The sequence below is a fragment of the Gasterosteus aculeatus genome, chromosome 15 (assembly GCF_964276395.1).
Source record: "Gasterosteus aculeatus chromosome 15, fGasAcu3.hap1.1, whole genome shotgun sequence".
NCBI lineage: Eukaryota > Metazoa > Chordata > Actinopteri > Perciformes > Gasterosteidae > Gasterosteus > Gasterosteus aculeatus.
This window is the reverse complement of record NC_135703.1, coordinates 8,326,923-8,399,011: the sequence shown is the minus strand read 5'-3', so window position 1 is coordinate 8,399,011 and position 72,089 is coordinate 8,326,923. Positions and strand designations below refer to the sequence as shown.

The 72,089-nt window shown below is 42.2% G+C and overlaps 4 protein-coding genes across 7 annotated transcripts in view; all 4 read right to left on the bottom strand.

Moving 5' to 3' along the window:
* Window positions 1-3,376: 3,376 nt before the first annotated feature.
* Window positions 3,377-4,804, bottom strand: dio3a (iodothyronine deiodinase 3a). The gene has a single exon (XM_040199853.2). It carries the CDS (start codon window positions 4,696-4,698, stop codon window positions 3,913-3,915), a length of 786 nt encoding a protein of 261 aa, XP_040055787.1. The 5' UTR covers window positions 4,699-4,804; the 3' UTR covers window positions 3,377-3,912.
* Window positions 4,805-28,988: 24,184 nt separating this feature from the next.
* ppp2r5ca (protein phosphatase 2, regulatory subunit B', gamma a) lies at window positions 28,989-42,644 on the bottom strand. 3 transcript variants are annotated; one of them, XM_040199648.2, is made up of 14 exons: window positions 42,420-42,640; window positions 37,950-38,149; window positions 36,499-36,609; window positions 36,182-36,274; window positions 35,972-36,102; window positions 35,788-35,847; window positions 35,557-35,665; window positions 35,232-35,285; window positions 34,897-35,067; window positions 34,661-34,788; window positions 33,614-33,715; window positions 33,384-33,456; window positions 31,918-32,034; window positions 28,989-31,463 (listed from the first exon to the last, which is right to left on the bottom strand). In XM_040199648.2, the coding sequence occupies exons 1-14, from the start codon at window positions 42,511-42,513 to the stop codon at window positions 31,329-31,331; spliced, it is 1,578 nt and encodes a 525-aa protein (XP_040055582.2). In that variant the 5' UTR covers window positions 42,514-42,640; the 3' UTR covers window positions 28,989-31,328. The 3 variants fall into 3 exon arrangements, with proteins under 3 accessions (XP_040055582.2, XP_040055581.1, XP_040055577.1); XM_040199647.2 differs by having other exon boundaries at window positions 31,918-31,999; XM_040199643.2 differs by lacking the exon at window positions 31,918-32,034 and having other exon boundaries at window positions 42,420-42,644.
* Window positions 42,645-45,013: 2,369 nt separating this feature from the next.
* LOC120832938 (uncharacterized) lies at window positions 45,014-47,965 on the bottom strand. Its single transcript, XM_040199651.2, has 4 exons — window positions 47,695-47,965; window positions 47,520-47,582; window positions 46,459-46,609; window positions 45,014-45,128 (listed from the first exon to the last, which is right to left on the bottom strand). Exons 1-4 carry the CDS (start codon window positions 47,833-47,835, stop codon window positions 45,124-45,126), a joined length of 360 nt encoding a protein of 119 aa, XP_040055585.1. The 5' UTR covers window positions 47,836-47,965; the 3' UTR covers window positions 45,014-45,123.
* Window positions 47,966-58,344: 10,379 nt separating this feature from the next.
* Window positions 58,345-72,089, bottom strand: part of htr1d (5-hydroxytryptamine (serotonin) receptor 1D, G protein-coupled) — a 15,237-nt gene continuing 1,492 nt past the window's right edge. For both annotated transcript variants that reach the window (XM_040200289.2, XM_078090005.1), the window contains exons 2-3: window positions 60,946-61,358; window positions 58,345-60,835 (exon numbers count right to left, since the gene is read on the bottom strand). In XM_040200289.2, the coding sequence (XP_040056223.1) occupies window positions 59,570-60,730 (1,161 nt within the window). In that variant the 5' untranslated portion in view covers window positions 60,731-60,835; window positions 60,946-61,358 and the 3' untranslated portion in view covers window positions 58,345-59,569. The remainder of the gene's footprint in view (window positions 60,836-60,945; window positions 61,359-72,089) is intronic.

The window sequence follows — 72,089 nt, the reverse complement described above, 5'->3', positions numbered from 1 at the left end:
TTTTCTTTTATAGTATGTGTGATTCTATTCACACATTAGGCCACTGACGCTATTAACACATTATGCTATTAACACATTGATGAATATGTTCTTGTTGATGGAATATCCAGAAAAAAAGAATTTCCTATATTTTAAATACAGTATTTTGTTACATTTTCTGGCACCAGTATTTTTTATTTCATTTCAATACATTTATTTGAGGGGTATTTTGTATCAAAATACATTTGGATGTACTTTTGCCCAGCTCTCCTCCTGAGAATCTGTTTCAGATGGCAGTCTCTGACTCCATCTTGTGGTAAAACATATTTACCCGAGGACTTAAGATGCAGTACTATGTCATCAGTAAGTAGTCACTAAATGTCAAAGAAAGCTTGTTATGTTGAGGTCAGCTAGAAGACAGTAAGTTGAAATCAAAGAACAAACAAATAATATGTTAAGAGCAGTAAAAAAATGCTGAATCTACAGGGGGAAAAATGTATTAGTTCTTTTTCGTCTCATATTTAGTATCTCTATGTACTCTATGTACCACTCTGTAAAAGGTTGCTGTTAATGGATTCGTACTGAAACTCACACTGGTTTGCACCTCATCAATGGGAGTGTGTTTTCTCAAAATCTGGTCTATAAAGTTGACCAGGATCGCTGTACAAGCCGTGGTTATTAAAGTCCCTCCAGACTTACACAGGCATTTCATTTACTCCGGCTGATTAGCTTTCAAGTCAGGTTGAGCTGACGTGCTGTCAATAACAATGTCACTAAACTATTCACTAATGAGAATGATGTTGTCCACGCGGTAATTTATTTAAGACAAAGACGGAAAGGTCAGCTTAAGGTTGTGATATGAACGACACATTTGAATGTGAAGTTTGACTGTTTTTATTAAGACATATAAAAACAACAATACGTCAATATGAAGTCAAACGGCTTGAGGCGATCCTTCCTCATTTCACTGGTCTTCTTCTAAGCTGTAAAGCAGAACATTACAGGAGTAAGGAGTGGATCATTCTCCACTTTGCTGCTGCACTGCTTTAGTTCACCATTTGGGTGATCATATGTATTTTTTTTTCTCTCTGCATTACATCCAATTATTTATTACACTTCGCTGAAAGTAAAATGTCGTAAAGACTTCTCCTGTGTAGTAAGAGGACTAATAAAAGCCGATCTTAAAAGTCATGTCCAATAGATTTCAATATGTGCCAGCAAATGTGTCAGCATGGATTCCATGTGGATTACAACCCTTTCTGCACCAAATGGCTTTTGGCACATTTGATACAGTAGTAGTCCTGTAACCAAGGGTCCATCAAAAGTTCATGAATAAACTTTTAATAACAACATTTTCAGTTATCTAATAGTGGCTGCATTCCTGGGAAACATGTCCAAGGAAACTACAACTTATGAGTTTTCGTTTTGGAATTGCCACTTTATTTATAACAGGATAAAGACGCTTTTCAAAGCAACCTGAAATACAATGGTTTAACAAAAGAATTTTGTGTACTGAGGCCCCGGGCTCCCCACACCAGACGCCATTCATTTGTGAAGTTATGACCCCGGGGAGAGAGGGGCCCTCACCTTCAAAGCTGCAGAGGGGCTACAAAAACCTACCTCAGCAACCCCCTTCTGCCCCCACAGAGCTATGAAGCCAGACACACCAGCAAAGGTTATTTACCCCCCCAGCCAGGGACCCTTAACCCTCTGTTCCTGCCTGCCATGTCCCCTGACAGGGGAAACCACATTCATGAAGAATTGCACATGGAGGGGAATCCAGATTGAAAGAAATTTCAGTGTGGCTGTTATTCTTTTGGAAACACTGGAAGATCTATTTCTTTAAGGCACTGTGTACTGTATGTTTAAGTGTTAAATGTGTTCCATATGAACAGGAAGGAAAAGTCATTTTTAAAGCCTCTGCAGTCCGACCAGCAGCACATGTTAGGTCTACATGGGCCCCATTGTATCCTTGCTGGTCAGTTCAATGAAGGTGAATCTTTTCTGGGGTTTTTGGGCATTTTTGGGAGCCGAGGCGGTCAAATGATATATTAATTTAAAAGAGAAAAGTTAATGTTTAAAGAAAAATGTCTCCATTTTGGATTAAATCTTTGGAAAAACATAACAAATGTCCCTCCCAAAATCGCAAAGATTATATTGCTGTTTTTGCATGGCCAAAATAATCAACATTCATTTTGAGAATTAGAAGGATATGATATGATCTTTTTTGCGATTCAAATCTGAAGGGAAAGAGCAACTTTGTTTTCCTGAAACAAAAACCCTTTTTTCCCATTTCCATTTTATTACAGACACTAATTTGAAACGCTCAATTGCATTTCTAGCTATAACTCCACTTTGTTTTGAGGCTGTTTTATGAGCACTTTTCGCTGGTGAAAGAACCCACAATGAGCATCCTTATGTTTTATTTTCCTAAACCTCTGATGCATCCAGTCATTCACGTCCCAGTTGTGACTTTGCCAATACGCAGGATGCAACCCATTATATTGCAAAGTTGACCATGAATAATGGCGCTCTGAAAGCTGGACAAGATGTTGCTCCACATACACATTGTGTCAGCGTTATTATCTGGTTGCCTTAGTCATTGGTGACTGACGCTTGTAATAGTGCGTAATGTTTCCAGATATGCTGAGAATAACTAACGACAGAGAGTTAGGCATATACCAACATACATAAAGCCTTCACCACTAACACTGTTTTTCTGCTCAGGGATTGGCGTGCTAAGCTGTGAAAACAGTTGTGTTTAGACCATTATAGGTGGATGTTTACTCAGTGCATATTACTAAGTGTAATAGGATCGAGTGTGATTACCCTCATTCAATTGTGGGAGGTCAAAGGCTATCTATAAATCACTATACGGTTTAAACAGTAGACTTATATTATCTCATTCCAATAACAGAGAACAAATGTGTTTGCAGAGCGTGATTGATTTTAGAAGGAAGAAATGTGTAAACATTTTTTTTTAAGTTTTAAGATTTTTGTAATTATTGGAAATAAGTTGTTCTTTTAATAGTGAATTAGCCAAGATAAATGCATTAAAAATGGCCTTATCTCTGTGTTTACTGAGGTTTCATGTTCAGAGCTTTTGATATTGTCATTTTTTGGGAGGGATTTAATATTTTCTGCTCTTCTGCACCAATTTTAGAGGTTATGCTTCTGAAAGAAGAATCCACTAGAGGCCCGTTGCGCTTTATTGTGCAGGAAATTGAAAATGCATCCTTTTGTCTTCTTACTATTAAAGACATGACGACTGTAAAAACAATTCACAACATGTTATTGCAAAAAACGAAAAAGAAAAAAGACACCCCCACCTTGTATGAAACTACAATGATGCTACCTGCTTATTGAATATTTAGTTTGAAATAAAATAAGCCTGCAATGAGTAGATCAAAAGATTTTATTATATATAAAATATATCCATTAAACGGAACAATATTTACAATACAGTTGCGCCACGCAGGGCAGAGAGCAGCACCTTCACACATGATCTCCAGTATGAAAACATCAGCATCGGTTCTCTGGATTGAGTCCGTTTACAAACCGAACTTCACTATATACTGACGAGCAGTGATCCGCGCATCTCAACACCCTGCGGGTTCATTAAAGACACATTTACACGAGGAGAAAAAAAATACAAATCAAAAAAACAACAACATGTGACACAAAATACTTCTGTAGACTAACAATGAAGGTTGAAACAAATCTTTTTGTAGATGATCCCAACAGGACCGTCGGGGGTCCAACGTGTCCTGAAGGAGTCTACTGTAGCCCACCTTGCCGTGTTGAACGAATTGCTCAAAAAATAAATACACTGAAACCGTTACTGACGGAGAAAACCTAATCTAACCGGAGTTACAATACGGAAAAATATGCAGCGTTTTGCTCCGTCATAGCAGCTATTCCGACTGAATACATCTACACGCTCATGACTAACTGACTAGATTTCCCCAGCGTTTGTCTGTATCGATCGAGCCAGTCTCTGAGCTCTGTGACCCGATACCCCTCGGGTCCTCTGCCCCCCTGGTACACTATCGTCCCCTCCTGCAGGATGTAAAGTCTGTCGAAATAGGCTCCGTACGCCGCGTTGGAGGAGTTTTCCATACTGTCGACCACGAGCGGGCAGCCGGGCACCTCCAGGTGCATCAGCTGCGCGGCGTTCAGCCGGTCCTCCAGGCACCGGTGTTTGGGGATCTGGTAGGGCGCGTCGGTGCTCATCCAGCCGTCGGAGGGGTGCGCTTCCTCGATATACACGACAACCGAGTCTGCTATATCTGCGTTCTGCTGCACGACTCCCTGGAAAGCCTTTAGACGCGCCATGAACGGCGGTCAGGTGCAACTCCCAAAGTTTAGGACGAGCGGTCTCTTCTCCTTCGCGTAATCGAGGATGTGTCCGCGCCGCTGATCCCCCAGATGAACAACTTCGGTGTTGGGCGCTCCGTGCCCGAGATGCGCTGCCTTCAGGAAGTCCAGCTTGTGCCCGTGCCACACCGCTTTGAGGGACTCCAGGCTGAAGAGCCGATTGGAGTCCGACATGCAGAGTGGAGGGTCGATGGCATCGCCCTCCTGCTGCTCCATCCTGAAGAAAACCCTTCTCCTGATGCACAAAAAGTCAAGCAGCCAAAACATGAACGCTGCCATTAGAAAACGGGGCAGCAAGGCGAGACACACTATTGCATTTTTAATAGCTTTTATAGTATTCATTGTCACGTGTAAACTACTCGATATAGTTGAATGCTGTGCCACGATCTTGTGGGTTGAAGTTACTTGCAACTTCCCAGCTTTTTATAGCACCAGCAGATTTGAATGAATCACACCCCGCCTCCAAACTGGGGCCGAGGCCTCACATGGTGGGGATTACCTTCTGTCAACTCCACAGCTTTGTGTGTCAGCCAAAAGCAGAGGGGGCAGCACAGCAGTGCGTAAAAGAGAACGTTAAAATGAACGTCGTCACACACGTCGGTCATATGGGCAGTGAAACAGTTGCTTTGCACATCATGTCCTTAAAGTTGATGCTGCAGCAGACGTTTGCACTGCAGGAGCACATTTGGGCAAATGCTGACTATTTTACCCCAGTAGTGATCCAGCATGCAACTTGTAAACTGTCTGTTGGAATGCACTTCGTATCAGAATATATAATATAACAAAAATTTCTGCAAAAAGAAAACAGACAAATGAAGCAAAAGTTGGAAATCTTCACTTTCATGAAAAATGTAAAAGGAAATTAAGACATTCTGAATTAGATGTTTTTCATGTGGTCATAATCCTCTAAGGTGCTTTGCTTGGTCAACTAAGGTATCATTACCTTAAAAGAGATTGTAAAAACGCAGGTCATAAGCTCGCAGTCTGTTGGCCGGGGTTGTTTGAGATGTGCTTGAAGAGGTGCTGTCTTTAATCAACGCTTTTCCTCTCCAATACTTGAACTAACACAAAACAGAAAGTTGCAGCACCTGTAGATATTTGGCCCAGCACCACTGTGAGTTTAAAGATTCTTTTAGCCAGTAATTGTCATGACAAGATTTGATATTTGTTGGTCAACACTTGACAAAAACCCTGATCTGCCTCTCGCCGTTATCTATGCAGCCTTATTACGGTGATGGTCAGCTTCAAACATCACTGACTGACTGACAAAACAGAGGGACACAACAAACATATATAAGATTGCCTATGAATGCTATAATGTCAGAGCAGCTGAACACAGACCCAGATCCAAATAATTCCTCAACACTTAAAAGTTAGACATTATTTATTATACTGTGCTACATTAATGCAAACACAATTTGCTGTTGGCCGTTAGTCTATCCTCTGACCACAAAAACTCTTCAAGCAAACATAAATCTTTAGAAAAATTGTGTAGAAATTATAGGAAAATTATAGAATTATTACAGGGAAACTTTTAAGACCCATGCCAGACACATTTGGAAACCAGAAAGTCTGCGCTCAACAGTGAGCATACAACACACCTGTGAAGATCTACCCACAATCCGTGTGCATAACAAGGCCACTGCAAAGAAAGGGGCTAAAAGCATCTTCCCTAACAAATATTTTCCAGCTAAATTGTTCACACGTTACTGCTGAAGGTTGCAGCATAATTTAACTTGTGGGCGTGAGTGTCAACGAGACAAAAAACACACCTCTTCAGACTCTACCTTGACTAAAAGACTAACACATTGTAGCACTTAAATTGTATTGTATTATTTGATGAAATTGCACTTTCTCGTTCTTTTGTGTCCGTATTCTTATGGTTGAAATGCACTTATTGTAAGTCGCATTGGATAAAAGCGTCAGCTAAATGACATGTAATGTAATGTAACGTAACACGTGAGAAGAAACACATAAATGTTTTCTGAAAGTATGAAACATTAGGAATATTGTGTGGCTTCAACGCTAAATTTAGATGAAACACTATTGATCACCATCAACGAATCAGAACTTCCTCGTGCAGATTTTTTATACATCCGCTACAACTGCTGCTGCCACTGGGACTTACAAGAACTGCTAACACTACTATACTATTTACTGCTGAGTTAAAACCACTGAGAGTGAAATAAAGTAGAAACGTGGTTCTGATATACTGTATACTGCTCAACGTTGGTTGACATGTACTTTTTTCTGATGATGGCTAATTGTTGAGTACAAATAGTGTTTCAGAAAACTGCAATCAATGAATAATAAAAAATATGGCTCTTGGATTGAACCAACTTAATATGGCAACGAAAAAAAACTAATTGAAAAGTTGTTTTCTTTCTAGAACATCTCCAACTCCTCCAACACTGGAGCACACAGCTATCACCTTACAGCGCTAATACATAGGGATCACATATCTCCTCCTTACATTCCTGTCCAGATTTATTTTAATGATTAAGTGTGGGGTCCTACTGGAGGAGGGGAGGGGGGGATCTGTTAAGCGTTTCTGTGCTTCACAGGGATTCAACATCTGGACGCACATATTGGCCATTACTGGCTGAATGCCATTCACAGGCCTGGTGTGCTTTTTCAACAAAAGCATTCCAGTTCTAGTGAGCACATGGCGCATTGGTTAAGGCTTAATCGCCTGTAAAAGTGAATCCATGTAATGTTATTAGACTCCAGGGTAAAAAGCAGACATGGAGGTACGATGTCATTTGTCTGCAGCAGTTGTTATAATGACGTAGGGAGTCCAACAACAAGTTTGTGTCTCTGTCAATGGTTTGTCCTGGCTTATCAGCACTATACAATGGTTAAGTTAGGCCAATAGCGTCCATAAAACAGTCATCATGTTGCCTGACAGAGGCATAGGTTTTGCAACAAATTTACTTAGATTATGCCCCTATTAGACACCATTCTTTCAACAGAAGAATACAAAATAGTTTGTAATTAAACATTATTTGACCATTTTATTATATTCCATTATTTTCACCTTCACACTGTTCTCCTGCAATGTTTTAACGAAACCCAACAGGAGAATAAGCATCAGCTAACTCCTAATCGCACTAATTCCCATTTTCTTTGACCAATTTTCTGGAAATTCTTTTAAATTTTGTGTTACATTTGCACGGGAAGCTGACTTATCTCAACAGTGTGGCAGGATTCCTTGCTGTATAAATAGTTGTATTGATGACACGTTTTTGCAACAGCAAGCACGTCACACTTTGTGTTTACACATTTACTTGTTCTCCATTCATCTTTGGAGAATTGACTGCATTTCCCGGTTTTATGGTCGCAAGTTGAATACTTAAACAACTACTTTCTCCGTGGAAAACTTATTAGAGACCAAACTCCAAACAGATTTGTCCACATTAGTAGTAACATAATTTGTGTTATTGCAAAACATGATGTACTTCTTATGAAATCCATCCATTGGTGTGTTCAAAGAAGCTCACTGCATTTAGTATGAACTTGCCTTCACACAACATCAATCGGGACCCTCGCTGAGAACTATTTGCATTTAATGACAGCCTGCTTCTCCATGGGCCAGCTCATTTAGATAGGGAGACAGGAAGATCAGGAATCAGGAAAATGATGAAGAAGATGACTGTTTTAGCGGCAATAAGTACCGCTGACTCATGATTCCTCTTTTTTTTTTTTCACATTTAAAGAGATCTATTGTTCTGTTTTTTTAACCCCCTGTTGTCCAGATATTTAACTGAGGCTTTTTCCTGTCCTCAAATCCTCAGCTCTCCTTTCTGGCCCACATTGCCACTGAATAACAATATTATAAAAAAATGTCTTTCTCAAGGCAAGAAGAAGAAACTTGAAAGTGAGTCAATGAAAAGCTCGTCTGAAGTGCTTAAATTAGCTTTGAGGAATTACTCTTTTGTTGTTGCGGCTGAAAACCCCAAATGTCTTTGCACCTGCTTACTTTTACCTCCTAAAGACTTTGCTGGATTCTTGGCAGCAGCTCGCGGGTCGTCTGAGGACAATGCCGATCTTGGAAAACACCCCCCTTGTTTTCTTGCTCCTTCCTTATTTAGCTGGGCGGGCTCCAGAAACCACAACTGATGGCGTATCATGAAGACTAACCCACTAAGGAGGTTTGTGTTAAGGAGTCACTAAACAGAATACATGATGAATATCTACCTCTCCCCCATCCTTAGCGTCACCTTCTTCAGCCTCTAAATCAAAGAGCACCAGTGTTCACACTCAACTTTAATGAACTGCTGTTGCTTGCGCTGCAGGCTGTTTGTATCTCAGCAACAGGCGAGCCAATGAGGAGTGGGCTGACATGTTATGATAATCCGTTTCATCTGGCCATCTTGATTGGGGTCTTGATTTGGAGATTTCTTTCCCTGGCAAACAAACAAGCATAAACTCTTAAGACCTCGGTGACGACCAGCAGTATGTGAGGCGGTTGAAGTGACATTTTATGGAGAGACAGATTTGATATGAATAAAAAATAAAGGGACTTTGGAATATACAAATATCGTCCTGAAAGAAGCTATTGTCGTCTGAAAAAAGGAGGAATTATGTTTTCGAATTGTCCCCTTCGCTGTCTCTGTAAAAGTGTCGCTGATATTGTAACAATGGGCCATTTTGATATGTCTACAGTGTAGCCTGAGGCTTAGTGTTGGTGTTACAAAGATAAAACCTGAAGTTAAATCCCGTCTGTCTGGTGGTTGACAATGCAACGCCTGTCTGAGACAAATCTTAAGGTAAGGCTGATCTGCTGCAGGAAAGAGGTCATCGTTTCATCTTCTAAACAACCTAATTAAATAACCATGCTTCAGGTAACGAACGGATAACGGTCTGTCATGGGGTGATAGCCAGAACGAGGGTTGGACTCAAAAGCGGGATTCAGAGAAATAAAAATATTTTATTTTTGGCAGCAGAGGGACTTAGTTTGGGATCCGGACCTGGGGAAGATGCTGGCGAGGCAGAGAGGCACAGGGGTCCAAGCGGCAGGAGTGGTGCGGTAGATAGAATCCACGCTTAAGGGAGAGGTAAAGATCCGGCTGGCTGGGGGAGTTCCCCCAAGCCGTGGAGGGCGAGAGGGGAAGCCGTCAGGTTCCGGGAAGCAGGCTGGGATGGGACCGAAACATGAAAAAAAGGTCAATACAAAAAACTCTTTCCTTAGAGAATCGATCTCGGGTGAGAGCTGGCCAAGTTACCACTAGGAAGGCAAAACGATCTGGCGAAGACTGGTGCTCCTGCTGTTCCTTAAGAGGGGTTCCTGACGATGGTAAATGCAGGACAGCTGTGACAGCAGGCAGCCACCAGACTCCGCCCAGGTAACCACGGAAACCTGCTCTCCCAGCCTGAAACAACACCTCCAAAGCCAGTCAGATCATGACACTACCCCCCCCTCAACGGCTGCCCCCAGGCAAGCCGGAAGACTCACCCTGCCGGGATCGGAGGAAGTCAGAGATGAGAGACGGATCCAGGATCCAGGAACGAGGGGCCCAGGAACGTGCTTCCGGGCCATATCCCTCCCACTCGACGAGGTATTGGTGGCCCCTTCCACGACGACGGACATCGAGAATCCGGCGCACAGTGTAAGCCGGAGAGTTGTCGATCAGCCGGGGGGGAGGAGGGGGTTGAGCCGGAGGGCACAAAGGACTGGTGGAGACAGGCTTGATCTGGGAGACGTGGAAGGTGGGATGGATACGGAGGGAAGGGGGCAAGTTGAGTCTCACAGCAGTAGTACTAATCACTGCCTGGATCTCAAATGGGCCGATGAAGCGGGGTGAGAGTCGGTAACTGAACCAGTGGCAGGGCCAGTAGAGTGGCTAAACCAGGATCTAGCAGATTTTTCTCAGAACCATAATCAATCAAAGCATGGGAAGCGTGGGAGGTTCTTTCAAACTCTAGGGTACTCTAAACTGATCATCTTCATCAGATTAATCAGAAACTGCCGGCCTGTCTCACTGCTCGCTCGTCTTATGCCGACACAAAGCTCTTCAAAATAATGCAAAAACCATCCGTGTCATTATGAAGACACTCAGAGGAACTGATGGAGCAGAGCCAGACGGTCGGCACAGGGCAGATGGAGGTGGATGGAGGTGGACTTTTGCTGCCTGAATCTAACCTGTAAATACACAGCGTTACTTTGAATAGACACCATTCATGTAACCGGTGGAATCTGACGTCCCTGTCTAGTCCTAACCTGCCACTAGAGGGGACCTAGATCGTCATAGTATGAAGCTCAGGGTCACTGGCCGAGCGTCGGGGCATTTCAATCCGTGGTGAGTGCACACACATTGTTAGCTTTCTTAGCTAGTCTGCCTGTAGAGCAACTGCACTGGCTGTTTGTAGCAAATAAACACGGAAAGAAAGAAATAAAAACGGGCTTCATTGCCTGCAGGTGGCGCAAAAAATATTGTGCACGCCAGCTCCCATTCATGGCTTCATCGGTCACTGGAATGGAATCATGCTATTGAAAATGTTTATAGTAACATCTGGGCTTTTTCCTGTTATCCGTGAAATGTTAACTGTGAAATAATCCTTGAGGTGCTGTAAACAGTAACTGCAGGTCCAAAGCTGCGTTTCACATTGTGATCCATTTGGGATATAACGTTGCTAAAGAGTCCAATAACTTTTGTTTCACTTCTTTAAATAAAGTAAATAAATCCATCCTTGAAGATGGATATGAATCAATCAAACTTTTATTTCAGACTGACGGTCCAGATGAAACGGTAAAAAAAAAGTAAAGTACAAAGAGCTACAAATTCCAATGTCTCCACAGCTGGAACTGTAGTGTGAAGTGCTAAACTTTATGGTTTTTTTTTAGAGATTAGCAGCCACAAACATTTCACTGCCACTCCACCATCTCGGTCTCTTTAGTCATATTCTCACGGAATCATTATAAGCTACTTGGAGCTTGCTTTTCAAACAATTACAGTATTAAAACCAGTGAGCAAAAGGATAATAGTCGAAAGAAGCTCTTCATGAGAGATGAAGAGAAAACAGCTATAATGTCCACCTTTGGATTTTCCTACATGCACTTTTACGCTGTAGAGCAATTCTTATTGTCATTCATCGAATTCACAAACGTTTGCTAACCATTCACACAACCTGCTCTGATTCTCTCATTAGTTATGGGGCTCCTGGCGAGTCTCGACACAAGTCAGGGTCTCCAGTTGTCTCTGTCCTCATTTGCCCTCCGTGAGTAATGAAGATGGTGAGCACGTCGAAGGATGTCCTCGCGTGGCTTCGCCGCTGCTTGTCTGAGCGTATTAACAAGTGCCCGTCTGTACACTCATTGAAGCCAGACCCCAGGACAGATTGTGGCAAGGCAGAGTGAGTGAGAAAAACCTCTGACACACACACACCTTTGTTGCCTGCCAAAGCATCAAAAGCTGCTGTGAACAATTGTCTTTATTATTCCTATTGAGTGATCAAAACTGGGCGGACCCCGTCTTGATGAATATAACTACATATTATGATGCCTTAACTGTGTGTTAATTCAAAGCAGATCCTGTGCAGAGAACGATGCAGTCAACATACATCTGTGCTGGTTTTGTTTGCCAGTAATCACCAGCCGCATGTTTCAGGAGTAGAAAAGGTTAACGGGAGGTTCATGCATTAACTAAAGACCCTAGGAGGAGAATCAAAGCGCTGCTGTCCTCACAAGGTCGCTGTGCACTCAACAGTGTTTAATTGGATGTGTTTTCTGCGCTGAGTTGTCTCAGCAGGATACTGCTAAAGCAGTGGGATGAACATCAACTGGCAGCGTTTGTGATGCTGGACAGGAAGGTGAAGGAAAACACTGAGATCTTCAAGCAGAGGGAAGAGTAGGCAGGAAACTGGGACTGGGGCAACATTAGCAAAGTTGCTCTGCAGAACGTGATTAGTTGTGGAATTGTTTTTTAACATCAGTTTCAAATGTTGGCTGCGTCAATTAACTATATTTATATTGAATATTCGTACTCCAAAACATAATGGCGTAGTTAATTATCTCCATTAATCATTTTTAACAGGATCCCAGCAGGAACATCCTGGGAAAGATCAGCAAGCTCGTGCTTTGTGATTTTTCCAACAGCCCGACCAGATGTGGAAATGTTACAGTTCTACTTCAACACGATGAAAACAGTCCTAATTGTAATGAAATACATTACATAAATGATATACAAAAAAGATAAAGGGTTGGGTTAATTTTACAACTTGAAGAAATTCCGATTTCTCAAGAAATGTATCTCTTTTGTGATTTGATCCCAATTAAATTATTATTACGTTATGTGATTACTAACCAAGTTAATACTGTGCGTGTGTAACAGGAGGTAGCTAGAGCTCTTCAATTACATCAGGAATCAGGAAACATTTATTGCCAAAATATGTCAAACATACAAGGAATTTGTCTTGGCGATTGGTGCGCGACAGTAGACAGTGTAACAATAGACAACAAGACAGCAGTGCACAAGTAATAAAATAAAATAAAATGAAATGCTAATGCAATGGGTTAGTAGAATACGGCTATGGGTTAGTATAAAACAAGAGAATAAAGTAAAAAAATTAAAAAGTTAAAATATTTTAAAAGTTAAAAAATATTAAACATAAACATACAACATGGTTTCCTTCTTCAATCACAGGCATGAACACATGAGGGTCTTTTTGTCTATTTCCCTAAAAAGGAAAAACAGACCTATCTTTAGTTTCCTCTCTTTACAACAGTGAAATGTTTCCTGTCATATATCCCCAGGCTGGTTGGTGATGTGTGAAATGTTTGTGCCTAACTTGCAGTGAAATCAGAGCCTAATTAATAAACCCCTATTGTGTTGAAAGGAATAATCTGGACAAGTTTAAAATGTACTAGAAAATGGGTAAAAATTAGGATGAAAAAGAGGCTTTTTAAATGTTTTACAGGAGTTGTAAACATTTGGACTTCCTACTACTTTACATATCTGCAATTCCAGCCGCTTTTGAATTGCAGATATTTGATTCAAATTTATTAAATTATATTTATGTGAAAAATGGTTCCCTTCATACTTATTTCATAATATTTGATGATCTTCTTTAAGGGATACAGTGTGTAAAGAAATTAATTAAAAGGGATTTTCACATTTCTCTCCTATCCTCCTCCTTTTTCTTATTTTACCCTCTCTTACACCAATATGAAACTGCACAACCCCCTTCTCCCCTTCCCCCACTCCTCTCCTCTTCATTATTGCCTTGGCATAGTGAGACCCCCTAGTGAATCCTGGCATCACACTCTCGTTTCAAAGGAAGGAAAATGCAGCAGTGGTCGGTGCCATCGGTTTGCCCCGTCCCTCCTTTCATCTGCCTGGACATATTAAGACAAGAAATGTGAAGCTCTGCAGCACATGAATCAGTCTAAGCCCCCCAGTGAGAACGTGTGCTGGTCATTTCAGGTCCCGCTTCAGACGAAAGACAGCGAGCCAGGGAGCAGGATCGAGTTGGACGAATGAGAGGCAACAGACAGACACAGAGAGAGAGAGAGGCATGCGGCCTGCTTTTGAGCACACAGCATTTATTGCTTTAGCTTATGTCATATTTAGGTGACATTTTGAGATTGTGTCTGTATGGTAGGAATGCAAGCTATCAGTCGACTACACTATCAAGCACCGGTACCCTCGCTTATCGGCACGTCTTGTTTTAATGGTTTGCACATATGAATGACGTATCGACGTATGTTGCCTACAGTGCTGCTCCTGCAGCAGCTCGCCGCTCTGAACTCATCAGCCTCTCCTGGATCACTTCCACTCCATCACACTCTCACAGCTCCCACCTGCTCCCACCACCTCTTTCCCAACCATTCGCTCTGGTTAGCTTTGGCGGCTAGCTGTTATGCTACAGCAGGTGTGATGAATCAACTAGCCGCTGCTCTTCTTAGGCGCATGCAACATGTTTCTAATATTTGTTTGGCCAATGTATAGCCTTATAATTTAAATTGTGTTCAGATGATTGCTGAGCCTCACCCTATTCAATTAAAGCAATGCCAAACGTAGAACTATTGTGTTATTCAGTCCCGACTCAGCATGCTGCCCTCAATAAGTTATTGATCTTAGCTTGGGAAGCTTCCAACATTCAGAATGGATGTTTTTTTTATTTCATTTGGGATTAATCAACCAGTTCAACCAATGGTACATTTATTTGCCAATATGGCAAAGGGCGAGGTGTTTTGAATGAGGGCTTTGGAGCAATGAAAGGGAGGTTAAGAGGACCCGTGTTTAGCCGAGGCAGAGATAACTAGGAAAGAAACAGGCAAAGGGTCTACAAAAAGATGCTTGTAAAGGCGAGGGAAGGAAGCCAACAGTGTTCAAGGGGCTCTTTAAACACATTTAATGAGGGCTACGCCTGGCAGTGAATTACAATATACAGATGAAGGTGAAGGAGAGTAAAGATGTATATATACATGCACAAATACAGTATCCCGAGCCTCAATGGACACATAATAAAAAAATTGCTGACATTTGCTCATTGTGCATGATTGGTAACTGGTGAAATCCTGCTGCCTGTTTGAAAGAACATTTAAATTAAACACAAAACCCAGGGCCAAAGTGAGTGATCTATTCAAATTGTGCCTTCTTATTCCTCTGACAAACTGGTTAATTGCAAAGCTGGCGTACGTTATTATGTCTGATAGCAGAAAGGTCTGAGGGATAAGGTGTCACATACAGTACTAAAACAGGGGTCCACCTCAACTCCAAAATGTTGATTTAATTGCTGTGCCAGTACATCATCACGTGTTTTTTTCTTTCCATTTTTAGAAGAAGTTGCTTCAGACAAGTAAGAATTAAGTTTTTCCCAAAGAGGACAGTGATTTACTCAAATAATCCAGTATCTCATAAGTTGTATAAGACTAAAGAGAATGTCGTATATCTTCAACACAACAGAAAAAAAATACTTCTCCAAACATGAGTTTCAGTCTGGCAAAAGCTGTTGTTGATGCCCTCTGCCTCCTACACAGAACTGAGAAACCTTTTGTGCAAATCATCAGATTCCGACAGTCTGGTTACATAAGCAGTCAACACAAGTCCACTTTCAATTTGCAATTCCATATTTAATGTGTTTGTGGAGGAGGTGAGAGTTTTTTTCAAGGAGTAAACACCTACCTACGTACCAACCAATGTGTTGGAGCTCGTCTGGAAGGAAAATAAGAGAGCCATAAGGAAAGATGCAAACTCAGAAGTTTGAGTCCTAAGAATTGCAGTTATTAGTTTATAATGCAATCAACTGCATTGTTTTTATACATTGTTTTACATCAACCTTATTTGAATATTCTGCTTTTGCTATAGGCAGTGGAAACAATTCCACCAAAATTGTAAAGTACTCAATTACTAAAAGTTGTTGGTGCAAAGAGGCTTTGTTTGACCCCACAGTCCCTCCACACCAACCGCGAGGCAAAAAGAATTGTAATAAACAAGATTCTGTTTGGCTAAAAGACAGAGTTAACAGCTAACTTCAACTGAGCATGATTCAAGCTCTATTTCATTGGCACTACTAGGCCAAAGGTATACTATTGTATGTTTACTATTGCTAATCCCAAATTCTGCATGATTGAGTTGTTGATAGCTGCAGACCTAAATGTGTCTACTATAGCAGCTATATTGACCCATGCACATTGGCTATTTATGTGTAAAATAAATGGATACCTTTAAAAACAAAAACAACATACTTTAGAACATACTGCTAAAGTACATTTTTTGAATGCTGTTGTTCACAATGTTGGACCTCCAGAATCTTTCCTAATGCAGAAATGACACACAACATGTTCAACCGATCTTATTAGTTTGCACGACATCCGGCCAATTTTGTCTGGCCAACTAAATGATGTGTGAAGTTGTGATGAATGAATCGGATACAAATAGAATTTCTTTGATCAAGAGGATGTAGAAAACAACCTCTTTATCTTCTAATGTTGTATATGAATAACATCTGTAGGCCAATCAGTTTGTTTCTCAATTACTACACAGAGAAGGCAATAAACTACAGATGTTAAGCATCAACATCCTTCCCTGATGAGTGGCCGTAGTCTCTTGAACTACAGTGGGGTTGCACAGTTCTCTGATTGTAAGTATCATCATCATCCTCATTTTGGATGTCATTCAGGAGTATCACGACTATATAATATACCCGTGTCATGCAAACATAAAGTGGGATTTAATGCTGTCGTGCATTACAGTATTTTCTTTGCCTTGGTTGCCATGGAAATGAAGCCCATTTTTTGCATCCATGCCAGTCGTTAACATTTTTCAATATAAGTGGAATAGCTTTGCCTACTGTTTATACAACGAGTGTGTTTGATCTGCATGCATGTGTGTCTCTTGATTGACTGTAATCCACTGCGTCTGCAGCCGCTCCTCTCACATATTCAGACATGATATGGGTCCAACTTGACACTGTCTCCTCTCAGATCTTGCTGGTTCACATGCTGTGTGCAGGCTGGAAGCAAAGCAAACTAATGCCGAGCAGAGAGAGAGAGAGAGAGAGAGAGAGTCTACACAACGGCTGGTCTCAGCCGTGTAATTGCAGTTTCATCCGCCAAAGTTCAGATGAGGACAGGCTGTTACACTTGCAGCCTTGAGACTACCCACAGATTTTTGGGAGGCAGCAGACGGGAAAGAAGGAATAAATTCAAACAAACAAAATGCATCCAATGTCTGATATTACACACATTTAAGGCTTGCATTTAAGTCTACGGGCCCCACTGAGGACCTTTAGAGCTCGTCAACCCATAGGGAAGGATCACGTATGGAGTTACACATCAGAGCAGGACAAAGGGCTAAAGAAGAAGAAAACGTTCATCTGAGACATTGATGCTTCTCCATGGTAATTGTGTTGACACATTAATGGGCAAAAGGCTATAGGCTCTGGGGAAGGATGGCCTGGACATAATGAGAAGCATGTAAGTAAACTCAATGAGAGGCATAACATATGAGGGGGGCTCCTACGTGCTCCGCATCCGTAAGGGCCATCATATGTGTGAACCGCTACATGTTAGACTTTGCTTTGTCCCTGCAGATCAACATCTGCGCTCACATTATGTTTATCAGATGATGCTAAAAAAATTCACAAAAACGTTCTTATGAATCGCCTCACAATCGCGGAAGCTCGATGCATGTTAGCAGAGAGAAATTCCATCTGTGTTCCCCTTTAGGTCTCTCATTTACTGTGCACTGCTCCCGGAGGTTCCATAAACTATGCAGCGAGGCCCTCCTTCTATAGCCTACAGGATGGACGTCTCCGAGAATCAGGAGGTCGTTGACCTAAAACAGCTTTCCCTTGCCAAAAAAAAAAAAAAAGAACTTTTGAATGTCAGCCCGACCGCTTGCCCCACGAAGTAACCAGAAAGAGCCAGCGTGTACCCACCACGGTCGATTTACTTTCGAACAAAAATACTTAGAAAAAGACTGTCTTGTGTATGTGGCTGAAATGACTTGCGTCAATAGGTTTTTGAATCTTTCATATGGGAATCAGATGCTGTCGAACGAGAGACGGTACAAAGAAAGCAATTATTAGCAGTTGTCTGGTACTCAAAACGATGAACGGCTCTTTCTTTTCATAACTTGAGTTTACTTTTGAGACAAAAGAGACATTCATCTACTTTAATTACTGATATTCAATTTCTCAAAGAGCTCAGTAATGATCGTTCTTGGTGCTAGCAGAAAAGCCTTGGGAGGCACAGAGGTTTGAAAGAGGACATGCTTTTGTGATTTACTGTTGCATCATCACAGTCTCGACTTACATCTTAGATGAAGTGATGCATTTCCAGTAGACGCTTGGGACTGGTAAAGACACTTTTACTGGAAGAAAAGAAAGAATGGTTAACAACCTAGTGACTCACTGAAGTTCAGTTGAACGAACATGACACTGATTCCTTTATAATGCAGTCGTTCTAGCACTACAGCCGCTCTGTTAATGCGCGCTACAGTTCAACCTTTCATCCATTTCCTTTGCCAAGTTGATGAAATTACATTGTTTTTTCTGAAGCTCATAACATTCAATTACAAGCCTGGCAAGCTTGGTATAAAAGCATAAAAGATGAAAGCGGTCTTCTTTTCCTACCAAAAATAAACACTACATTTAAATGAAACATAAATACGTGTAATTCCTGTCAAGCAAATCGTTTTATATGTAAAATTATTTAGTTTTGCTTTTTTTTGTCCAATACAATACAATGTTCCACAATTTGGCTTGTCAACTGGCAGAAACGGTTCTAACAGAGGAAAAAGGTTGGAGGAAACAGGGTGTGGGTACAGGGGGGCTGGCACTATTGTTTTGCCCCATTTACCACCTGTGAAACGTTATTGCTGACCTACTCTTGCACTGGTTTTAACTACCGCTACAAGAGTCTCCAAGATCTGTAATATATGGGCCTGATTACCAAATAATATGTTTTTTCTGTCAAATATATTGTGGTTTCCCAGGATACCAGGATTGGAGTATGGAATAGTACTCATATCAAAACTCAAGGCTCATAGCTTGAAACAAGTTAGAAAAAATCTACTGTAAACACCGCAGGCCATGTGGTCACCGGGGCCCGGGTTCAAAGCAAGGGCTTAGTGTAATTCTCTAGCACAACAGGATTTGTATTAGTCCCAAATGGGTTGGTGAGGTTAAGAGCCGCTAAGTAGTAGTGTTTAAATCCTTCCTAAGCTCGGCCACCACAATGCCGGGCTCCCCACATTCCTCTGGACTCGTTTCACCTCAGGGTGTGGGCGGTGAGGGGAAGCTTTCAGGATGCACAGATGACCCAGTGTTTCATTAAGGATAACCTTGAATGTTGAATGAAATATCACACAGCTCCCGTAACCCCCGAGGGTGGATGGTTTGGTCTTGGTGCACTGCTTTGACCGGCTTGTTTGGCCATGCTTGTTTACTACACTTCTAATCTAAAGGTCATCTTGGATTTTGACTCAAATGGCTTAACTGTATCGTTGGCTAGTGGGACTTGTCCTTTCTATCTGGAGTGTGCGTGTTCTTCATGATGCGTTTTTGCCTTAAAGAGCGAGAGAACTTTTCAGAACTTTGCAAAGCTTTTCTTATTAGTTTGTGTAGGACATCACATCTGCAAATTCTCTGGCACACATTTAAACAAACTTGCAAATAACGCTTAAAACAATAAGGGACGGCCATGCACAGCGTTCACTTATTGTGTTATTCGAAATACAAACCTGCACGGCTAATGTCCGTTTTAATTAAGGACAGATTTATTCGAAATGAACATTTCACTAGACATTTTTATCAGGCACAGCAGGCATGATACCAATGTCCAACATATGAGGTAACTCGTATGTCGGCCTGGCTATGGACCTGCACCGTCTGCTTTAAACACTGTCACAGTTGTAAAAGAATAAATGAATAGTGCAGCTCTGTTTAAGTGAAGTCCTTATCATGTCAACTCGATTACACTAATGCTAACAGGGATTATTCTGTGACCCTCTATGTTTTTCAAATGTGTTCACAAAGCTAAAAAGCAAAGATCAAACTATGGCAGTGTTGTCAGATCAGTTGCTATGACGATTTGCTACAATTGCTAATCTTTCTTTAGTTAATTTAGAATATATATGTGAAACGGTGCAGTACATGAGTCCAGGAGACATGAGCTTCAAAAACCGACACTGCCAAGCGTGACTTTCCATGCTAAACTCTGTCGCTGTGCACGTTTACTGAGAGAGACAACCAGCCCAACGTAGAGGAAAACTAGACGTCATATACAGCTACTTCGAAATATTGTACTCCTTGAATGAAAGATACTTGTAATGCTGGTCTCTGTATTGCGTCCTCCATGAGGTTATGATTTACCCAGTTAGGATTTACCTCGGATGAACCATGAAGTATTTGGCTGCGGGTATGCGTGGGCTAGAGAGGGAGAGCGAGGGGAAGAGACAGACACTTTTGCCATACAATCTTGTTATTACCAGAAGCATTGGCAATATTTTCTTTGCTACATTTATGTCAATAAAGCATATCAAATTTGATTGAGAGCAAGAGAGGAGGACGTGGAAAGATCGAGGTCGAAATAGAGAGAAATAGAGAGAGCGAGAGAGCGAGAGAGAGAGAGAGAGAGAAATCTGAGCACACTGAGCAGCGAGAGGTTGATTTACAATCAGGGAATGTCTGTTCATGCCCCTGCGGTTCTGGTGATGGCTCTATTGCATAAAAGGAGGCAGCTTTGGTGCTGTGAACTTAATTGGAGTTCTGAAGCACCACATATTTATTTACAGATAGCTTGTCAATGCATGCCTGGGATAATTCGGACAAGATTTTTACTTTTGAATGGGCTACCATATCCCTTAAAAATATCAGCTTTTCTGTACATATTCAACATGGTCATCAGACATTATTGCACAGGAAAGTGAAAAAGCGTCAATGAATGTGAGTCTCAGATTAAACCTGCAACAAAAGCAACATTCTGGTTCAATATTAAATGCATTATTTTAGTTCATTTTAAATGGTCGAGTGTGGTGAGAAACAATGTAAAGAAATGCTCAACTTTTTGGTCACCCGTGTAAAAATGCTCTCTGACTCGTGAATTTTCCTCAAGGATGCCAGTTCTGCGGAAGACATTTTTACTATCTAAGGATCTTTTCACTGCAGTGATACTGCATAATTTTGTGTGGAAAGTTACAAATCTAAGTTAATCCTTTACCCCTAGCACATTACGTACAGTTAAATCTAAGGCACATCTATGCGTCACAAAAAAACAGCGACTTTGCTAATTTTGTGGCTTCAAACCATACAGAGAGATCAGCAGCAGACATGGATGCAATAAAAGGAAATGTCAGAAAACAGCTTGCATGTGGGAGGAGAGCATGCTGGGTAATTATTAGTCAGTATGTTGAACATTTTCTATCGCTGTATTTGAAGATGTTAACAATTATCTGAGGAAAAGTACTTGGGATTCTTTTGATATACATGTATTCCAATGACGTAGCTGAGAATTAAAGTATGTGGACACGACTGCGTCAACGGCAGGGAATGAAGACCAAATCGTTTTATTCGTGGAATAAAAAATGAACATGACACAAATACATAAATATATTCAGCTGCTACTTTTTAATTTCAATAGATGATAAGCACATTTTTTTTCAAAATAAAAGCCTACTAGAAAGGGAAGACTGAATAGAGAGAATAAAAAGCCATTTTTAACATTTGAGAAGAAAAATCCTTTGAATATTTGGCAATAGCCCCGTCACGCCTAAGCTATTCAACCATAGAACACCCTAAATACTTTAAAGAACAATCCATTCTACCATCCAAACCACACTATTCCATGGGACAGGTCATAGGTAGGGGGGCTTCAAGTTGCTTAGATGTTTTTAACAGGGAAAATATGTTTTTTCAATTGTCTTCGCCTCATTGAATGATTAAAGATTACCATTACAGTGTATTACATTAGGTAGAGAGATTTTTCATGGCGACCTCCGACGTGCATTTTAGGTCTTGCAAATCGTACAATTCTTTGATGGACGAGCAGCGCGAGCAGTGTGAATTACAGGTTGTGATTTTGGCTGACGACACAACCTGTAGCTCGTACCAAGCAGAGACTGTCTATTTACAACAAATATATATAATTGAGGGAATTTGTCGAACCTGTAACTCACAAAGTGTAAAGTCAATTTGCAGATACTGTGTTGTCCTTTAGACAACTATGGAATTAGCCTGGAGTTGATGAGCAGAATGAATGTGCAAAATGTGTTGTGTCCTTCCAGTTACACTGAACGCCACCCCAAACAGCCACCCACTCAATGCTTCTATTTCTGTAGAGGTTAAGTGAGTTGCTGTCAAAGCACTGCCTCTCCTGCCCAAGGAGACAGAAATTAAATATCGTTCTGCTCTAATTTATGGGCTTAATGTCCTGGTCGTATCCAGTGCAGGAATCTACTGAGCAAAATGCTAAACAAAAGTTCAGCGTATATTTGGAAATACTAAGCATAGCTTGTTTCATGTTTCAAGTGCTCATCCCGCGGTGCATTTTGTGCAGTTCTGCTGAGGATTTTTTCATTAAGTCACTCTGATAAAACTGTCAGTTTAAAAACACATCACAGTCTTTAAACCTTTCAAAGTACATTGCCTCCACCAACAGACATTTAGGGAAAAAATCTCCTGACATTCCACTACCTACAAAAAGCTGAAAGATATCACGAGGTTTCATCAAATAATGTAAAGTCTGTAAAGACCTAACCCATCTTGTCTGGTGATTTATTAAGTTACAGTGCATCCGGAAAGTATTCACAGCGCTTCACTTTTTCACATTTTGTTTTGCAAAAAACAGTTTTCACTTTGTCATCATGGGTTGTTGTGTGTAGAATGTTGAGGAAAATAATGAATTTAATCCATTTTGGAATACGGCTGTAACATAACAAAATATGGAAAAAGTGAAGCGCTGTGAATACTTTCCGGATGCACTGTAGATGTCAGCTTAAACATCTGTTTTAAATATACCCTATGAAAAGTATTGCGTGAAATACCATATATCCGCTCTTTAATTATTAAAGTGTCCTCACAGTTAGACAACTTGATCATTTGAATACATAGTAACACTGCACATAGTTGATACTAGGCTCCCAACACCACAAAAGCACACATCCAGCTTAAACCGGCAGATATTTGGTATATATGTGCAGCAAAGTGAAGCGGCAGATGAAAGCACAAACTGACCATGAACCCACCGCTCTAAGGGAAATTGTCCACTTTGTTTGAAGTGTGCACACAAATAAAATCATGCCGAGTTCCCCATGCAGCCGATATCACAGCAAATGTCTTATTTACACACTTTAAGTCAATGTAATTGTATTTCCCTCTCCAACATGGACATTCCTGGGGGGTAAAATGTGCCCCCGACCAACTCAGGCCTCCAAAATATCCCCTCCAATAATCAGCAGCATGAAGTCATTATAATTACAAAGTGTTATTGTCAAAAACCAGAAATGGAAGCAATCACAATCCTTGGAAAAGAAAAGAGACAAAGAAAGAAACAAAACACAACAGCTTGTTCATGTTGACGGTAAAGCACACAAACTCACACCACAATCAATTCGGCAAGTCATAACAAACAAAGACACACACACACGAACAGCAGATGGTTAACATCTGCAGGACTTTGGTTCCTGGTCTCAAGATGTCCGCGGTGCAGCTGGAAAGGAAAGCCCAACTCTCGGCTTGGAGAGTTCTTCGAGGTGGAAAGTCTATTTGAGGACGCAGCGAGTTACAGAACAACGACAGCAGACGCACAAGCCCACAGACCGACAGACGCACAGACCCACAAGCCCACAGACCGACAGACGCACAGACCCACAAGCCCACAGACCGACAGACGCACAGACCGACAGACCCACAGACCCACAGACGCACAGACGCACAAGCCCACAGACCCACAGACCGACAGACCCACAGACCGACAGACGCACAGACCGACAGACCCACAGACGCACAGACCGACAGACGCACAGACCGACAGACCCACAGACGCACAGACCGACAGACGCACAAGCCCACAGACCGACAGACCCACAGACGCACAGACCCACAGACCGACAGACCCACAGACGCACAGACCCACAGACGCACACGCCCACAGACGCACAGACCGACAGACGCACAGACCGACAGACCCACAGACCCACAGACGCACAGACCCACAGACCGACAGACCCACAGACGCACAGACCCACAGACCCACAGACGCACAGACCCACAGACCGACAGACCCACAGACGCACAGACCCACAGACGCACACGCCCACAGACGCACAGACCGACAGACGCACAGACCGACAGACCCACAGACGCACAGACCCACAGACCGACAGACCCACAGACGCACAGACCCACAGGCCCACAGACGCACAGACCGACAGACGCACAGACCGACAGACCCACAGACGCACAGACCCACAGACGCACAAGCCCACAGACCCGGCCCCAAGCAAAGCAGGCCCATCTCTATTATGACAGTTCCATCAGCAATGCGAAGTCTGTGTTGAAGATTTCCTACGATATGTCTCTGTCAATTTTCATCTGGACCATTGGTGATTCTTTTCTAATCTGATCAAGATGTGACAGATGACTCTGTTTTTTCAAATGTAACATGAATAAAGTCATTTGTGAAAAGCTGTTAGCAAGACGTGCTGTGAGCAGGTCACAGTTAAAAACCTATTGGGACTCTCAGACAAACTTCACCATCGTGCACTGATACATATGTATATGTGAAGCATATCTGTGGTAATCCTCAGCAGATGGAAACACATTAGTTGTCAACGCAAGGATCGCAGTTCGGTGCCCCGGTCCGTGGTGCTGATAACAGATGGATGGTATTTTTGTCTCTGTGCAGAGATTGCCTCTGTCTTGATCCACTGACTTCTGGTCAATGACCTTCGATCTTTTCCTGGTCCACAGTGTCGTTCTTAGGGTCCCTCTGGCTATTATAAATTTACCAATTACCATTTTAGGTCCTGTGGGTATTGTGATTGACAAACCTCATGAGAGACGCCCGCTGTTTTTCGACCTTAAATGAAACGAGGAAGAACTTCGCCTTTTCAACATTGTTCCATCATGGTTAAAGCTGGGCTGTGGGTCTGAGTGTTATAGTGAGTTGTGATGCTTCAAAAATTGCAACAAAAGGAAATGGGATTTAAAATGGAATATAAATTGCTAATAGCACGTGCACTGAAAAAAGTCATTACAAAACAGCTGTGAGATATCATCTGAAGGAGACCAAGTCCCTTAAATGAAGAGAAATGACATTCCCCTCAAGATTATAACAACCGAAAAACACTAAACAACGGTCTCCCTCTGTTTACCAGTTATCAACACACCTGATTAAAGATAATGAGATGAGGCGCATCCCGGAGTGTGGGAGAGTCGGCTGCGGAGCTGAAACCGTCAGCGGGGTAATCTAATGGGCCACGTTGAGGCTTTAGGCTGCGGCTGCCACCCTGCCTTTCACCTCAGATGCCCTCTCCCTCCTTCTCTCATCTCCCCTGCGTCCCAGGAGGGTGGTCCAGCCCCTGCAGTGTAACACCTCCCCCTGTAGGACGGCGGCAGGACTTCAGCCTGGGGAACCTCAAGCTGCTTCTGAGTGGATCCACCAGGTTGACAGAATAGATATGGACTATTTTTCAAAATCCTGTGTGCGATTAGATTGGACCAGCTAGGATAATGCTAAAACTATAAGTTAACTTATGGAAGTTTTTCAATTCAAGAACACAAGAACAATATAACTTTGTCTAAGTGGTTATTATGCACCCTTTTCTTCCTCTTACCTGTCACACATGTGTTGCTCAGAGTGATGGACCGTGTGCTCCTGCTCGCCAACGCTATGTAACGTGTTTGGACTTACACGGTTAACAGTTGTCCCTCAGAGCGGCTTGGGCTTTGCAGACGATGTTGCATTTTGTGTGCGAGTTCCTGTTACTGGCAGCCTGTGATGTTCCAGATGGAGGCGAGTTTCCCTTCCAGCAGTCATCAGTCCTGGCTCCGAGCCGCCTGTGAGTAAGGTAGGGCAAGCGAGGACGGCTTGGCAACAATGCACTGCCGCGCACGAGCCAAGGAGAAGCTGCAGGTATTAAGGGTTTTTTATTGTGTTTTGTTTTTGAAGAATCTTTTTTTTTAATCAAAAATAATAATTGAAATACTGTATTTCTCAAACATATTACGTGTGCAACAAAATCAGGTAATGAAATGAAAGATGTAAGGTAGTATGCCAGCATTTTCAGCATATTTTCATGTTATTGTTTTTTTTGTTGGCCCTTACATTATTTGTGTGTATGTGTGCAAAATGCTACTTTTTAAAGGATAAAGGTGCCATAAATGTATAGAACCTCAGAAGTCCCACTGGTCATAAACAAACATCACATACCACAGAGGCCGCGATCCCGCAGGAGCCAAACAGCCACTTTGACGTCGTGAAATGTAAGTATCTCCCCAAAAGCTACCTGTTAGCGGTGGTACGGAAATATTCCCAAACAGAAAACACGTTAATAACAAAGTAAACTGAATCGCATCCCAGCTGCAAGTTCGCTTTGGGTCATGGTTAATATGTGGCAAAATAGAGAGGCCGAAATTGCTTTGATAATCTTTCATTATCACTGAGGTCACAGCACATTATACTGCTCTACTTAGAGCAAATCGGCCGCTGCACCATCGAGCCTCTACCCCCTCACATTCCCCCTTCCAGGCTGCAGAGGACACAAAAACACATGCGGCACCAGCATTTGTACATTTGGTATTATATAGACATGCATCCCGATAATAACAATATACATACAGAAATATATATCTATAATCTCTTTTTGGTTTTGTGTATCTGTAGTTCATTCTCATTAAACATGGTCAGGGGACATCTGGTGCAATATGACAGCGTGATCCAGAGAGGAGTGAAAGGGGAGAGCCAGCACAAACACATATGGGGAACATGGTAAATCTAACGTCAAATAAATGCTAAATAACCGATTGTTATCCCGATAATGTAACATACGAAGGGTATCAACTAAACTGAACGAATGTGCTGCAAAACTACCACTGCTGTGTGTGTGTGTGGACATACAGACCAAGAGCAAAGATCTCTAAACACACAGAGAAAGGAGGACATTGAGTTCATTTCAGGGCCCCCGGCTCTGCTGGAATGAATAGGAGCTCAAAGAAGAAATGATGTGGCGATACATGTGATCGTATTGACTCGTCAGAACGTGGTAAGCATAATAAGCGCAAGTAGCAAGTGTTAAATGAACAACTTTCCTGTAATAAATTTCCATGACATTTCCATAATCCCAACTCTTTTAAATCTAAGAAGAAATTAGATAAATTAAATGTGAATATATTTGGAAATTATGCTTTTTTAAAAATTAGATATAGAATAGTAACGTCTTAACCACTCGGCCTTAGAGGCCACAACGGTTCCAATGTGATGGGATTACATTTCGGGTTTTTGCATGCCGAGTAGGCTCCACGGTTCACAACAAACAAACCCTGCATTCACCTAAGATGGTAAGCTTAGACGGTAATTATTTATATATCTCTGCAGTTAGAGAGAGCAGAAGATAATTATGGTTGTGGATTTATTGAGGGTTTTGCACACAGTCGATGCGGACATTCCTTGCGTTGCATGTCAGAACATCAAACAGGACTGCGCATGTTTAATTACCACCAAAGTATAGTCATGCCTCTTCCCCTCCTCTACTGGAGTAAAGGCCAGTTTACAACATAGGTACTTCCGGCCATCTGTGTAGTTCAGGGTTATTTAAGGCAAAAGACCTTGCGGAAATGAGTCTGGGAAACAAACAAATGTCTGGTTTCCCCGAAATCATCTCCTTCCAGAAACACACGCTCTTGTGCGCTCACCAATCCCTTGTGCTTCACCTTGGGTAACATCAAGGTTTAATAATCTCGCTGCACCGGGAGATAAGCTACCACAGCCAACTGTTACAGAAATCCAGGGCCAACGACATCAAAACATAAACACTCGCATTACTGAAACAGGAAGTAATCCATAAAGCACGTTGTAATACAAAATAGGATGATCCTTTCGTTCGCTACTTCTGAGAAAATCTGAGGTCTTTATCTTTATCTATCTAAGGGCTTCACAGGCTCTCAGCATTTCTAAAAGTGTAATCTGCTCATTGCTATCTATTATAATTATTTGGAAATCCATTCAATTGAAATCAAAGAGCTTTCTCCTTGTTGGTGTTCAGTGTGTGCTTCCAGGACCCAGTGATTTGTATGTGAATTAGTAGAGAAATTACTATTTTAATGGCCAAGGAAGCCAAAGGTGTTAAATGGACTATAATGTAAAACAGAGAAAAGCTGCAAATCATATTAAAGGAGGGGAAATTCAAGAATAAAAAAAGACAGAAAAACTGTATTTGTCATTCATTCATCATTTCAGCTCTACTTCAATGTGTCATTTTGTTATGTATAAAAAAAACAGATGAACCTTAAAGAATATATTGCCTGAAATCTCTCCTCAACCCCTGAGGAGCCACACTGTATTGGATGTTTTTAATATGATTTAAATATATGATTCAGGTGGCTGCGCCAGGATGTTGCTTTAAGTGAGATGTGCGTATTTTACCTCTTGCAGGGACGTGGAGATTTGTGACGCTGAATGCCGTCACCTGCAGGACAAGCGCTACAAGTGGTGTTTGCAGGTGTTACGCTCTGCATTTTTGCTGTGGACGATGGTTATTAAATGTCCTTCTTGCAGGCATCTGGCTCCCTCTTGTGTTTAACGCAGCACACTGCCAAGACGTCACTGCTGTTAAATGCATTAAATCATTAATACGCCAACGTTAATATTCTTGCCTTATATTCATAATAAAGCAAATGGACGGGCGTTCTAATAATGTCGGTCACAAGTATCTTCCAAAAATAGCCATTTAAGATGTCAAGTAAAGCCAAAAGTGATGCATGTTTGAAAATATATATTCAAATAATCTCTTTATTTATCCTATATATTTGAACACCACTAAAGACAGTGATAGGAGCACACAAGGGGCATGAACATACGCCAGTTATATAGAGGGAAGATTTTCATAGTAAAAATAAGAACATTTTCTAACTCATAGTGACAATGAAACATCACATGCAGAACAGGAAAAATAAGACTATGTGCCAGATTGACTTTTTTCACTTGCTATTGATGTTTTATTCTGTACAGAGGGACAATTTGTACAAAATTAATCTAGATATATAACACTACATGAAACAAGATAAATCATATATACAATATTAAATGAATCATAGTACAGGTCACATACAAAAAGGACACTTTAAGTTGTCATGTTTTGGAAATATGTGAAATTAAAAGATCTGCTAAGATCCTGCAGAAAGAGAACAAGCCACCGAATGATCCTTAAATCATCTCGTTATCACGGACAACTTGTGTTTTCATCACTAAAATAAAACCTCAAACATCTCTTGACTCGAACTAATAAAATCTATAAAACATCTCTCCCGGCAAGCCGGACTGTTTTATGAACGCAATGAACTGGACAACCGAAATCAGTTTGGTGAATGGCATTCCTCCAGGGTAAAAGGTACATGTTTAACATGGTAGTTTTTAATTTACATCTTTTTGCATTCAAGCAAATACAGTATTAATACAGTTTCACAAGCCAAGTCACAATGTCAGTTTATTATCAGCTTCTGGCATTTTAGTGGCCGTTTGATACCAGTCTGTCTCGGGGGTCGGACGTCCTGAACGATCAGGACAAAACGAGAACAAAATAAAACCTGACATCCAACGCGACTTAACCTCCAGAGACGAGACGGAGGAACACAACACATCAAATATGAAGAACTCTGGCAGACCTCCCCAGTTTAAACAATGGTAGAAGATGTTTTCCCAACTTTTAACAGTCCTCCCTGAAAAAGGTCGCCACTCGACAAGACTAACTAACTAAAATTAGGAATAGTGGCACGACAAACATGCCACACCTTCGAACGTCAAGGAATTAATCTTCGATAGCTTTCATATTTTTGTATTAAACATTTAATGTCAGTATGTTAATAACTACTGAGATTACCAGCGCTTAAATTTAATAAATTAATCTTTAATTAGAGGACATTACAATTTTATATCATACACTCGTAACACCTCGCTGCTCTTTGAAAAGAAAAATAAATGACTTAAGAGCTGCTAGGGAAAAAAAAAAAAAAAAAGTGAGATTTTAGGTGTCGAGATGTTATCGATCTATTCGTCCACTCCCATTCAACAACAAAAAAATAATCTGTCAATATACTTCCTTTACACAGATAAAAGATAATTTTACAGTAAATATATATATATATAATTTTAAAAAAAAACACCACTCACCTTGAATATCTCAGACACACACTCTCCTCATCAGTATGCAGGCGGTGTGTGCAACAGAGGGCCCCCTTGCTTTATTTAAACCCTGGATAGTTGCTACGGTAACAAAGGTAGCAGACACTAACAGCTTTCACTCGGTTTCCTCATTATGAACAGCAAGTACCATTGTTTAAACTGTCCAGTCATCACTGTGGTCTGGTTTTCAAATATTGCCAATGAAACTTAAGGAGAGCAAGCATATAAAAGAGTTGCATATGGCACAAAAAAAAAAAAAAAGGGAAAGTGTCTGATGTCCACAGGACAGCTTCCGCTTTCCTTGCCACCTTTCCTGGACATTGCAAGGCTAAGGACAAGTCTCAGGTTGGTCTGGTGTGCTAAACTTTAATAACCCCTAAAAAACTTTCAAACACTGACGACCAAAAGAAAAAAAAAAAAAAAAGGCAAGTGTCCCTGTTGAAGTCGACAGACCAAAGAAACAAAAAAGAAAACCTATGGAACACAACAATCTTGGCACGGACAAGAGATCTGTTAGATTAAGCAAACAATTAAAAGAAATTCTTGTCATTTTTTTTGTCTTCCATCTGACCGGTTCTGATTTTGTCCCATTTGATGGAAAAGAAAAGAGACCAAAAGACAATCCTTAGAAAGTCACACACCTCCTATGGCTGCACGTCCAAGCCATCGCGTTGGGAATGAAGGAACCAGCTGTTCTGCATCTGTACTCCCAGGTTCCACATTTACAGCGAATGCAACGGGGGGGGGGGATGGAAGGAGAAAGCAAGTCCAAGGGGAACCTATGGGGGTGAAAATATAAACCGGGCAACAGAATCAACGTGACCAGGACGAAAAAGAAACACGACGCGGTTCCCCACACCTCTCCAAACACAGAAAAAAACCTGAGAAAGCAGAAATCTGAGGGGGAGGAGACATACGGCTTCCGCACTGGGGAAGCAGGAATGGTGGACAACGGAGACTCCTGGGTGAACTGGGAGTGGGAGGGAGGCGGGGATATCCCAACATCAAAAAAGGTGTAACTCTGGCGCCTGCAGGGCGAGGAGGATGTCCATGGCTGTGGAGGGGCAAAGGGCGGCCGGTTGAACAGAGAGTCGGCAGGAGGGGAGGGGAGGGGGTGAGGGGGGGGGACCTAGAGTCCATCATTGGTGGTCAACATGTCTTCAGCTCTGCGGTGGGACTCCAAGGCTTTTGTGGTGTAGATATCCTGAGGCAACTCAGATTTGCGTCGCACCATATGCCGCTCTTTCCGCTGGTCATGCTGCAACTGTCGAATGGAGCGGAAAGGGGGAGGAGTTACAACGTGTCACATCGTCACCTCCCGTCGACACGTTCTTGTTCCGGTCACGGCGCCGAGATGAAGCATGGCGGCTCTAATTTACGGAGGAGCACCTAGATAACCAAGTTAAAACACGGCGCACTGAGACAGCCATGATGGGACTATGATTTTAAAAACACAACTTTCATCATGGACTAGAAAAAGAAAGCCCTTGACTCCAGTTTTCACCGCGTGATCGGATTTGTTTCCACATTTTATAGAAGTAGGTTGATTTTATAAAATTGAACAAAAAACACAAATGAAGACTATAATTTATATAGCAAGTGTATAATTATAATACATTCTAAAGAGCGTGTAGTGGTTGCAAGCTTTGGTAGCAAACAGACCTACTAATATAGGAGGGATTATGAGAACAAAGAAATAGACAGAAATTCAGGTTTACCTGAGTTGCGCCCGCCTCAACTGTCTTTTTTAACCTCTGAACATCTTCTATCAAAGGGACATCCGTCTCCATTGCTACAGGACTATTGAGGTCAGAGGAATCAACATACATAAAGAACTATGTTGAAAAGAAAAACACAAAAAGGATGGAGAAAATACTTTATGTTGCATGCAAAGAAGAGTGAATCAAGAAGCTCTGAGTGGATTCAAATGTGCAAATATGATATCTAGTATTAATCGGCACATTTTTACTTGTGATTTATTGGGCTTGAAGTGGCGATTATGAGAATGCAACTGTCAAACAATGTTAAGATCATCCGTTGCTGACTGCGTACTAAATATTTTGTGGAAGATTAATGTCGCAATGAGTACTTTGGATTCAAAACTGTATTTTGTTGCAGATTTAAATAAATAGTTTAACATTTTGTGAATAATGCTTACTCACTTCAAAGCCCAGTCAGAGAAGGAGAAAATACTGCACATGTCTGTAGCTTAGCACAAAGATTGTTAACAAGACAATAAGTGCAAAATCCAAAAATGTCAATCTATTCCCTAAATGCCCGACACTGGAGTAAAATTGCACTTCAGTAGAATACTAAATACAGTCGGAGATTTCTGAATAGTCGCTCTTTGATTCAAACGTTCCTTCAGAGAGCGTTTTAGAGCCGTCTGATTCAAGCATTCACCACAACGAAGCACAATCCCACCAAGCTCTTTCCATCTTCAACAGGAATGCTGGAAACTATGAACAACCAATTCACAATGTGAATAATAAGAGTCCTTAAAAAAAGGGTGTAACATCTGGCCCAACATCTGGACTACATGTTGATCTATCTGTTGAAAGGCGCGTGCTAACCAGCTAGCAGCGGCAAGTCCCGCCTTGCTATACTTCTTGTTCCTCAAGAGATTGTTGTTGTGAGATTATTATCAAACTTAAGACAAAAGAAGTAGAGCGGTTTACCACATCCTGAAACTACAGGGTCTGCGTGTATACTTATTGGATTAAACCCGACGAGGCCGAAACAAGACGGAGACTCGTGGTTGGTTTTTCCCAGACGGCCGTTCTGCCGAGAGGAGAGCGCACGTACGAAGGACCTTCGGTGAACAGTTGGCTTGACTTGAGGCCGTTGGATCTGTGGTGGCCGTTAGGAGGGTCAGACCCGGCACAGACTACGGAATCTTAGCTGCCCGCTCCCTTTAATCTAATAAACATAGTGTCCAACTGGCACTACAGCCTAAACTACACATCCTAAACCAAAATGGATGATGTAAACAGGAGTTATTCCGACTGAATTTGGAGTGAAACGTCTCGCCCTATTTATTGGGGGGGGGGGGGGGAGATCTGGACAGACGTTACACATCGCAGATCTAATGAGATCAGATGGAAAGAAAACTACAATTCAGCAAGACTGGCTTAACACACACACACACACACACGAAGGAGAGATGATTGCAAACACTGCTCACCTGTGGATTTGACTTGGCGAGGTTCTCGATCTTGACCCACGCCTCTTCACGTTCTTTTGACTTTGCCTTCTCTCTGTTGAGCAACCAAACGGCACGTCACTGATCTGTTCCACTCCACCGTTAGACGTGAAACCAGACGCTCATTTCAACCACTTTGTTAAGGCCGACTCCAATTATGCGTCACTCAGACATCGTCGTGAAAGTCAGACCGAGTGGGAGGAGAGTCCTACTTGTTTTTCTCGGCCCTGAACTGCTGTGTGCAGTCGTCAAAGAGCTTCTGGTTCATCTCCATGAAAAGCTTCAGAGCGTTGTAGATGAGGCCGTGGATGGTCCTGTGAGCGACACACACACACACACACACACACACACGTTAAGACCTTATAAGCACAAGTAGGGCTTGTTTTGGAACTTGTGATTGAGAAAAAAACGCTTTAAAAAAGGAGTTAATTGGCTAAATTATTAGTTGTTTCAGCTTTATATTCAACATACCGTATTTTCCGCACTCCAAGGCGCACTTAAAAGCCTTTAATTTCCTCAAAAATCGTCAGTACGCCTTATAATCCAGAGCACCATACATATGGATCAATTGGTTAATCCATATTGGTTGTACACGGCGCTCAAGGAGCTCTGCCAAACTTGCCAAAGCTCGGTCTACGTCGGCGAGATGCTGAGCGGGCGCTGAAGCGCGTGAGATATTGAGATTGTTTCAGGGCGCGTCGGAGAAACAAAGCTGTCGTTCTTGCTGAGCACATCATGATTAAAGAGCGAGAGACGGTGACCTTTTCTTTACAGTGGCTGAACCATCTTAGCGGGGCCCTTGGCCGGCGGCGTGGCTGGATAGCAGCCGAAGATCTAAGGCGTGGATGGCGAGGGGAGGCGGCGGCGGGAACGGACGCACCATCGATGGGACCCTGAAAGCACCGTCTCCACCGGCCCACATCCACCCGCCCCGACGGCAAACGTTTGACTGCAGTATCTCATGCGCCTTATAATCCGGTGCGCCTTATAGTGCGGAAAATACGGTAATTGGAAATTCTTGTTGTTGTTGTTCATTCAAGGTTATGGTAAACAGCCTTTCTTAGAAAATGTATAATAAATAACTTATGATACATACTAGGGTACTTTTTACACTGGAGAGTCCGTTGTGTGACCGAGCTGAAATATCCACACACACTTGAGAGATATCACTAACGTGAGCCGCCGTGTCGGACGGGTGTTACATGCCGTGTGCGCGGCTCTGGAGGACATTAGTTCGGCCCCGTGTGGAAGCAGCTTACTTGTTCCAGTGGGTCTTGGAGTTGCGGTACAGAGCGGGGAACATAATGGGCAGAATCTTGGCCGCGTTGTCGCTGATCAGACTCATGATGTACTCGTTGTTCCAGTAGTACAGAGCCCTCTCCGCCACCTACGGGGGAAAACACCTCGGTCAGGCACGTGGTGGTGTCGACGACAACCACCCGAAACGGTCTCCCACGGCATGAAGGGGGCGGTCGCGATCGGCCCTCTCGGTTACCTGGAAGTGCGGGCTGGACACGCACTTGGCCAGCTGCCTGAAGAGCGGCTCCTGCACCTTGACAAACTCGGAGGGCTCGATGACGTCCAGGATCTCCTCCAGCTCGTTGAGGAACATCACTTCCTTGGGACTGTGAGTCTTTGGCCAGTACTTGAGTAAAGCCATTACCACCTGTTGGGACCCCGGACAGAGAAGATTATAGTAGTTATTGACCCTTCAGGTAGGACGAGGGGAAAGCAGCTTGAAGGGTAAGCGGTCCACAAAATACAAATTTAAGACCAGACACCAGATTCTCATTTTAAAAACAATGCTTTAATAATTTCTTATATACATACCGGCTCAGTGAGAGTGCTGTCCTTTTCCAAAAACTGCACAACGCAGTAGGCCAGCTGCAAGAATAACCATTACAAAATGTCAGAAATGTTTGAATTTACCAGAAGCAAGTTGAAAAGTAACACAGGGCGGGGGACACGTCCACACCGGAAGGTGACGCAACACCATTTCTTGACTAAACCTGCTCACGAGAAGACGAGGAGTCTAATCGAAGCAGGTCTGGGCAAGAATGTATGTATATATTTCTGACTTGTCAATCATTCATGTGCTATACGTCCCCCTTGCTGTACAGCTTCCCCAAAACTTGTTTGTGTTCCACAAACTCACCTGTGGATGGTAGACACTGAGTGATTTCACTTTGTGCAGAGGCAATAGAACCTTCAACAGAAAAATCTTGTGCTCTTCCTTGAGTGGTAAGGCAAATCCATTGATTATACTGTGAAACGGCACAAATGGAACACGTTAGAAAACGTAGCCTGGCGTGTTGTAACAGCTTGTATGCAAAAAAAATCGATAGCGGCTAACAGCTGTGACAAGCCCCAAAGCGGATTCCCGTACCTTCCAAGTATTTCCAGTAGTTCAGCTATACCATTATGGTGCTCCGTCTCATAGATAAACCTGTAAGGCAAAGCAGAATCCTATCTATTACTGGATAGAAGTATACGATTCCTGTGTGGCCCAACATGCTAGGTATGCATGTGTTTAAAAAAAAAAAAGAGCATAGTGGGAGACCTGTACAGACCTATAGAAAATGTTATTGATCTGTTTTCTGATGTATGCTCTCAGCCCCAGGAACTTTCCATAAATCCTGTGCAGGGTGGTTTTGAGGAAGTCTCTCTCTCGGGGATCCTCACTGTCAAACAGGTCTAAGAGCTGAAATACAAGAAGTGAAATGTTATTGTATAAAACTTAATTACCATGCACATTTTAGGAAGGAATGTTCCTTTCTTACCTGCATTACAAATTTCTGGTCGATGTATTTCTTGGCTATGTTGGGCTGAAAGTCGGGGGATTCTAAAAACCTAAGGAAAAATTCATAGACGAGCTGCAGCAGAAACAAGAAAAAGAAAATACAGAAGCAATGACTGATGTGAAGGAATTAAAGCTAATTAATTTGACACGAAATACACAACCAAAAAGCTGATACAAAGCAAAGCGCTTTTTATAAAACTCAAACTGTAACCACGTAGAGAAACTCCTCCAGCTTCACAATAAGCGTTAATAAACCTCCCACTGTTCTCGGGAGGATTTCGTGATTTAAATGTCAACCTGGAGGTGCGGCCACGCCGCTTCAAGTGTCGGCTCGTCTTCCTCTGGATCGAACTCTGCTCCGGTGGGGTTGGACGAAGGAGGCAACGTTCTGAACATATTCACCGCAAACTGGAAGAAGAGGAGCAAGCAGAAAGGAATCGTTTATTCCCCAGGACGGTACACCACTGAAGTTAACTTGCTTTTGTGATGAGCCAAAAGATTAAGTGTTTATGTCGGCGACCACACAAATGGCAATAGCGCTGCGGGGAATCGGTTACGAGGGATTTCCACAGAATAAAAAACAAAGACGGAGGCTTCCTGTCAGAAACGTCCCCATGTTGAATAACGGTTTCCAGTCATGAAGCGAACAAACAGCGAAACCATTTCAACAGACTGAATCCTGTTTTACACCCACACAACATAGGCCTTAGGAGAGAAATTATTAGATCATTGTCACAAATCTTCACAACAAAAAATAAATAAATACAAGCAGCCAGATTTCTGTGACGTTTTGATGATTCTTTGTATTTTATCTACTTTGCTCACCTAACTTGGGACAGAAGCACACATTTGCTTAAAAAGGATTATCATTATGCTCACGAAATAAAAATACAGCATGGAAATGAAAATAAATAACCCATTTTAAATCATTTTGGGACTAGTCGAAGTTTCCTGATAGGCGTTCTAAAAAAAGAAGGAAAAAAAAACTAAACCTAAACCCTCCTTGCAACTGGCCTCCGAGGGTTCGGCCCACAATAATCCGTGTGTGTAGCGTTCCTGGTCTCTTGCAGCGTCATCTGACTCGCCTGCGGGCTGCTATTGGCTGGCAGGCACATCATGGGACTGTGCAGGTGGCCTCCTCACACACTGGCCGCCTTGTTTGAAAAGACTGGCTGCAAGGTAGATGGACTATCTGCACTTCAATCCAGAACAAGCTGTGAAAACTTACTCCACCACGGAAACATCACAACAGTTATTTTAAAGGCTTTGATGATGCATTTGTAGCCTGGTAGGATGTAGCCGTTTCTGTAACTGTGCACACTCACGTCTGTGACCATGTGCTTTAGTTATAGACCACAAACATTTATTTTTTGACTCGTGGGGAAACATTTGTAGACAAAACATCTTGCATATTATTATTAAAGCCGTTGCAAGAGTTGATGGATAAAATATGCACCGTATGTTGATTTTTTTTGGCTTTCGCCTGCTTTTTTTCCTTGAAAAATAACTTGAAAAAAGCAATAGCGTGCAGAATTATTAAACAAAATCATTTCAAAAAAGGTGACTGAGCAGACGCCTAAAAAAAGCTCCTCCCCCCCAAAAAAAACACATGAAACCTGGTGACAAACATCAGCTGTGCTCAACTCCCAGCAGCCGCGTCCCACAGTTTGTCCCCGTTCCGTGCACACTCTTCTCCCTCAAACCGCAGCTTTAACCACACTTAAAACCCCCCCCGGGGTGCGACTGACCATGTGCACCATCTCCGGGTAGATGGGCTCCGTGATGACGTTCCTGTTGTGGGTGATGTACTCCACCATTTCGCTCAGCGCCGCCCTCTTCACCTCCTTCCATTTCAGGTCGCTCAGCGGGTCGGACAGGAAGTCAAACAGAACGCAGCACTGCCGCAGCTTTTGGATGAAGAGCTTCTCCTGCTCCGCGGGGGCCACATCTGAGGAGACACAGGAGGGAGGAAAGTGAGCACTGTGAAGGGAAGGAAGGAAGGAAGGAGAGTCCAGGGAAAGTCCGAATGAGGGATAAAGGCCCGACAACGCTGAGCAGTGGTGATGAAATAAGGCTGGAGGGAATATAGGAAAACAGAGTCATGTTCAAGGGGGGGGGCAGTTAAAGCAGCGATGCGGTAGGAGAGGAAAAGTATCAGGGAACAAGAGGGCGATCGGGCAAACGATACATGACGAGTAAAGTGCACTGAGTGAAAAGCTGAGACGGTTAAAGCCCAGCGGGAGGACGACTGAGAGGACGACAGAGGACTGGATGAGAGGACGAAGGATTTGGGAACTAAGTGAGTGGTCACGGACCAGCCGGTCGACACAAACAACAAAAAGGAGTCAACACACACACATTCCCCTTTTCTCTATATTTCTACCAGAGAACCAATCAACAGCAGCGGCTCTCAAAAACAAACAAACAAACAAACATCTCAGCCAGCACTTCACACATGACAACACGGAAAGGAAAACATCCATTGCGGACACTTGAAGCCCTACGTGCACGAGAGTAATGACACACAACGACACCATAATCATGTAGTTATGAGACACAACTTTGATCTTGTTTCTCGCTGGTTTTCAAGACGTCAGCTCAATAATCGCCGATAAGATTAATTTATTTATAAACAAAAAGGAAATTAGGATCTGCAACCCTATTATTCACATGGTTGTTTTCTTGGTCATCTGCTTATTGAATGTCTTGCACACGGCTGCATGAGAAGATTGTCGTCACCCCCTCGCTCATTTTGTCCTTTTAAACATGAAGCTCCGGATAGTTTAGCTTGGAATGAAGTTCTGCCAAAAGGGGACAACCTGTCGAGCGTGATCTCTAAAGTTTACTCCGTGATAGGAGCCCACCACGCACAGCGGACTGGCGACTTGTGACAGACGTGGTTAACAAAATGTCAAACTATTGCTTTGAGGCCAGTAAAGATGAGCTGAACAGATTTAAACTCGGCCGGCTGTTTCCTTATGAGCACGGCAGCAGTTCACACCCCGTTCCCTTGTTCTAGTACCAATCAATTAGAAAAGAAATAAAATCACATTACACTGGCGCCTCCACTCAACTTCATAGATTAGACGGTTCTCAATTAAACGACAGACACGTTCTATCCATTAAGTTACAGCTTAAATAAAAACAGGCAAATTCATTGGTGTCCACTGGCTTCTGCATTAAACTGCGTGGGTCCCTTCAAAATGACACGGGCCGCTGCGTGTGGCTTAGTCTGCAGCGTGAGAACGTTGCTAATGATTAACAATGCAGCCGCAGAACACGGTCATAACCATGGACGATCTAGACGACACACACATTTATGATTTCATTGGTGTGTCGCTGGTGACCAATGCTGGGTATCCGATGGATGACAAAGAGGACTGCTGCCTACAAACAGTAAACAACCTCTGCAGCAGCTTTACATTAGGATTTTGCTGCTTTTTCTGCAGCCGGAACGGCCTCCTGTTAACAGGCCTGTGTTGTTAAACCAAAATAAAATCATACCAAGGCAACAAAAAGCTTTTTTTTTTTTATATCCCATAATTACGGAGCAGTAAAGGCTGTGGCATTAACAATAGGCTGGCACTGATGCCGGGAAGCCCTGTCTGCACATGAACGTGGACGTTGGCGCGGAGCGCGAACCAAATTAAATCAGATATGTAGACGGCGTACAGCGCAGGTCAAAGGCAAGCGTAATGGATGACTCCCGTTCTTCCATGACTGTACTCCGTCGGCAAAACACCGGCAACTAACGACAACCAAATTAGGTTAAGAGAAAAGGGGATTAATGAAATTGGCACAGGGTTCCAATGAAAATATACAACAACAACTAATTGAAGGCCAGAACAGAGCACTGCAAACAGTTTACGCATGAAGGATTGTATACAAATCCAAATCATACCGAGAACTTCCTTTTGTGTCTCTGAGTTACAACTTTCCGTGCACTAAACAAACCGGGATACATTTTTTTTCTTCATACAATACATAAAAACATATTGGCACGCAACAAGCAGCTAACATTAAGGTAACATAGCTGCTAATGCCCCAATTTCAAGGAATGAACCCAAAAGCCAGAGAAGCGCACGCAGAGCGCTTGGCATTCTTGTAAACAGGCAGGTTTTGGGTAAGAGGTCTCAGAATAACTCGTGTTTAAGGTCGTCTCCGGTGCACCGAGAAGTCTGGTAGAGACGAATGGGACAGCAGATTATGTAACCATTTACTTATTGGTGCTTTACTTCCATGTCCAGCAAACTGTTTGTGGACAGTGTCCCTCTCTCTCTATCTTTTCTGGGCAGGAGTTTTATTTTCTTTCACCCACGGCTCGCACCGCTGACCGTGTCACACTCGCTCTCGTTACGCAAGTCGGCCTCCGTCGGAGTCATAAAGTTTCTGTGCGCTCCTAAAATATGCTGCGGGTCGTTGGGTAACAGATAAAGGCTTGGCGTTGTGCTCCCGAAATTGATGTTAACCACAATGCGCCGTCTATTAATGTCGCCAACAGCAGCCTTAGGAGGGGAACAAGCGCGCGCACACACACACACACGCGCGGGTATCGTGTCTCGTGGAGAACACAAGGAGATTTATCCCAATGCTCCCTGTTAAAAAAAAAAGATAATAAATAACAGGAGTCACATTGGAGACCAACGTCTCTGCTTTTCTTCTCTGCAAATGGGTCAAAGGAACAGCTGACCGGCCGATCTGGATTTGGTGATGGTTTGGCAATCTGCTTTATCGACAGTTTGTTATGATCAATGTGAACCCTGACTGGCTACTATTTATAGCTATGCAGCAGGACAGTGGGTTAAAAAAAAGGGCACACAAAGAACTAGGTTAGTCATTCATTTAAGTCATTTTGACATCGCCTCCGGTATAGGAACAGTAAAGTAATGTGTTGCATGGAAACAGTTGGATGTGTGCATCGTTTCCACACTCGCCATCAGCTCGAAGTGATTTGCAAGCCAAAGTGATTGAAAGAGTATGAAACACAGGCATGAATGAATGTAGCCGGAAACACACTGAGGAAATGTCGGGAGGTGGGGTCTCATTCGGAGGTGGCCGGAGACTCGTCTGTCCAGACAGGTAGTGCAGAGGGGACGAAAAAAGGGTTCAGAACACCGAAAGGCCACCGGACCATCTTTTTCAGAGAAAACATCCTAGAACAGAGTTAAACATGGATAGTCAAGTTTCAAATTGTTACGTGAGGGGGGTGAGGGGGGGGTCCTGTCTAATCCTGTGTGTGTGCAGATGAACACAAATATATGCATTTGGTTGGAGAAGTGGTTTCTGTTTCCTATCTGCACATTTGGAAGTGGATGTAAAACCCTCCCATTAGGTGGGACTCTAACGAACCACTGAGACACATTCAGCCGACAGAGATAAATGTGCAGCGTGACGACCTGGACGTGGGTCAGAAACGAGGCAGAATGTTCCCCTATAAACACAGAGTTATCATTCAAGGCTGCGGCTCAATAGCGAGGAATCGATGAGCGCCGGAGGCTTCATCGGACGCTTCATCGGAGGCCGGGCCGCACGGTGGCAACATGCCGGAGTGCACACATTCCTGAAACCGCCCTCCCGCGGGTCACGTTGACGGATTGAGGTAGACGCATATTTCACATTTAGGGGTATTTTTTTATTTTATTGGGCAGCTTGATTTGGAGAAAACGTCTTTAAAAAAATTAAAAAGGGAACAGGGTGGGGAATGAGATTTTTTTTTTAAAAAGGGCTAGGAAGCAGGTGGAGAGGAAGGACGCTTATTGGACTCCTCGTTAGCTTCCCGTCGTGTTGTACACGCAATAGCCGCAACCACAGATACACAAAGAGACAATTAATAGGGGAACACAGCAAAGGCCAAGGAGAAGACCCTTCCCTGAGCTGTGACCTCACTTCCTTTGACATCACTAGCCGATGGGGGGGGGGGGGGGGGGAGAGAGAAGCTAGCTAGTAAAACCAGTTTTTTTTTAATGTAGCTCCGCTGTCTCACAATCATGCTCACGAGCCTTTCAAATAAACCCTCTTCAGTTCCCCTTCGAGAGCTGCTTGTTCTTCTCCCCCCAAAACCGCAGCAACAAGGATGCGATCGCGAAAACGTCCTGAATGCGGACAAACGCGAGCGGTGACCAGTGGAGGGGAACCGGAGCACAGCAACACACAGCTCCCCCTCTCTAACGCCGATTCCCCGGGACAATACAGGAAGAAAAATATATCTCTTTACGTACCTCTGAAGTGCATAAGAGCCACCGGCTGAAAAGGCCCATTGGAATTAGGTGCATCCACAACCATCCTGTCTCCGGATTTATTGCATGTCAACATCTAAACCTCAACCAGGAAGGCGATCCACTTAGGGCGAGAGGCCAGCCTCCATTTTAGCACAAAAGCAGATCAGAAAATGAAGCTCTCTGCCGCTGGAGGGAACTGGCTAGTTAGTGACGTAGGCAGTAAAGGCGGCTGCTGATTGGCTACGGTCAGGCCGCTCCGGAGCAATGTGGGCAGGGGCTGGGGGGGACAGGGGTGGCGATTGGCTGAGAGGATGGACGGGGGGCGGAATGTGCTTTGGAATTTTTGGTTGCGGCTCCTCCCCGCTCACTGGTCCCTGGTGACGCTTCGAGTCAGATGTACAGATCTGAGATCAGATTGACTGAAATCCTCTCCACGGTATAACCATTAGAAGGGTGTCCAGCAACACCTGATTTAAGGGTAAACAGTTGTAAATAACTTATTCTGAATGGGTATGGATAGAAAGGCCAATGGCGGAATCTTCAAAGTCTTGTTTCTGTATCACACAAGTGACGGTCAGGTGTGGGGGCCACAAATTGTTGGATTAAATGAGGAGCAAAGGGACACGAGAAGAAAACACATGAGGGACTGGGGATTGGACCATCGAAGACACAAACCTTAGATTAAACCTTAGTTCTCCAGCAAGACAAGAAAAAGGAAATAAATTCAGTAGAAATATTTTGACAACATTAAATGAATTACCATGTAAAAACTCAAATACATTATTATATCCAGTTTACCTTTGCCCTCACACAATGTAGTTTGTGAGAGGTTTTTATGACTCACTCAATATTCAGGTCAATGGCAGAATTTGCTAAATTATTTTGGCCTACAAGCGCTGAAGAAAATTAACTGTAAACAGGAAATGAAAGTGAGAGGAATGAAATATAGATGCACACACACACAAAGGAAACTGTTAAACTAATTTTATAAGTTAACTAGTGACTTAAATATCAGCTTTATATATATATATATATATATTCCAAAAAATATATATATATATAAAACAAATATATGATATACATATATAACAGATGATATACATAAATATATATATCAATTTAATGAGGAGTTGTGTCCAAAGTTTTGACTGGTAGTATATTTATAAATATATATATTTATATAAATAATGAAGTAACTTGTCCCTCTCATGTGACTCATCAGGAAAGGGAAAGGCAAACTAAAACCACATTCAAATCACAAGGCCGACCAGAGTTTTTGTAACAGTTGGGTTTGACACTGTTTTCAAAGTCATCACACAGTAACTGATAACAAAGAAGGGGTGCGGTTAACCTACAATGTGCAATGTCAGACAAGTAATTAACAACTAATTAGTGAAAAGTTCACCAATGAAGACGAGGGGTGGTTAAGTCTAAATGCTTTATTCAAATGCATGTCAATCTTAAGCGCAAAATATCAAATTTTAATACTTGACCCCAAATTATAGCAGGTCATTTTTGCCTCAGCTTTAATTGTGGATTGCGTTTTCAACCCCCCGTTTCTTGATTTTTCCACGAAAAGGGGAAAAGGGTAAAGTAGAGGAAGGTCGAACGTATCACCGAGCAAAGCAGACATGGCATTCTCTCACCGCGGGGCCAAAGCCTCTCCAAGAAGTGCCTTTGCATTCCACCGCCATGACAACCGATGCCTGTGTTTTCTGTGAGCCACCACTTACTTTCTATTGGTAAGATCGGCTGTGCAGGAGTTGGTACCAGTTCTAAAATACCCCAGCTCTCTTTTTATTACCACAAATATTTTTTGGGATGAAAAATTGTTGGTACTGCCAAACAATCTCATAAATAAGAGCAAAAACCAACACGAACGTCTCATCGAGAGTTTATCTGTGCAACATGATGAATGAAATATGTCCATTGTTGCCCAAAAACATAAAAAAACACATGACGGGAATCATCTGCACATGATCTTTCAACATGCTTTGTGGTCTGTATTGATCGAGGCCCACACACACAGACACTCCTGGTGAGGTTAATGCACATTAATATGTATGAATCAGCAGTTGGAAATAGTCCCTAACAAATGCATTATTGAAGTAGTGGTTCTTTCTGTAACCCATTTTTAGAGGTTTGTCTTGGAGAGACATTATATGACTGAATTCGGAATGTTTGACTTCAAAAACTGAGTTCATCCAAAGAAAACAAAAGAATTCCCATTTTCAGCCAGAGGATGGCAGCCTGTGCTTCTCCAGACCGTCAGTAACACAAGCCCATCACTAAATGTTTCACAGGCACTTGGAATAACATGCAGTTTTCCCTTCTTCATCAAGCATACAACAGCCCTCAACAGCAAGTGAGACGAAGTGGCTTCATATCAGAGACGATAAAGGGAGAAAAAATGTTTTTCTGCTCTGCTCACAGAGATACAGAAAGCACAAATATCCACTATACACTTGTAGATGTATTTATAAATGAACAGCGCTCCTACACTAAATCCATTTTCTTCTCTTGTGTTCTCATTCAGGCCTTCAAGTATACATTTGAAACATACAGAAACATGATTAAATCCTCAAATCAACCGTGTTTTTTTATTAATAATCCACACGCTGTGAACTGTGGCCGTGTCTCCCTCAAATTGTCCATCACCTCTGGACTGCTCACCTCTGTCGTTTCCCTGCAGTCTCACCCTGGTTCATCCTGGTATAAGAAAAGAAAGCACAGCTGGGTGTAGTTTACAGGAAGCCACTCAGGCCGGATCCTGCCTGTAATGCCGTGTGGAAACAAAGAAGCCATGAAAGATTGATGTAAATGATCAAACCTAAACCTCACAGTCGTGTCTCAGAGATGGCACCGGGGTTTATGTGTACTGCTACTAATCAATCAACGCTGACAGAGGGACCAGTTGGCTTCTCATCGCTACGCTGATCAGTTTGCTGATTAGGGATAAATAAAAAAACAGAGCCTTCCCAGTTATTCGTACTGCGAGGTGAGTGATCTTCGTTACAAAACGTACCGTTCAGGGATCATGTTTGAATTGGTCGTACGTGTGGAGTTATTATTGGATGGCCTGGATCCCACCACTGTCCATTCAGTCTGACTTATCTTACAAGGTAAGATCTGTGTCCTAAAGGGGATGCAGCTGATTGCACATTGTTTGCATTACAGATAAGGCTGATGGGCAGTCTGCTTACCTGTAAATTATGTAGTGAGCAAAGGCCTCTAAGTTAAAGAGACGGCTACAAGGATCCACCAAGGCCATCCATTGTTAATATGAGCCGAACATACAATCAAATAAAGGTGAACTAGCCTGTTTCAGGAGAAGGAGAAGACCAAGGCCAAAAGCTCAAGACCAAACCCCACACTGCATTGATCACGTTCACATAAATACACCAAGAACAAAGCAAGATTGCTCTTCTTTTATTGCCATGTATCTGTCGAGATTTTTGTCTTTGTTTTCTATGAGCAAACAGTTACATACAAACAAACAATAACGAGCTGAAAATGACTTCATTAAACACTGCCTTTCCATACCATGCTTCTTCCCAAATGCCTAAAAAGGTCCCGTACCTTTCAGTCAGCGTTGCAGAATTGACATGCCGTACATACTATACTGTGCGTGGTGTTTGCAGATGAGGTCTTTGTGGTTTAGGGTTATCACTGAGAATGTACGGCCTGTTTGGAGGTGAGGCTGGATAACGGTGAAAACAAAGGGGTGGAGTTGCACGTGAAGTAAGAAGTTTCACATCCAATCACAGTAATTAGTGTCGAGAAATAAATCAGTTGAAGCAGAGGCACCTTAGTGCCACGGTGTGGAGACGGACAAGAATGAGTAAAAATGCTTAGGCGAGAGAGATCCCAAACCAAATGTTCAAAAACGTTGTCTTGAAATCGCCACGGAGACCCAGGCCGATGCTGAGCACCATAACGCTGACACGTGAGTTTTTACGGGGGAACACCGTGCAAAGGAGTTGCATTGGAAAAGAGTGAGGCTCCTGACGGAGGCGCTGTGCATTTGAGGGAGGCATACCTGCAAGTGCAGGCAGTTTCTGCAGCTCTCTGTTAGCACTGAGGGGGAAAGAGGAAGTGCTGAACCTCTTCTCCCTCTTCGTGGCCGAGTGTGACCCCGGCTGCTTCACCCTCATCACCTGAGCTGCGGGAGGCACTTTCTTATTGGAGCCCTGCAGAAACAAGAGTCGCAGAGGAACAGCTCCCGTTACAGGAGCCGGGCAGGGCCGAGGTAGTTCCGCCGCCCCAAAGGAAATGCCACAGGAATCACTTTACTCAAGTGTCACGGTGGACTTCAAAGGAGGAGAGAAGAGAGCAGCGGGGGGGGGGGGGGGGAGGAGATGGATCGTGGGCAGGAGGGGAGAGGAGACAAAAAGAGAGTAGGACAGGAGATGTGCCGAGGGTGTTGTGGTTAAGGTTCAAGTTCCTTTCCGAATCAGATCAGGTGATTCTCAGCAAAGCAACCCGATCACAGTACCGTACTGCATCAGTGGACAGAGCCTGTGATGGGCCTCTGCGGACGGAATAATTGAGCAATGGAGCTGATAAAGCTGTCAATGGGGACAAATAGCAGGTCGGGCCGTCGATCAATCCGGTCTCTTCCGATCTCAAAGCACTGTACTCGACATCACTGGTACGTCGCAGCAATAAGGACAGAAATAGCCGCCACAATGACTCCTATTGTACTCAGAGGTCATACAAGTCGTGATGAGAAGTACGGAAAAAAGAAAATAGACTCATAAGATCACGCTGAGATGTCACATGAGCAACTTTGGGTGTAAAGACTTTCCCCCTGAAGGCCGTAAAAAGGTTTGCAGGGATGCACTTGAATCCATTAAGGTTGTGTGCTCATGACACCAATTAAACCCCAAAACAAACAAAAAATAAATCATAAATTAAATGCATAACAGCGAAAAAAAGTCCATAAAAAAACAATAACAAAGGAAACCTTGCTTGATGGTGTTTATCGTTGTATTATCTTTACAATAATTAACTAAATTAACACATTCCAGTAATGTATTTCTTATTTGTGTAGCAAATTTGTTTTTGTAGCTAATGCAGGGAAAGTTTAAAAATACTTACATCTTGGTTTTCTGCAGGGCCATTTTTACTTCCGGATTTGCCAGATTTGCCAGATTTAGTTTCCTTTAATGGGTGACAGCGAAAAACCGGCACAACTCAATATTCACACCAACAATAGTCATTATGATATTGATGACATAATAAAAGTACATTTTGCACTAAGCATCCACGTTACCTTCTCTCTTTTGCTCCTGTGAGGCATCCTGAGATGGGAAACCCCCGATGTCAGCAGGTTCGAGGCTGTGGTCACACACTGACAGCAGATGCCTGGTTCACGCGTCCGGACACACTGATGTGGTTTTTCACAACTCACCATCCAAACGCCACGTGACCGAGAGCTCACAGCATGCCGTTCTGTTTCCTCGGTGGCTGCATGCCACTAGTCACATGTCTTTAAACCACCCCCTTCCAAAAAAAAGAGGTAGATGTGTGGAGGAAAAGGACGTTTATTGTTCCAGTCTTCTGAGTTTTTGTGGCTGCACTTTGTGGCTGCGGCCGTGTCCTCCAGCCCAACTAAGAGATGTCATGAGCCACTTGTAGTGCGCGGTGTCACCACAGGAGGGCGGTGCTGCATGCCAATGCCAGGTCATCGGGGTTGTGCAGTGCAGTGGTACTGACCCAACCCTGCTCAGGCCCTAAGTACCTATTAAAATTGCCCAATAAACAGATGTTGGAGTTGGGGACTATCCAGAGGTGACAACTATTTCAATCTGTTGATTGTTTTTCCTTTTGTGTTGAGGCACTTCCCGTATGGCTCGTCCTTGGCTTCTTCTTTCAGCCACGTTTTATCATTCAACCTGATAGGATTTAGGTTGATCGCAAGTTTTTAGAAATAAATCTTGAGTTTCTTGTCAAGTGTTTTAATTTGAAATGCTGACAAATGTGAATAGGTTCTGGCCTGATGTACTTTAGCATTAAATTAACATTACTAACTTTACTTTAAAAAAAATCAATTCATAAAATTCTCATTTTAGTTGCATGTTTAAAACACAAGACTGGATTCTTTGTCTGGACATAACTACAAGTTGTTTGGCTCTCCCCACCTGCTTCATAAAGAACACTGCAGTGGTCTTTTGATTGGTGGGTGCTTGTTTTCCCTCATGTCTCATTGTTGCAATAAGTAACTCGGTCCACATGGTGACAGTGTTGCATACTTTTGAAGCTTGTCTTATATTGATTCTTAGTGCTTGGCATTTAGCTTAAGGCAGGCGTGCATTGAGATTACCCTTGAATATCCTCACCTCTGACTGCAAGTTGAACAATGAATGAACTCTCAGATAATGTCAAGAGTTTAAAGTATAGTTTATTATAGTACACTAAAGGGTCTGTTTAATACCCGTTCTCACATCCACAGCTTGCTGCTTGCTGTAGATGTGAGAACTGAATGGAAAAGAAATGACAGATTGAGATGAGCAGTGAATTCATGTGGGGGCTGCAAACAGAATGTGATTGTTTTCTATTCTGGTTGTCAAAGCAGCGCGCCGATGTGTATTGATCAGGTTGTGAGAGTGTTCTGTCCTCCGAATCATTGTGTTTCCATCTCTCCATGGTCGGAGCCTCATGATCACCACTGTGTTATTACTGGACGATATGGCTGCCTTCATTTCCTGTATCAGCACCAGCAGTGAATACAAACCAACAGGAAGGAAAAAAGTCATTTTTCTTCTTTTGTGTGTACACGCTTGGGTTGATGGATGACTTTTGTGAGACATTACAAAGAAATGCAATACATTAATAGGTAATTTACAGGCGATTGGAGTAATTAAGAATGTGCGGGACGATTTGGTTTCCACTCTTCAATGAATACATATTGTTTCCACATGAATCTGCACAAAAAGACTTTCTTATTTATTGTTTTTTGGGTCGCTAACATTTTTCTCATTCAAGTATATATTTTCTCTTTTTCTAACTCTTTGTCATGTGTTTTTTTTACCTTTGCGACAGCAGTGGAGCCACTTTTACACCACATCGTGCTGTGCAGTCATTGAACAGTGAGTTGCCATAACGCCGGCTTCTTTATGAGGAAGGTGTCCAGCAGAGTTGGGCAACAGCTTGTTTATTTTTCCAGGTAACGAACGGACAAAAGGGTTGAGGTGAAAGAGAAATAGACGGCTCATTATGGTGGCGGTAGATTGCCTGAGAAAACAAAAGAGGGGAACAGGTCAGAGACGGATCGGTGTAATCACGGTGCTGCATCACAGGTGCACGATCCCCAATGATAACACATTAATGTGTGTTGATTGTGTGACAGAAGCTGTCCCACCTGCATGCATGCCTGTCTGTTTGCCTGCTTTTACTGTCAAAAGGAAACCGTCATGGTTCGGCAGATGGTTTTATCGGGTAATTCCAGAAGGTAAAATCAAACAACTTTGGTTGAAATCTTTGCTTGTTCAACAGCTCCATTTGTGAAAGGGTGAAAATAATTAACATATTCCCATGTTCTGGTACATGAATGTAAGCATTGATACCGCAAGTGTCCTTTCGGGTCGCGTTAAGTTAATACTATGTTTTAAACTTGATTTATTTGAAGCTTTAGAAGAGCAAAGAAATTCACATTGTACAACGAGTTGTGAATTTAACCACGTCTTTCTATTCTTGGATCAAAAATGAGTCTAGTTTTGGCACATATGAGTTTGATGCCGTTCCCAATGACAGATGTGTTTCCCAGTTTCAGAGAAACAGCAGTCCAATCAGAGTTTAGGCCCTGTGAGCCTCTCATTACACAAACAACTGTTGGACGGATGATGAACAACTTTGCTCTTTTATTCTTGAGCTTTGAATTATGTGATACGCTATTCATCGTCAGACGAAGCCCGCTCGATGGTCCTTGAAAAGTCCTTGAAAACGTTCAGCCTTCAGGGGAAACAAAAGTGGACGAAACCATCTGACCTAAAATACTATTTCCTAGCTTTCAACATTTCAATCACTTCACAAAATGTCTTTTGGTGGAACTATAAAGATTTGAAATATTTCAAATGTTTCATCATTTTAAAAGAATGACGATGTTTGCTGTTTGCAGGAAAGAAAGGTCCACTGTTGTCATCAGCTAGCTGTGTTAACATGCACAGTGGCATCTTTTGGATGCTGAAGGCCTCGAGAGCTCTCTCGCTGTGTGTACACAGGAAGCCCTCATCTCTCCCCAGCAGATGGCTTGTTTGATGGGCCTGGAAGAACATCATGTCCTGCCCACCTCAGAAAAAAATGATCTCCTGGGATTTAACTTTTCAGTTCCTCCAAGGTGATATTCTGGCCTCGCGTCTGTTTCGCTGTTTAATGACAACTCCGCCGGAAGCCTTAACTTATGTTCTGCGACCCACAGCGCACGCTTCCCCGGCTTCAACCTCGTTTCCTTTCCCCGGGGAGTCGGAGTGCTACCCGGATAGCTCTTCCCTGCTGAAACCCTTTTGTGTTGGTGTTGCATTCGGATTTTCTGCACGCCTTTCACAGAGACGTTGCGCTTTCAGATAAGATCATTCAACCAGAAGAGGTTGAATGTAGATCTAAGCACATTTAGCTTTTGGAAATCAATCTTGGTTTCTCATAAAGAAAGGAAATACAAGACGGTAAGATTGTCAGAGTCTCTTCTCTTTCTAATCAATCATCCATTACTGAACAAAATGGGTGATGCCACTTCTAATCCAGAACTTCATTAACTCATAATCACGGCACCCATTCAGATCTGACAGAGACGTAATGGCTATTGATTGGCTGAATTGTTACACTTTGTTTCAATAGATTTATGCCAGCATCCTCACACCTGTCTCACGGGAATCGGTGCACTGTCTTTGGCTCTGGTATCTGACCTTCTCATGTGTTTCAGCAACAGAAAAGTAAAAGACAGACTGACCATGGTTCAGAAAGGAGAGTGAGGGCTAAAGGTATTTTTGACCTGAGAATTTAGTTATTCCAAACTGCCTTTGTGGTTTATTTGAAGACAACGGCTGTGGAGTGAAGACACTCCACAGCCGTTGGAACAAGCACCTTAAGGTTAATGGCAACACTATACCTTCGCTAAAAACCTTGATTTTTTGTTTTGTTTTCCGTTGAATTCTCGATTCTAAGTAACGCATTTAAAGTTTTTCAAAAGGCTTTTGCTCTGGATGAAGTTACAACAGCATGTGAAGTTTGGGATCTCTATCTTCAAAGTAATTCAGATTTATATAAAGTGCATAATTGTTTTAAATCAAGTTTTGATCAGGCTCGTGCAGGAACGGCATTGAAATTAATAGTATTCTCTTACTGTCGGTTCCTTGACAAAGGCATTGCAATACACGGATGAATAATGTTGCGTGGCCATGAAACATTTGAAGGAATATGCATGCATGAAACATACACACGCTTTGAATTTTAAAAATACATGTGATGCATGTGGGAAGAACAAACACACGTTTGATACTGCCAGCCTGACGCTGTAAAATATAAATAACCTCTGAATAAATTGCCTTGAAGAGTAAACACCACAAGATAGATAATATATTAATACCTTTTTGCTCGCTGCATGCCCATGTATGGTTTCATATTCAAAGACAGACGTGTGCACGTGCAGACACAAACCACCTCTTGAACACAACGTAATCCCTTTGACAGCCCCGGTGAGGTGCAGGTGCAGGCTCAGGGTAAACTCTCTGCTCTGCAGCACCGCCGTCATGGATTTCTGACCGGCACCCTTTGTCTGCGGGACGGGATAACTGTAAATCTTTTAATACAATTCAGTAAATGTGTTTTTTTCACTTTACGTGAGCTTCTGCACTATTAACACTTTACCTTAACGTCACCCCAGAGACAGTTTGTGATGGTACGGTTGAGGCAGCAGCTGTTGTGCTCATGTGAAATGTAAGATTATGTTGAGGGTTGTGCTGCCATAAAAAAATAAAAAGAAAGCAGGTCTCTGACAATGATTTATACATTGGATGTTTTGGATGCTATCTCTTTGTGCAGAATTGTTTTTTATCTAAAGTTCACAGCAGCATAAAGATGTGAAACTGTTGGGTTATGACAGTATGTGTCTGGAAAAGTCTCTTCACTCTGCTTTCACAGACCACATTTCAATGGAGATAAAAGTCAGACTGAAAAGCTTCCAAAATGATTTTCTGTCAGTCAGTGGTTGTTCTGACCCCGCTTCTCGGATGTGAGTGCTTTTTCCTTCTCTTTCTCTGCCCTGCTCGCGGGTTCTTCCTTCTATCTCCTGCTCACTCTGTCCTCTGAATCCTCTCTTATAGCCTCTGCTCGGATCCTTTCTGCAGCAGAGTTACTCGGGTCAGAAAATGAGCCGGCCGTCCGGTCTAATCTGGGGAATACAGGCGGCTGGAGACGGAGAAAGAAGCTGACAGAAAGGGCAGCTTTCCCCCATCGATAAAAGGCTGTGCTTGTGCCTCAAATCAGATAGCCTCCAACTTAACCTATGAATGTAGCTGAAAGCCGCAAAGAAGAGAAGTGCATCTTCATGTCTGGGGAGGCTCCATCGCCAGAAGTGGAGTTCAAAACTACCCTGCAGAAGAAACATTTAAATTTCAACTCAGATTGATTGAAAAGATTATTCTGTTCATTGACAGCTTTGAAGACAGAAAATAGAAACCCGTCGAGGGGGGAATGCTCCTCCGAAGCGTTTTGCATTAATCATCCGCTTATAATAAACAGCTTTTTGAATGGGTAAGTACATAATCGCATGTTATTCTACGTGTGGGAGTTGTAGATTGCTTATTAGGGTTTTATTAATTGATGCGGAAAATCTTTTATTACTGCACTGAACATTTTTTGAGCTTTGCTTCTCAGCTTGCAAATTCAGAAATGTAAAATGTAAGTCCTTCCAGGTTTCATTTTGCAGAGTTAAAAATGGATGGGTATTAAAATGTAAAAACAACATTTACTGTTCAACACTAATTAGTCCCACTGATACTTTTCAGCTGTTATAGTGAGTCTTAAAATGACTTAGGCATTTTATCTCACCCCATAGTAGCATAGTAGCCCAAACAAAGAAAGGAATAATGAATGAAATTATATTCATGACAAAGAAAAGAAAAACAGATGCTCTGTAGGAAGAGCGGCTGCTTGTGTGTGAGGAAAACAAAGTTGGAAGGGAACGCCAGATTTTTCCGGATTGTTCAGAATATTTCTGTCCAAATTAAAGTTGACTGTAGAGGTGAAAAAAAGCAAACACAAAAATAATATATGTATTCTTATTCTACAGTCGTGGGAATTGTAAATGCACTGTCATGTGTGATCATTTGAGGGTTATTCACCAAGTGGACAGTTTCAAAGGAACGATTTGCCCATTTCTTTGCTCCGTAATACACAATTATACAAATATGCCAGCAAATGGCTAATGTATGTATGAATGTAGATAATTTAAATGTATAATTGACACAATTAAGTTGAATTGAGTTGAACAGCTACGCATATTTACTACTTTACATTCTAGCTAAACCATCCTCATAGCTCTCGTTTCAATTGACAGAACTGCTGCAGTAGGTCTGTAAAACAAAACATTTTATTCGTGGAGGAGCAGCAGTAATTAAGAGTTTATTGGAGCGGTCACTGCTCAGAGTACGATCACTGTGGTTGGGTTGCACGCTGTTGCAGCACACCATTGATGGTATTATTCACTTTGCAGTACCTAAGGCAACTATTGCCAGTGAACATGAAGAGTACAGTAAAGAGAGACAAATAAGGATCGCTCATTTGGGCATGCATGCAACATGGCAGGGGACTAAAACTGACTCTAAAATGAAAAACAAAAAAAATGTGTTAAAAATAAATATGATGATTTCTTAATTAATGTCATTGCTCAACTGTGGGTGCACATATTTTTAAAACATCGGCTTTACATTGTTTAGCAATTAGACGCATTCTATAACGGCTCATTCCATTTGGGTTCAACTGTGTTTCATGTGTTCTAACATGAATAGATCACCCACTGAAAGCGACAGCTACTGGGCTGTGTTTGTGTCTCTCCGTCCCTCTTTTCCTCTCTGCTCCTCTCACTTTCAAACCCTGCATTTTTGTCTGCCAAGAGCGACTCAGAAAAACCCACAGCAGCAAAGCGCAAGTGAAGGACACTCAGGTTGACAGCAACTTGACTTGCTGTTGCCATATGTGCAATGCAGTGTTTGGGGGTAAAAAGCCAATACTTTATCAATGCGTTATAAACTCAACTCAGAAGTCGTAGTTATTTATAGGGAGATATTTATGACTTAATGTAGTGACTTTACTGTAAGCATAACTGTTTTTTCTTTAGAAACAATATTTAGCTGTGTCTAAATTATGAATGAATTCTAATTCCGTTCCGAATTCCGTTTAATTCCTAGTTGCATTATGATTCTAAAGCTACAGTGGCCTACGGGTCATGTGCACGTGTTAAACTTGTAATATCTGTTTTGGACTCTTTGAGGAGCACCCGTTCCCCATGTAGTTACCAAGAGCTCATTCTAAGGTAAAGAAAACATGATTCTCAGTTTCAGGTGAAGAATGAAACCACGATTGTATTCGTTTTCTGCTTATAGACCATCCTCGGTTTTGGAGAATCTTTCACAGGCAAATCAACCTGTTAGTATTCAGAGCCTCAAACCACACTCAGCGCTGGATTCAAATCAAAGCATTTTGCTGTTGGCCATCCCAAATACCTCCACAGAGCCACACACAGACACTCACGCCGTACTTCTCTGATTCCACATTCCTGCTTCGGGGTTTATTTGATTTGTCAGAAATCCAAACAGACGATAACTTCTCACAGTGAAAAGTTCTGCGCTGCTGGAAGGAGACTGCAGAGAGGCGGTTTGAGACGTACTGATTCTGTTCACCTGTTCACTGGTGGATTCTGCCCCTCCAGCTGTTTACCCTGGTTGTCAGGCCTCTGTCAGTAAAACCCCGACTAAAGGTTGCTTAACTTTACAGTAGTGAGAACCTCGCAGTGTACACCACACCCGCAATGATTTTTCAGACCCCTGCTGCTCTGGTTCCTTACATAAATTGTGAATTCTTAATTTGCGTGGAAAATCTAGGCGTAAAGAATTGTATCCACTCAGATGGGAGAGAAGGAAAGAAAAGAAAATATTTCAAACAATCTATTTGTATATCTAATCTATATTTATTACTTATTCATTAGTATTTTGAATGAAACTTTTAACAAAAAGTAGGAGTAAACACACGTGACACTGATCATGAATCTTGCTCCTTGTCTCATTTCTGTATTTGTCTCATAGAGTAGAATTAGTGTTGTATAACCATTCCATTCCAGCCTTCAAGGGACGCCAAGCCTTTCTTTCCTTTTCGTTGGCACTTTGGGATGTTTGATTTGTTTCCAAACACAGGAGATCTAAAACATTCATGTGGCCTCTTCCATCATTTATCCCCTGTGTGTTGAGTTAGCAAAGGTGTTGTGTTATGACATTGTGTGGAGGTGTGTACATGGGAAGCACACAGAGCGCACTGGACATGCACGCATTTAGATGCATGCAGTGCGCCCTCACTGGCTGTGTGTGAGTGAACAGAAGCTTGTCAGATTGCACCCGCGCTTGTCAATCAGCGATTTAGAACGATTGCGTGACCTCCCCAAGAAAGAAGCGGTTGACAGTGTTTGAGTATTAGATCCATATTATGGGTTAGCTATGTGTTAATCCTGTGGATATATGACAGCACTGCCATTTTTACATTTTTCTACAATTCTTCAACTAGACTACCCAGATGAGGGGTGAGTGAGGTGCAACAATCATTCATAAATATCACCACAGGAACAGACCCAAATGGGAATTTCATTTACATTTCAAAGCAGATGACATTAAGATGATATTCATCTTTTCAGCTGGTAACGTGACGTGTGCGTTGAAGTTGCACCATGCAACCATTTGGCCGGACTTGGTTACCCGAGGCTGTTGGGCTATTTTGGTTCAGGGGGGGATGGATTGACGGGAAACAGATTGTAAGTGCATCCTAACCTTCAGGCATCCTAACTTAATCTGAAGCCGTCTCCTATCCATCCTCCACCCTGATCCAGAGTGACGGAACTACTCTGGGCATTACTCTGGGCATTACTACTCTGGGCATAGTATGCATTATTTTGGGGGTATCCTAGCCTTTACCTGAGAGCACCCAGTGAAGGAAAGGAACACGGCACTGGAATTGAACGCAAGATGTAACAATTGCTTGGCTAAGCTTCTTTTGTGTCTTTGTCTGTAAAATCTCACGACTTTTGCAGATATTTCCATATTTGTTTCAGTTCCTTCACTAAAGGATAATAAGTTACGGCACATTTGTTGTACGGCTCAATAGCTGACGGGCTGAATAATTAGGCTTTATTTGTTGAGCACTGTTAAATACAACATTAACCCCAACCCTTTTATCACATTGCAAAGGGACTGTGGCCTCTCTTCACAGAGCTTTTCGCATTCACGGTGTAATAAGTTTGGTTACTCACGTCATTAGCTCCCATGACAATTCATTATACATTCAAAGCTTTGTAAAAAAAATAAAAAGGAGGAATGCATTTTTTCGCTTTGTCCCATTTGTCTTACTTTCAGATTCAAATAAAGATGATTTAATTGGCAATACATTAAATCACAATAGATCCTACAAAGGACAAAGGATTCATATTAACATCCAACGTGGAGGTTTTTAGAACTAAACTGGACTACAACTACAACAAAGTTTTTCCAAAATCGTTCCTAAATTAACAAAGTATCCAGTACATAACAAATAAAACTGTAGCATACATTTAGTCAAAAACACTATTCTTTTGCATACCTCGGCCTGTAGCTTATTCCTCATGAATGCCGTTAACTCCTCTCACGCTCTCTCATAACTTCCTTCCTCTCATTCGGGCCTTTCAATATCAGCTGTTCTGATCAGCTGGTCTCTGTTCCTCGATAGCACAGGAACACAATTACTTCATAAGCCTTTCGTCTTGCTGCCGTCGTGTTTTAAATGGGATTGTCTCTCCATCCTTAGTAGTACTTAGTACTTAGTGCTGCTGTTACTCACCCTTCCACATCCCCCTCTCTGCCACATACTCATCATTCTATCAGCCTCATCAGCGGTGGATGGGCGTGATAAATTAATGCGTCCCGACACTCCATGCGACGCTCAGGGTAGATGCTCCAAAGGCTATCATCATATTATCATCACATGTCATCTGTTAATATTAAACGAATGTCCTTTATTCATTGAAAAAGTCACAGTATCCTGCTTTTTTCAGCCATTTTAGACTATTGTTTAGTTTTAAGGGATGATACATTGTTATTGTGTGTCACTGCCAATTAAACTGAACAGAAATAGACAATGTCATTAACTGAGTATTTGGTGACTAATGTTGTGGAAAGTGATGATGGTACATCTCGAAGGGAGAAAAAACACATAACTGATTTCATGTCAATTCAGCCAATAGATGTTGAGACCACTGTTCTCTTTTGATATGGAAACAAACAAATGGCCCATTAATAATGTCTTCTTAGGACAGCGACTTCCTAATTTCTGTATCTTGCAGGACTGATTAAAGGGTAATCAAATCAATTTTGACTTATATGCAACAAGTTCAGGAGCCCAGACAGTCAGCACACACTGAAGTGGGACCACTGCAGGGAGAAAACATCAAGATTATCCATTTCAACAGTTGGACTCCGGTTTGGTCGCGTCTTTTTGATTTGATGTCCCAACGTTAAGATGAACTGTCTTCATTGTTGCTGAAACACATTTTCCAGGCCCTCCACAGAGCGATGGCTGAATTGAATTGCAGTAAATGTATAGCAATTAAGATCTTTTTTTTCCAAGCTGAGCTCATCTATGGGATGATGTGCTGTGTTTAAAGTGTCGGCCCTTAAACATATATTCTTTTAAATCCATTCAGCACTTCTTTATTGTTTCAAAGTATTGTTTGTATTATTTAATGTGATGACATTGTTCTTTTTTTTGCCAAACATAACAGTCACATCATTCCTGTTATGATAACATACACAAGGAAACATGCAGCAAATAACCCATCATGTTTTTTCTCATCTTGTCTCAAACATTTAAAATCTTTTCAACTTTGCATCCCTCAGTGTTGAGGAAAAGTAAATTTTGCATCAAAGGTTGTATCTGATGTTAAAAAATACTGAGAGGGATTCTGCTGCATATTCATATATCTAGTGAATAAAATTTGTAAAACGACACTATTAAAAACACTAACATTATCCCCGTTGTTCTTTGTCGGGGTCGTGTTTAACCAGTGAATCAGCTTTCCTTTCCAATGACCTCGGCCACATCACGAAAGAACAAGTATCTGCATAACAAAACAAACACATTAAATCAAAATTTATCTCAGATTTTCCTCGCTTCCCGGGATTCTACCTTGTCCCTCACAAGCATATCATTTCATACCATTTTTGAAAGGGTTTATTTGTTGCTGTTGCTATGGTGTTGGCTGTTACTTAAAATTCAGAGGCAGAGTGAAAATGCTGTTTCCATTTCTGTCTCTGTGAGGACAAGACGAACCTCGCTGGAGAGTAGCAGGTATAGAGCTCAAACACTTAACAATCCTCCCTTCCTCAACCACGCATATATTACAGTAACACACACACACACACACGTACATACACATAGCATCAAACTTTAAAAAAGCCTATACTGCGATATATACAATGAATTTCCAAAGTTTTGCTGTCTAAGTACTTTACTGTACCCCAGAAACATTATATGGAAGTAGCAGCATACAGAATGAAGCAAAGAGTAAGACAATATATATTTCATGGCTTTTCAATTGCGCAACACTACATCCAAAATCTCTTTGTTAGCTGTTTCCATACTACTGCGCCTGCTTTTGTGTCCCGATAACATGAAATAGACGGTCTTAAGATTTTAAATTTTTTTTGCATGCATCAGTCTAAACGGAGGATGCTTTCTAAAGAGCTATGGCACAAAGTTGTTTGATATAAAATCCAAAACACACAATTAGCAATTAGCACAATTGGCATGTGTTCACAAGGTGGGATATTTAAGTGTCACTACTGCCATTATCATAATTTTCTAGTTTGCATCTAGTTGGCTCTTTTTCACCGAGAGTTTATTTTTAATCCGTCTTTCTTTCAGGTGAACCGTCTGAATTTCATGAGTTTTTGAAAAGCCTGTTTGAACTCATCGTTGAATGCCGTGTAGATAACCGGATTGATGAGGGAGTTCAGGTATCCCAGCCAGGTAAATATATCAAAAAGCACCGGATCGAACCAGCACCCCTTACATATGGCCATGACCAGCGTGCCCACAAAGAACGGGAGCCAACAGACGATGAAGGCGCCGAGGATGATGCCCAGCGTCTTGGTGGCTTTCCTCTCCCGAGCCGCACACAGACGTTTCCTCTCCAACACGCTGTCTGCCAGCTTCACTTTCACACTATTCATGAACAGGGGAGATCCTCCCCCTCCTCCGCCTCCACCGCCTCCCGCGTTGAGAGAGTGCGGGTGGGCTTCCTGGTTGGAGGCAGAATTCAGGGAGCAGAGAGAGGAGCCCGCCGAGGTCTCAATGAGCTGTGCTGTGGTGAAGCGCTTTCCCGAGGACGACGGCGTCTTGAAGATGCGGGAGCGTGCGGCGACGTAGATCCGTCCGTAGAGGATGACGAGGAGCACCGTGGGGACGTAGAAGGCGCCGAAGGTGGAGTACAGGGTGTAAGAGATCTGGTCCGTGTTCACCATGCACTCCGTCAGCTCCTCGTGGGCCTTGGCCTGTCGCCAGAAAAGCGGAGGCATGGAGATCGATATGGAGATAACCCACACCACCCCGACCATGACCGCCGCCCGGCGCATGGTGCGGCGCTTTGAGTACTCCAGCGCGTCCGTGATGGCCCAGTAGCGGTCCAGTGCGATCACACACAGGTGCAGGATGGAGGCCGTGCAGAAGGTGATGTCCGACGACAGCCAGATGTCACAGACAATCTGCCCCAGCGACCACGTCTTGCTGACCGTGTAGACGATGCTGATCGGCATGACTAAAATAGACACCAGCAGGTCGGTGACGGCCAGGGAGCCGATCAGGAAGTTGGCCGGTGTGTGGAGCTTCCTGGTGAGGAAGATGGTGGCGATGACGAAGGCGTTCGAGAGCACGGTGGCAAGGGTGACGAGAGCCAGCAGCGCAGACAGGCAGATCCGGAGGCCGAGTAACGTGGCCTCGCTCCAGGGTGGTGGCGTGACGGTGTCGGGAGTCTCTGTGTAGTTGCTGGTGAAGTAGTCCAGGGAGCTATTGTCCAGCTCCATGCCCCCTCCGCTCCTTTGAACCCTTTCTCCAAGGTTTCAGCCAGCCTCACCTCCTCAGCACGGCACGGAGACGGCTCTTTGGTGCCATGGCACCGGTGGTTTTGGCTGTAGGGAATGCAGGACCTTGTTTGATATTCATACCTTTAGCAAACATCTAACTCCATCCACAGCTAATGCTCCTAAGTGAAGCCGGTCAATACGTCCATTCAGCCTACTTGATATTGATTTGCCTCACTGGTGTAGCTGTTGGAGAGACAAATCCCAATTGGTATTTAGACAGGCACTCCTTTTCTGTCTTCACATGCTCTTATCTCATTTCCAACCAGCAGCCAGCTGGAAACAGCATCATCTGACCAAACCGTCAATCAAATTCGCTGCTACTCGGCTGCTATTTGTGTCTTTTAACGAAATTGGAAGAATCACAATTACATGATGTAGTCTACCAAAAAAAATCTAGTCATCCTGTGGATAATTCTTTCATATCCATAGAGCTTTTTTCAGCTGTACAAAGGTTTGCTGAGATGCAGCATCCCGAAAGCTTTTTCAGGTTCCTGGTGTCAAAATTATCCCTAGTAGTATCCATACTACATAGCTTAGGTCATGGAGCATCGTCTGCAGATTGTTCTACCTAGAGGGGACAAACGAGAAAGAGAGAAATACAAAGGTTAGCCACATTCAACTTTAGCATCATCCCCTCTCTCATTCACGTGCATGCAGAAACCCCCCACATTACCAAGTCCACTCACACAGGGGGCGATAAATGCAGATGAACATTGTGTAAACCTCGACCTGAAAATGGTGCATTATGACTTGATGCCGTGAACTAACACCCACATCTCCAGCTATTGGGTTGATATAAGCCAAACAGTCAAGTCATAACCGGTTTGCTTTGCTATTAACGCTAGACTAATCATAGCAGCGCTTTACAAAGGTATCCACATACATACCTAAAAGAAATTATTAATAATAATAATAAAAATATTTCAAATGATAAATGCCATAGCAGCTGCTTTTCCTATGTAATAGTTGACAGCCAATTTCCTTTGGATTGACTATATATAATAAAAATTGCTTCACATTTGCTGTTAGTGCCCAGAAACACAAAGAGACACTGAATATCCTGCCTCCAGGTAACAGAACATATCACAGGATGGGAAGCGGACTGACTTTGAAGTACAATAAAAGAAATACAGTAAAAACTGAAATGTGGAAAAAAGGTATTAATAACTACAGAACGCAATTGCTCCCTCTAGTTCCCCCTTTATACCTTTCTTCAATGTATTATTTAAGAGCGGCGGCTTGGATACGCACCACTTAAATTTCCGAGGAAATAGAAGATATTCACATATATATTAAGATATGCGCTTTATTTATTTATAAAACATTATTCGTTCTCAACCCAAAATATAAAACTTTGTGACTTTGAGTCTTTACTGTAGGTGATAAACTCATGTGCTCTGTAAAATCTTTCAAAGCCAAAGTGGCTGAGGTTTTTTGAACAGGTGGATTTTGGTACAATTAAAACAGATATGAGAATAAATATCTACAATTTGAAACAACACAACCGTTTTGTGGCAAATCATGAACAAGCAATGGTGTTCGTTTTTTTACGGTCCACACAACCTTTTGCCGCCACATTAGGGGAGTTTCAAACTGATTTCTCTAGTATATGTTTGTTCCTGATTCAACTCTGCAAGTCCTCTCCATTAGCAAGTGTTGATTGGCAGCAAGGCTCTAAAAGGGGATTAGCGTGCCTCGGTAATTATCATGTGCCACGTTTGTTTGATGATCCATAAAGGTCATTAAAATGGGAAAAAAGATTTGCATGACTGATGAATTCCTGAGAATTCCATTTTTGTCACACATTTATACAAAATACTTTCCCTTGACTGATACAAATGTAATGTGTGTTTTTTAGTGCAGAAATGGATGAGACCCTTACATTCTGTTTTCCAGCAGAGAAAAGGGCGTATAGGGTGCTGATGGGACCAAAGACAAACACATGGTCACCATCAATAACGAGTGAGCTGCTAATCTGTGAACGTGTCCAATAACTGAAATGCCTTGTTCTCCTCATGCACCACAACCTAAAACACAAAGGAGATCTTTATCGAGGACCAACTTCCTATAAACTCCGTACGTTTAAAGAGACGCTATCAAAGCCGTTTCCTGTATAGCCCATTATGATTCGAAACCCAAATTACTTTCACATATCTCAGTCCACCATCAAAATGCCAGTGTAATGGGCACACACAAGATAACCTTAATAGCACAAAGGCCATAAACGTAAATTGTAGTGGTTTTTCTTGTCCCCAGATGTCAAGGATTGTAAACGAATCACATTAACCCAAATTACATAGTAAAAGTGTATGTTTGATGTTAGCCTTAAATACAAGACATGATTTTTTCGTGCTGTTCTTTCTTTAACACGGAAGTTAAAGCATAGCACCCGAGCAGTATAGTGTTGCACTCGAATAAAGACGGCGGAGCTTGAGGGAAAAGCGTTAAAAAAGGAATATTCAACAGCAAACCAGCATAGGCTACATTTCCCCAACCTTCCAGTATTGATGCCAAAAGAGCGATCACCCCGGTGTCATCGGAATGGCAGCCTCTAAGTCATTTCCTCGCTTATTAGAAAGCTTCCTCCAGAACCCAGAAAGACACCGTACAACTGTTCTCACGTGCTGAATCGCACAACCAAGCCTCCGCAAACCCAGCGTGAAAGGTTTTAAGTCGTAAAGTTAGGACATTTACGTTTTTTTCTTTTTTTTGTTGTTGTTTACGATCCGAATTCTTTTAGAAACCAGTGGAGTAACCTCCTGCTAAAGGCTTAAGGCACTACCACATTGACTTCACCTCACATCAAGTGGAGATGCATCGGAGCATGAGCGGCTCACAGGCTCGCTTCACTGCATCAGTGGAGAGGAGATTGATGAGTGCACAGGTAGTTTGGCAATAATACTGTTCACTCCCCAAACAGTGAGCTAAGTCAGAGGATTGTTGTGGACAGGATCGACTTCTTCATTAAGTTGTCTCAACAGTTCCCCTTTTTGATAGATGACTGAATAGCTTATCTGTTTACACATCAAACACATCAAGGACGAGGCTTATCTCTCAGCGGGCTGGTTTGCAATTAGGTAATGAGGTTCATGATGGATGTATGAGAGAAAAAAGATTTCTATGAAGAACAAACCTTACCTAAACTGGGCTGACTGTCACAATACAGGGATACATCAGAGATTCAACATCATCAAATAGACAATTAGTTTGTGTGTATAATGAATTTTAATCACATAAGAATCAAGCTGACAAAGTCCCGGATGTGGAGTCGTGTACAACCACGCGGCCCAGTTTGTCCCCGTCACTACACATCCACCACAAATCCAGTTCATTCCTGTAAGGCTGGGGTCAAATCCAAGCTGATGCTCAAGCGTGTGCAGCAGCCTGCAGGCTGTTGTCCTGGGAGGAAGTGTGTTACCCTCCGAACCGCGCGGCCCTGCGAACACCGCATGGCCCCACTGGAGGAAGACTAATTGATTTAGCTCAGAGGAGGTAGAGGCGTCGTTACCTCCCATGTCAGCTCGTGTCTGCTGTTTACTCAAGCGTGCACTGAACGGTCGGTGAGCATGGATTTGCTCTGTGTGTGTGTGTGGGTGGTGAGGGGAGAGTTTACATAGATCCTGTAGGTGGTTTGGGATTGATGATGGAGAAAATGGAGGAATGCTTAAATGGAAGGAGTCATGGGAATAAACTATTGGAGCTCTGCAACGATTCAAGTTGTGAACAATTTTGAGGATGATGTCCTTCATCCTTTGTACCCAAAGCAGTTTTTTTTGGAAACATTTTTCTTTTCCATCCTTTTCTTTTGTGTCTTGAGCGACAGAGACATTTCAAAGTAGTTAATTAATACACATGCTAATTTAACACACACCCACACACTGTGTGCAGTCACAGTCTGTAGATAGTTTAGTGTTTTCAATCTACTTTAAACTGTGAGTAGATTGAAAACATCCTTCTTGTTTAAATTAGCATAATGAATGCATTTTTACAATTCAGCTTGCTCTGAACAATGGAGATACTCAATTATAAAGCTGAACTGCACCGTCTGTGGGGAAATAAAATTATAAAAAATATTGATTAGTAGGAATAGTGAAGTCATTAACTTGACTTCGGAAGTGATATCTATCAATTCACAACTTAAAGGTCAAAGTGAATATAACCAAATCATGATCAAATAAAATAAAAAAGCAGCTATTCCAGTATGCTATGCCGGATAACACACACACACATTTCATGACAGGCTAGCATGAATGGATTGCATCATACCGGCATGTCGCGCTGCAATTCAGGAAGCAGCAAATGTAATCACATTATTTCTCGATGGCTCGAGAGTTCATCTTATCTCCATTGTTTGCAGCTAGCTGGGAGCTTGGAGGGGTGGTGTTTTGTTGAAGATGCGGGGGCCGCACATGTGCAATCGCACATGCAGCACCCTCCAGCGATCCCCTTTCACACGCAAACACACACATAAGCATAACAAATAAGAAATATACATAATAATGAACTGATATATTTAATCTTCACAGGACACTGGCTCTGGAGGACAATAAAGGAGATTAAAATGCTAATGATGATATATGGGCACTCACTCCCGCACTTGGAAATTAATTGGCAGAGAGTGTGTGAAGTATCTCAAGTTACCCGGCGACACATCTGGGTAAAAAAACTCAGGACTCATTAAAAAGGCTGAGCGGGATAATCTAAGATCTTCTCTAAACCGGTGAAAACAGGAACAGATGATTGAAACGGAACAATTTAGCCTCATAGTTTAGAAATCGTGATTTTGATCTGTTACTGAAAGCCCCCGTTTATTAACAGGTTTGGTTAGACTGTTTCCAAAGCACCTATTACAGGTCTCTTTTTGATACATCACTCCGCAGTAATACAGTCTAGTGCAAATCCAGAACACCTGAGTGGCACTTCTTTGAGACCGGGTCTAAGAATTCTGGTGCCGACCTTTTCTTTCACAGCCGGTTGTGTGCGTGTGTGTTTGTGTGTGTGTTTGTGTGTGTGTGTGTGTGCGCGTGAGTATGTGTTATGACAAATGAGGATCTGGTTTAAATCTGCAGAGATGATTAAAGAGCTTCTGATGAGAACATTGCTAGAGCTAAGTATGTTTTAACAAAACAAAAGATATATTTTAGGTAGTCCTGCCTGACATGTGATCTTGTGCAGCATCGCAGCAGTTGACGCATAATAAAAAATCATTAAAGAGAGTTTGCAATTGTTTAACATTTTTTGCAAAATGTACAAATTTCTGTTGATAAAAACATTCTTGTGATTTCCCACATAAAGTGTTTCAATTCCAACGCACTGTTGTCAGCATAAAGAAATCAAATTTACCCCCCACAAACCAAACCCCCCGAATAAGACTAACGCCTGGAAACTCTCTTTTTCCAGCTGAGTCACAGGCGCTGAACCGCATCCAAGTCCTTTCTTAGCAGGCCATTCTAATTCTTGTGCTTACATTTATCCACCTAACCCTGTAACCACGGTCATGTACGGCATTTGTGCGTTTATGTATTTGTTAGTCGCAACTTTGAACACGTTGGTCCAAAGTTGATCTAGCCATCAGATTTGTGGAGATATATTAAGGGGATCGCTGCTGATCTTTCAAATGAAGACACATACTTTTCTTGTAAGCTCATGTTTTAAATGACAATAAATGGTAGCTATCTATATTAGATACATTAATGCCATGTAATGTCTCTAATGAGGGGAACATTCTTTGCATAACCACGTCAAAATAACTATATTTTACAAGGCTAAGTGAAGCTCACGTTTATGTTTACCTTATATGTTTGAGTGTGTGTATGAGCGATGAAAGAGAAGTGGTTGCAGTACAACAGAGATTGAGGAACAATGATCCGTGCAGGAGGCAGCAGCAGATTCAGACTAAAGCATGGAGGAGAACAACATTAAAGCCATAAAGATATTTCGATTTCTCAGAATCACATAGTCAAGTCATGATACAAAGATGAGGAATAAAGATGGCAGGATAACTAAAAATAATAAGTTAAATATACAAGCCAACACAGGTATGTGGTAGATCAGTGTGAATAAGGACCATATGATCAATTGTTAATGTACTGTTTGATCATGAAGACAGTTTTTTTTGGAAATACAGCACTGATCCTTAGGAGGGCTTATACACGTGTGTCACTAACATGGCGGAGAGAGAAAGTTTTGTGAGTCACACGGTTTTGGGGTCAGCATTGTACACTGAAATTGGACACAGAACTGAGCCCCGCAGCGCTGTGCCGGTTGTGAGGGAAACGAGAGATTGTTCTGTGGCAAAAGCAGCAGATGATCCAGTTTGGAATGATCTCAGCAGAGACGTTCACATGTGGGTTGATTTGATCTTCTGCTGCTTGTGCACAAACTCATCAACCCACTGTTGTGTGATTTGTGCCAAAGACACGCACTTCTTTTTGTTGTGCACTGTAAACATGATTGTTTTAACTCCAGGCAATCAATAAAATTGGAGTATCATTAAAGGATTATCATTATCAACAGTAAGCCAGCATGTAGACACTAGAGGTAATAAGATACTTTAAAATATATATGCAATTAAGAAGCACTCAGCACAAATTCAATGCTGTCATAATGATTACGATCAAATATTCATTATTGATTTCTAAAGTATAGTTGGCTGTAAATGAAACACCATCTAAGAGCTGTAACCACACTGAAACTGCATTGTTTTTCTTCACTGTGATTTTTAGGGTCCTTGAATTTTGCCATACAAATAAGCTTCTTTTTGCTGTGAAAATTTGTTGCAATCACTTCAAAACTGCAGTCCTCTTCTGAGAAAATAAATAATAGTTTAATTGATCTTATTAAAAAAGGAAATATATTGCTGTTCTTACAATTTGGACTTTGAAACTTGTGTGTTTAACAAAAGACCCGGCATGCAGGGTCCACATTTGAAAATGCATGCTGCTATTAAAAACTCACATTGGCTGAGCTCAATGCTGCATATCAAATGCAACATTTCAACCTCTTAAAATACAGCAGCAGACGTTCAAACAACAGCTTGCATTGCATCTCGATTACAGCTTAATTTCTGTTCTGTTTCTAAAGATCAATTATTGTACCAAATTCACAACTACCAACATTTTCTTTCATGCAGTAACTGGTTCACTCAGGACCAAAATGTGTGTGCTAATGGCTTCATCATTAGTGACCCTTAAAACTGACACATACGGTCCTGTTTAGCTTCATGTGGGGGCAATTTGCTTTCATAAAAATGTCAACACAGATTAATAGAAGAATTTCATATTGCAAAGCAAGTACACTGACTTGTGAATAAGTCGACACTGCAGCTGTCCTTGACTTTGGCAGAGCAGAGCTTGTGCACTGTGACACCAATGAAAAAACAATGATTTAACGTGATTAATCTATGACTAATAAGAGAGGCAGTCACAGTCACAGAGATATCAGGCGGATGATATTACAGCCTTCAGGAGGAGAACGATGCACTTTGTGCTTCAGTGGATGATACTCAACGCTCCAACGAGGAAGTGAGTGAATGTGGCATCCACAAAATGGTTAGTACAGGAATGTTTGTAATAATACTATACACACGTTTTTCAAGTACACCACACTTTTGCAAGATGTGAATCTACAAACTGCTTCATATTGTTCTGTGGTTCAAAAATACAAATAGGCTATAGGTGAGTGCTGCAGCACAGGAGATGAATATTTTTGTATTTTCCACTCATCCTTTCCTTTCTCTTCTCTCTTGAACACACCACAAGCTCTACCTCCTATAACTGGTTCTACGCTCAGTAATGGAAACAGGCATCTTTCAACCAGTAGTCAATCTTGAAACATTAACCACTAAGTGGTGCAGCTGCTGCTGCCGCTGTGAGGGCGAGGGGTAGATTTTCATGATAATTGGAAAATTGTCATGATCTATAATTACGACTTTCATCTGGAGATTTTAGGATTCAGCACTAATCATTTGCGTAGCCTGACTGAAAAAAATGGATTCAGAGATGAAGGGATAGGGGGACGAAACAAACACAAGACTGGAAGAAAATGGGGAAAAAAGGGGGGGAGAAGGACATTAATTGAGGAATGCTACAACAAATTAGATCAAATAAGACAAAATGAAAAAGGTCCTTCGCAGAGCTTAAAATCCCTCAGAATAAAGCAAAGCATGGTTAACGTATTCCTGACACAATGCAATGTCAATTGTTATTTCAGCGCTGAGGCTGGAATGGTGTAGAAAACAACGACGAGGAGAAGTGCTTTTTTCTGCGAATAATCCTGCCGGTAAATGACCATTGAGAGTCACAAATCTAATGGGTTGTGTTTATTTCAGTGTAAAGAGAAGGAACAGCACATAAAGTGTGACAAGAGGATTTTCTTTAAAGTGCAAAATGTAGAGACTCGTTTCACGGATGTCTGTATTCTTCCATATCTTGTTTTTAGCTTTAAAACACTAACTTCCATTTAGAGTATTTTCATATTTTTAAAATTGTACTCAAACAAAAATACTTTAATTTTGCATTTAAAGCCAACACTAAACATTGTATTTTGGGGGTTTATAAAAGTATAGATAATATAGAGGGGGGGATTCTTTTTTTTTACAATAAAATTGTTAGTGCCTCTAAAGCTGGTGGCTGGTGTTATTGAGGCTTTACAAGCTGGACTTGTAGCATCTCTCGTTTATTGTGTCTGGACCCTCAATCGTGATGCCAGAAGCTTCCATGACTTCTGGTCAATTCTCTGTAGCTGTTGTGTACATGTTACTTTCATGGTGCTACAACATCATCGGGTCTCCTTATCTCTGTTTTCTCTCTGTTAGTTGTAGATCCTGTATTTTCTTAAAACTCCCCTAGAAGTCTTTCATGTTGATGAACCCATTTTTCTTTGGTACCATTTGTGCACGTGTTTCCAGTCCAAACAACATTTTGATATTAAGACGGTGGATCATCGTGTTGATTGCTCTGTCACTCACAGTTTAAAGTCACAGAGGCTAGAAGTTTACATTGGATCGGTTCTGCACAACGACTGGGGTTTCCACCATGAGCCGGTCTTCTAGTTTGTATCGAACTGTAAACACACTTCTTCTCTCTGCTGCTTTCAGTTGTCATTACTGCGTCTGCTGTAACCCACTTCGACCCAATTACACTACCGGGGAGCTCATTTGGAATCCCTGTTTAAATCCTATCCATTTAGATCTTCAGCTGCTAATCCACCGTCGCCTCCGGCGTTGAGGCGTGACTTCCACCCCAAAATGGTGAGATCCTGATAGGTTCTAATTACCAAAGAACACATACAGTATCTCAGTATCACATGAATGCATGTATTTAGATTGGTCTCTCTTGACTAAAAAGGCCGGCACCTCCTCATGTTGACCAGTATTAAGAAACTTTTTTGTTCTCCTTTGTGTTCTTCACCCTCGTTGTTCCTCTGAGGATCACATCAGTCCTCGGTGCTGCTGTTTTTATGACTCACGGTTGGATGACTAATGATGGTGACCAGTTCACTGGATTCCGCTGATGATTGGTGTTATGTGCTGATAATTCCCTGCACTTATTCTCTCGGTACTGTTCAGTGTCGTCAGCTTTGGTTGCCACTGCTTCTCAACCCCTTCGCCTGTTTACTTTATTCCACTTTCATCCGAGAGCACTTTCTACAGCTTGCCAAGTGGCTCCGTTTGGCGTGTGCGTTGTTCACACTATAGGACACTAACACATTGGTTTTAGTTTGAATACTTAAGGGAGTTTGAAATAGCGATGCACTAATACCTCTTGTCACTTTTCCGGATGGCTTCTCACTGGGTTTTGGGAATCTAGTTTGTCTGATGCTGGGTAACTCTCTCTTATGTCAGCAGTTAATGAGTACAGTGTCAGTGTTCATTTCATCTTCCTCAAAGAACTTACAGCATCTCCTGCTCCATTTCCATGGTACGTGATTGCAAAGACGTGTAGTCAGGCAGTGTTTTACATCTAAAAGTTAAAGTTTTCTTCACGGTCGCTGCCCCCCCATCTGCTCAACAGCTACTGACATGCTGCACAGTTCTGTAAACAGTAGTCGGCAGAACAAACAGCGTGAGTGACGACACTGTTAAATGAACTCATGTGTTTTAGTGTGTTTGCTGTGTTACGTCTCCTGGAAAAAGTGACGTCTCAGGACAAAGTAACAAATTTCAGATTGTGGAATGAAGCTGTGACTCATCTGCATGCATCTGTTTCTTGTTCTGGTTTCAATACAGTCCCACAAGTGAAATACCTCCAGTCATCTTAAACTCCCATCATGCATTGCAATACCATCTGTGCAAACGTTCAATGCTTAAGTTGAATTGTGACACCACATTTGATTTTAAATCTCCAACGAATGCGTCGTTTTATTCCATCTACAGGCATGGCGACATCTTAAAGACGTGTTCCTCTCATAATCTGAACAATGTGTGAATATGTGGAAGCACAACACGAGAAGGCTACTATTTTTAGGGGAATGTACAATGTAGTTGAAGTCAATAACGCTATCAACCTGACATGCAGATGAGAGGCATTTGAATATTTTTAAGAAGCTCTCTTGCTTCACTCACTGCCGTAGAGTGCCAGTGGATGAGCAACTTGCAAACGGTTGCATATCCGTGACTTAAAGCAGTCAGCATGTCTCTATGTTTCTGTTCATATCCATTTTACAGTGCGATTGATCCTCTTATACGTCGGTGTATCCCTGCTTTTCTTGTCTTGGCTTTTCACGGTGATTTGCACCCCAGAGATGTGATTTCTCAATAGTGGGAGATGTTCCTAAGATTAAAACACTATGACCCCAGGCATAACGTGAGAAAACAGATGAACAGGGATTTGATTCTTACCAATATATCGTCTTCTTGGAGTTAACCTTCGTATTAATTGTGCTACACTCTTGAAACCGTGAGGCATAAATTGCTTTTTCCTCCATTAATTATTAAACCCTAACTTTATGCTTTGCCTAATAAGCTCTGAAGCACTCCTCTATATGTAATATGCCCTCTCAAGCCCCAGATGAGAGGAGAATACCCCGCCATCATTGTGTAAGGATATTACATATTCACTGCATCACAATGGTTGGTATCATATATACATTTCCAATCTTGAACATAGGTTATTAAGTTGGGAGATGGTATGGCTATACATATGAATATGAATTGTACAATTTCTACACCCTGATTGTTAAAGTGCATGTGCAGAGGCCTGTGTGTGTGTGTGTGTGTGTGTGTGTGTGTCCGCGGGTGTGTGCGTTTTGTGCAAACCTGCATCAGTGTCTGAGTGGAAACTGCATGACGCACGTTGTG

Bases quoted from the DNA above. Each gene is read 5' to 3' on its own strand.
- ppp2r5ca (XM_040199648.2), bottom strand. From the start codon at position 42,513: ATGTTGACATGCAATAAATCCGGAGACAGGATGGTTGTGGATGCACCT. The intron at 38,150-42,419 runs GTACGTAAAGAG...GTGTCTCCTCAG, and splicing joins GGCTCTTATGCACTTCAGAG to ATGTGGCCCCCGCGGAGCAG. The intron at 34,789-34,896 runs GTAACCGAGAGG...TTTCCCCCGTAG, and splicing joins TGTCCAGCCCGCACTTCCAG to GTGGCGGAGAGGGCTCTGTA.
- LOC120832938 (XM_040199651.2), bottom strand. From the start codon at position 47,835: ATGGTGAGTTGTGAAAAACCACATCAGTGTGTCCGGACGCGTGAACCA. The intron at 47,583-47,694 runs GTAACGTGGATG...CACCCATTAAAG, and splicing joins ACAGGAGCAAAAGAGAGAAG to GAAACTAAATCTGGCAAATC. The intron at 46,610-47,519 runs GTAAGTATTTTT...TTGTTTCTGCAG, and splicing joins GCCCTGCAGAAAACCAAGAT to GGCTCCAATAAGAAAGTGCC.